Genomic DNA, 72,089 nt, shown 5'->3' on the forward strand with positions numbered 1-72,089 from the left:
TTGTGTACAGCCAATCCCCACTATGGAAGTTTTCTCGAAATTTACCTTTAGACCCAATACCACTTCACATCATTAAAGCATATCTTTAATACTTTTCCACCTCTGCCCCATAAAACAGCAATGTATCATCTGCATATTATAAATGTGAAATGATTAAATCATTATTATCAACAATCCTAAAGCCATTAAAGTGATTACTTGATACTACATTAGAGATTATAAGACTAAAAGCTTATGCTATCATGGTAAAAAGAAAGGGAGAAAGTGGATCACCTTGTCGCAATCCCCTTGTAGCTCCAAAGAAACCTTTAGGACTTCCATTAATTAATATTGAGAAAAATCACTAGAAATACATCCCTTGATTAAGGATCTCCACTTTTTCCCAAATCCCATACACCTCAAAATCTCCATCAATACTCCCCAATCCACCCTATCATACACTTTCTCCATATTTAATTTTAACACAATTTCTGGCCTTCTACTTATCTGCTTCGAATGAATACATTCTTGTGATAACCCAATCCTTAATAAAAGCAGTTCATGGCCCTAAAATAACATGTTTCAACACATTCGTTAGCCTTTCCGCCAAGATCTTAGCTATGATTTTATATAAGCTAGTCAGAAGACTAATTGGCCTAACATCCGATATTCCAGAAATTGTGGTATGTTTATGGATAAGGGCTGTAAAAGTTATGTTAATTCCTTTATGAATAACTCCTCTATTAAAGAACTCTGGAACCATCAACATAAGGTCAAATTTGGCATTATCCTCAAATTTTTTAAAGAAGAAGAGTGTAAACACATCTGGTCTAGGAACCTAATCTCCCGGTAATGCAAAAACTGCTGCTTTCAATTCCCTCTCTGTTACAATACTCTCAAGCTCATGTGCCAACTCCGTAGACAAGCTTTTAAAATGAACCCACGGATAATTCACCTGAAACTGCATCTCAGTAGAAATTTTTTTCTTAAAATGATTGACAAATCCTTTTTCCCACTCCTCTGTATCATTCTCCTGTACTCCTTCAAAAACAATGGCAGAAATATCACTTTGTCGTCTTCTAGAGTTAGCAATTGAATAAAAATAAATTGTATTTGCATCCCCCTCCCTCTTTCAACCACTTAAATCTACATCGCATCCACTCCAAATTTGGTTGGTTCATTATATACGCATTCTTGTTAAACTAATGAAAAAAAATATATTTTCGAAACCTAGAAAACTAGATTTTTAATAAATTTTAGTGATTTTTTTAAGGCTTTTTAAGGCCGGATCCGGCTAATCTGATTGATCTACCGATCCAGATAGCCGATCCGCGGATCCAAATCGGTTTTCCAGATGGCCAATCTGGGTGACCAATCCGTTTTTTAAAATATTTGTTAAAGGGGTTAAAAGTACTTTTTGACCAACATATGCCTATTTAATAAATGTAAAAGAGGACTCAATGAATGCAATCAAATAGTGTGAGAAAATCTATTTGGTTCCAAATCATCGATATACATCGGCTGTATCATTCAAGCCATGTTTACAGAGAAGCAAATGGAGAGTGGGCTGTAGTCAGTAGGAGCATTTCAATGCCTTCAGTTTTCTTGGAAGTTTCTGCAAATTGTTGTATTTCCTCTCCATGGCTAATGAAGTTAAATTTTTGCCAAGAAAAAGAAAAGAAAATGAAACCTATGTGTCATGCTTACATCAAATAGGCAACCTAATGCACACAGAGAACACCTAGGAAAATAATATATCATAGAAGCCTTAGAGACATAACAAGGAACTGTATGGGCATTTTATTGTGATATATTACATTTTTCACGTTTTTCCCAACTAAATAAATCCAATTTTCATTTTCCAGTCTATACTTCGCTGCCACATTTATGTACACCAAAGAACGACAATCGTCTGGCCATCTTTCTGCATAATTATTTAGCTATTCTCTCTGTCTCTACACACAATTTAGGCAACAGATTCTCTCTCGACAGCCACTTCACAATTTAGAATTTAGGCAATCTCGTACTATCTCTCTCTAAGTCTTGACTGCGGCTGCCATCTCCCGCTGAGGCAGAGGAAATGGCGGCGAGTCCATGGTGTACACAGCAACATGTGGAGAGGGGGATGAGGAAGCAACAAGGGGCCACCAATCGTGGCGCCGGTGGAGGCGGTGGGTGCGCCTCATCTGCTTGGTCTGCTGCCTGAGCACAGCATTGATAGCCTTGAGGTAGTTGCTGGAGTCGTGGTCCCTCAGTATGGACCCCTCTGACCCATAGGCCGTGGGGTCACTGAGGGTCTCCAAAGGATGAGGGGTGTTGAGGAAGGTCCTTAGGGCTGCCTGCACTTGAGGCCCCCTCTCGAGAGCGTATAGGGCGCTTCCCGGAGGGAGCAATGGGTGAGGAGGCGACACTTTCTCATCCGGTTGAAGGATCAAAGATTGCCCCATTGGAGAATACAATAGTTTCTGGTTACACCATCAAAGAAAAGAGGAGTAAGTGGCTTGAAACCACTTTTACGAGGATTGGACTGGCTGCCAATCTAGTGAGGAGTGTGTTTCAATCGAAACCAGTCCAATCATTGGTCAAACTGGTTAAATTAGATTTTAAAAATAAATAAAATAAAAAATTCATATAATAATTTTAGAAATAAAAAATATATTACAAAATTTTCTTAACTTCATTTGATTGGTGAACCTCTTAAATCTGATTATTTTATCCATCTAAACCGATCAAATATTAATTTTAACCAGTTTCGACCCAGTTTTTACTATAGATCAGACTAGCTAGTAGACTGCTTCTCGGTTCCATTGCTCTAACCACCATTCAATCTAGTCTTTACAACTGTACTTGAAACTTTATTAGTATAAACCAGTGGTATCAAAAACGGATCGGTGCCCCGGATCAAACACTTTAAAAACCCATCTGGATCTGTGAATCGGCGATTCAGATCGGGAATCGATCGAATCGGTCAAATTAAGCTTAAAAAAAAATCCAAAAAAAATAATAAATTTCATTATAAATGTTGTTTTTTAGAAATCCAGTAAAAAATGGGGGTCCTGCATTATTAACTTTCATTTTTTTTCATCAATTTACGAATATTGAGATGTTATTTCCTTATATGAACTTATGTTAACCATTAAATTTACATCATACAAAAGAAAAATCATAGAATTATCATGGATAAATTATATAATCATACATGGACTACAATAAAGAGTGCATTAAATCGATGAAAAAGTGGCCACTAAAATCTCTAATTGGCAAAAAACCCTAATATGTTAAAAAAAAACCCAAATTATTACAACCTAACTGACTATAATATAAAATTATTATAACCTAACTAACTATAATATTATATACTGAAATTGAAATTACTGGTTTATATAATAATTATTTTATTATATAAATAATGACAAATCCAAAAAACTAATGAGATGTTGTGCTATATTTTTTTTTGCTTGTTGTATTACCTTTCAATTTTTTTTTGACAACAAAACTAAAAAAATGATGCTACCAAGGTACCTTTTAATTTTTTTATATTTTATATTTTATATTTTATTTTTTGACAAGAAATACTTGTTATACTACGTTTTAATACTTGTTATATTGCCTTTTGTTCTTTTGACAAGAAAATTAAAACATATTGTATTACCCTTTTAAAAAAAAAAAACCTTTTATTTTTTATTTTTTTTCTTTTACTTTATTTTTTTCCTTTTAGACTTTTTTTTTGGAAAAACCTTTTATTTTTTATTTTTTTCCTTTTACTTTATTTTCTTTCTTTTAAGAAAGAAAAATAAGTTGGATGGCGCCCAAAGGGCTCGAAGTTGAGATGTCCAAGAAGAAATTGTGAGTCATAACCAACTGCACCACATAATAATAATACACTCTGAATTGCTGTCTAAACATTATAATGATTTTGTGCGCACAATGTGTGGGAATTATCCCACACATCGAAGCTTTAATATAAGTCTACATGGTATAAATCTTTCTGTCGGGTCATCAATAAATGCGCCAGTTACTTAGCAGGATTGAGACCCATGCACTGCCCGTGTAGCATCAAAAATGCCCCTCAATTTTAAAAAAATTTCGGACTCCTACCCATGACCCATTAAAATCACCTGTGTCGCTATAGCGACTCGTCGAGTTATCGCTACGAATCTCAAAATCGCACTACGAATCTCCCGGTTCTCTCTAGCTATCGCTATGAATCTCAAAATCACGTTACGAATCTCAAAATCGCACTACGAATCTCTTGCTCTCGCCAACGGTGCTCTCTAGCTACCGCTACGAATCTCAAAGTCGCACTACTAATCTCCCGATTCTCTCTAGCTACCCCGGTTCTCTCAAAATCGCACTACGAATCTCCCAGTTATCTAGATACCGCTACGAATCTCAAAATCGCACTACGAATCTCTAGCCGAGCTATCGCTACTAATCTCAAAATCGCACTACGAATCACTCGGTTCTCTCTAGCTACCCTGGTTCTCTCTAGCTACTGTAACGAATCTCAAAATTGCACTACGAATCTCTCATGCTCGCCGACGATTCTCTCTAGCTACGGCTATGAATCTCAAAATTGCACTATGAATCTCTCGCTGGGTTATCGCTACGGATCTCAAAATCGCACTACGAAATCTCCCGGTTCTCTCTAGCTACCTCTACGAATCGCAAAATCGCAATACGAATCTCCCGGTTCTCTCTAGCTACCGCTACGAATCTCAAAATCGCACAACAAATCTCCTGGTTCTCTCTAGCTACGAATCTCAAAATCGAGTCGCTACGAATCTCAAAATCGCATTGAGTCGCTACGAACTCAAAATCACCTGTGTCACTGCAGCGACTCGCCAAGGTTCTCTTAGCTACAAATCTCAAAATCGAGTCGCTACACATCTCAAAATCGCCCTTGTCACTATAGCGACTCGCCAAGTTATCGATACGAATCTCCCGGTTCTCTCTAACTACGAATCTCAAAATCGCATCGCGCGTGTCATTGCAGCGACTCACCGAGTACGAATCTCAAAATCGAGTCGCCACGGATCTCAAAATTGCCCGTGTCATTGTAGCGACTCGCCGAGTTATCGCTACGAGTCTCCCGATTCTCTCTAGCTACAAATCTCAAAATCGCCTGTATCATTGTAGCGACTCGCCGAGTTATCACTACGAATCTCCCGATTCTCAGACACGATTGATTTTACGTGATATGGTGGAGTCGTGCCGATTTCTGTGTCGAACCGGACAACACGACGAATTTTCAAACACTGATACAAACACTTGTGAATTTATACTTTTGAATAGAATAGGGTAGAGAGAAACGTACATTGTTGAGGAGACAGGGGTGGTTGCGGAAGTGGGCACTCAGTCGCTTGAGAACAACGGCAACATGGTTAGGGTAGGTGCATGAGAAGGCTCGGGGAACAACATCCCTGTGCATCATGACAGAGTGAACATGGCCCTCATCCAACCCCAGTGCCTCGAGTGCCCTCATGCCCCCACACATAATGCATGGTGAGCCGAATGTCACCACAGGAAGGGCTCGCTCGGGCGCCACCACACCCCTCCCGACGAGCATGAGGCTGACCAACAAAGAGAGACTGCCTCCAAGGGAGTGTCCTGTGAAGCGGAAGCGAGCTTTGTCACCATGCCGAGCACGGTAGTCGAGGATCTCCGGTAGGAACTGCTCGTAGATGCCCTTGGCAGCCTCGTAGATCCCTCTGTGCACCAAAACATCCATCCCCTGGATTTAACACACCAAGCCACAACACTCAGCAAAAAGTCTAAAACCAATTTTGCCCCTCAAATAAACTGAAAAATGAGCCATCCATTCAAAATAAGAATAGTAGCACATCAGCCACCACATTAAGAAAGCTATTTCTATCGGGAGGCTAATGTCGAGGCTGATTATCTTGCAAAAAGGAGTACACCAATCTTAGGAGGTGATTACTTTCTTCCAATGGCTTTGTTTGTATCTTGTAAATTGTTTTCTTTTAATGGAAATTCATTGGTAATGTTAAAAAAATAAAAATAAAAACAAAGGCCACGCCACCAAACCTCAAATTGAGTGGGCTCGAACAACAAATTTGCCTGCCACGAGCTCAATGAGTCAGAACCCTGCACCAACACCAAATCAATCAATACGCAGCCCTTCAAACTCTAATGGCACATTTGTTTCACGTGAAAATGTTTTTTAGAAAATATTTTCACATGAAAAAATTCTCTCATACGGTCAAGTGGGGGAATATTCTCATACCAATTGATTTTAGTGCATCTTTTCACATCAATTGGCAACTAATTGATGCAAAAATATTCCCACACTTAACCACATGAGAGAATTTTTTTTATGTGAAATTGATTTCTAGAAAATATTTTTTATGTGAAATTGATTTCTAGAAAATATTTTCATGTGAACCAATCATGCTCTAAATTTCTCACAAAAAAAAAATCACTAGAAAAGAGAAGCAAAAATTTACCCTATCTACCTACCTGAATGACAAAGCAGCGAGTGCACGAACCAGGATCATCGCATACAAACCACTCGCAAGGGGAAGAGTGGAGGGACTGAAGCTCCCTTGCAGCTGCCTGTTTCGCCACCTCCTCGGCTGCAACCATCGCAGTCATTGTTGAAGCAGCCATATATGCCGCCATCTCTGACTTATAGGTTGCTGTTTGCATCTGTGCTTGCTCTGAGGGGTACTTAGGGACGAAAGAGTGCACATACGAGGCTCCTGCAGCTGCTATCTCGTATGCCGCTGAGGCCCTTCGGGTGCCTTCTCGGCTACTGGAATCTGTGTGGGTGGTGCTGCCCTTGGGATCTTTTTCGGGCGGATGGGCTTTGGCAGCAGCCTCAGCCTTCTTCTCTAAGGAGGAGGTGACCCAACGAAGCCGGTAGTACCTCCACAAGTCTCCGCCCTGTCCATGATGGAATTTTGGTCATTTAAAATTAAAGGAAAAGTAGTTTATGCATCTAGGGACACATTACTGAATTTGCATTCCCCAAGCATAAACCAGCAATCTAAAGATGGAGGTCGGTGATGGTTCCTCCATGAAAAAGGTAAAATCAATCGCTCATTTTTAGCTCAATTTTTTTTTTTTTTTTTAGTTTTTAAATTTATTATTTTTATCACATTAATGATCTCCATGTTAGGGATTGTATATTCCTTCAATTCAGGGTCTCATATTTATTTTAAAAATGGATTTTTAAGGGGGGCCGCATTTCTATATATATAAGTGTGGGGACTTGTAGAAACATCCCGAATTAAAAGTGATCAAATCTAGTTTAATATAGGCATGACATTAATGGCTTCTCCAGATGTACTCATTATCCCTGATAATTCATAATTTCAATAAAATTAATCCTGATTATGAATTACTTGTTGTTTGGTAGTTTCCATCATAAAGGTACATGAGATAAACGGGAAATTTTACAAATAAGTTCATCTTTTCCAAAGCAATATTTACTTTATTCACAAAAATACGATAAAAATCAAAATTTTTGGGCAAAAGTAGCTAAAACTCACTCGAAGATAGAAATCATGATACGACCCGCACAATTTGATAGAATCACGAATCAATTGCCCTTTCCCAAAAGGAAAAAGTTTATATAAGGTTGACACTTCAATTGAAGTGCACCTCTAAAATCTTTTGAAAAAAGTTGTTTTGATGTTAAGAAAACATCTAAATGTTCATCTCAACATCGAGATGTATAAATATGGAGAAACAAAAGAGATTATAAGTCTTAAAAATAGTACATCTTGCAACACATTACCATTCATTTTTAATATTTTAATGTATATATAGCTCTACTTGATTTGATTTGAACCCTTTCTAGAGTGTAAAATTTTATAACTAACTATAAAAATAGATTCTCGCCGCATCCTAATAATTTTCACACCAAATCATATCTAATGAAATTCCAAAATCGTATCTAATGAAATTGTTTGAAGGTGCACGTTAATTTGATTGTTTTGAGGTTCCTAATAGGATTAGGTCAATTACAAGAGTCGTTTTCAAAGAGTGTGGGGTCCTGTGGAGGCCATGTTACTGGTTCGTTGGTTTCTTATTACAGATAGCTTCCCCAACCAAATATTTCGGTACGAATTAATTGAAACATTATTGGCCGTTGAAACTTACAATATACCTTATATGCCTAACAAATAGGAAAAATTACCCCAAAAAAATAAAAAAACCTTGAGACTTTCTAGACAACCTACTCCCAACAAACCTTTTTTTAGCAACTTTTATCCTAAATTAATATTTCGTAACAAATACTCCTAAGTCAAAAAATGCATATATATATATATATATATATATATATTTGATGAAAATGCCTATAGTGCCAGACTGCCCTCATTTCATGCCAGATTGCATGCTTAAAGTGCCGGACTGCCCCTATTTTGGGTCAGGCTGCATGCTTTCCATAAGCGCAAAGTGTCGGACAGCCCCATTTTGTGCCAGGCCGCATACCCAAAATGCCGGATCGCCCCTATTTTGTGCCGAATCGCATGCTTTCCAAAAAGTACCGGACCACCCCCATTTTGTGTCAGAGCGCATGCCCAAAATACCAGACCACTCCTATTTTGTGCCGGACCGCCCTTATTTTGTGTCGGACCACATGCTTTCCAAAAGCAAAGTGCCGAACCGCCCCCATTTTGTGGTGGACCCTATGTTTTTCATAGGATATTTTGATCTCATTTTAAGTTTTTGATGACTCGAGGGTATTTGCTAAGAAAGCTTAGTTCAGGTCAAAAGTGAAAAACAAAGTTTGCTTAAGGGTATGTTGTACGGGAAGTCTTTTCTTGAGGGCTATTAATATTTTTTTTCTCACAAATATTCCTTTGGACCTACACAAATAAAACGAATCGGTGTACTTGATAGAAAGTTAAAAATGCGAATAGAAAACCCTACTTTTCCTCATTCAAATAATAGAAAGTTAAAAACCATGGGGCTCTTATTTTGTAATTAACCCAAATCGAGAACGATAAGGCCAACTAAGCAACGTCTTGTATTGCCACCGTGGCAGGATCACAAGAATCGGCAGTTGCCGTGGAAAACGAGAAAATGGTTAAAACTTAAAAGCATTAGTGACTTGGATTTCTCTAAAAAATAATACCATTTTGTACCTGAGCATCAACAAAAAAAGATCACAATCATTTTTGTCTAAAATGGTGTGGTTAAATCATAGTCCTAAAATTCTTATTTACCAAAAAATAAAAAAGTATTAAAAATCTCTAGCCTCCGGATTTCACATTTTATGGCTAGAAAAATGTGACCTTGTTACCCATGAAGCAAAAGGTCTTGTAGTATACAATCATTGTCTTTTTACTACCACACATAAATAACAAATAAATAACAAATATTACTACCACACATAAATAACAAATAAATAACAAATAAGGGTATGATTTTTATAAGGTACACCCAAATAATCAAAGTAACGCAAAGTAACGCGCACCTCCAAACTTTAAACTTTGCTAGAAACTTTAAACTTTGCTAGAAGATGCAATTCTAATACTGGAAACTTTTATGTTAGCTTGAAAATTTGTTTATGCCCTTATAAAATTTAAAGATCCAAAAATATTGCAGATTGAATATATCTATAAACACTTAAAAATCTTTAAAATGAATGGTTGCATTACAAAATGAGTATTTTTTAGATTGTATACAATGAGACCATTTACTTTTGTTGTAAGGATATTACAATCACTCCTAACCATTACATGTCAAATTCGATGGCTTGATGGATATCACAATGTTTGATTTTTTTTTGATTTTTTTTTAACTTTGAGTCCAATGCAATTCTTACAACCATAAGATTTAAAATCTGATGGACAAGAGTGAGATTGCGGCCACTTAGTACAAAAAGTAAAAGAAAATTGTTTCATGTGGGCTGGACCGCATTTCTACATAAACTGTTCAAAGAGTGTAAAGCATCCATAATAAAGATAGATACAAGTAGGTGTTCTATCTAACAACAATGGAAATTAACGGTTCAAATGTTTTTTTATTAAAAATATTATTTTTATTTTATAAATTTTATTTATTTTTTCCCATTCATGATCTCCATGTTAATGATTACATGTCCTTAAAAGTTTAAAATCCATCTCAAAATAGATTTATTAATAAGCACGTATTTCTACGTATGCAGGTTGGCTGCATAGAAACTGGGTCCCAAAGTAAATGGTCTCTTTGACTAATTTTTTTTAAACAAAAAAACTAAATATCTTTTTATGTTTTTATTTTTTCTACAATAGTTTTCTTGAGTTGCTATACTGGAAAGTAAAGAAAGAAAAGAAATTGTGGTGATTAAAATGACGTTACCTTGATCTCCGGAATAACGTAGGCGAGATTGCAGAGGAAGGCCAACTGAGCATAAACCTTGATGTCATCCAACGAAGCTCGAACCAGAAACTTCGAGAGACTTTCATTTCCTTCTTCTTCCTCAACCCCACAACCATCTTCACAACTGCCCACTTCACCTTCTTCCTCAAAATCCTCATTACCTATCATCTCTTTTTGACGATCTCTCCAATGGCTCCTCAGCTCTAGTAGCCTCATGATCCAATTTGATCTTTTCACTTTCTCATCACTTTCTTCGATTCCGAGAAAAGAAGAAGAGCTCTCTTCCACGACGGCCATGCTTTCCGAGCCCCCGACATGAAAAATCCCCCCAGTTTCAGGTGTCTCTCTCTCTAGAACTGATCCCACCAAATTGAGAACCTCCTCGTATTTGCCCTCTCTCTCATTACGCCTCCCTGTGAGAGGCTTCATGGCTTTCTCCTCTTCTTCCACTTCGGTCGGTTGTTTGGCAACCTGGTGGTCGAGGAGAGAGCGCAGCGACTGGGGTAGTTGCATTGTGCCTGAGAAGAAAGGGAAAGGGAAAGCTCTCTTGTGCCGGAGATCATTCCCTGAGGAAGACGAAGCGAGAGAAGAGAGTGAAGATGACGAAGGGGACGAGCGGACTGACGAGACTTGGCAGGGAATGTGAGGATCAGAATACGACCTTCGCAGTCCACGATAGTCTCGAATCTCCTTGCTGACAGCCGCTGTGTTGGTAATGGCTGCCATAGCTTCCGATCTCCTGGAGTCAGCACCGAAGAGCTTCGGATTTTAGAGAGAGAATCTCATCTGCATGGATGTGGTTTCAGAGATAAAACCAAGTATCCATTATTGGATCTCGATTCAAACTTTTCGTAAAAAAAAAACACAGCAAAGAAATTCCAGATTGTTTGGGAAGAAACCAGAAGAAGAAAAGCAAGAAATTTTCTTCAAAAATTGAGGAGAAGAGGAAGGTTTATAGGGTGACAAATCGAAAATCACTAGGTTAGATGCAATAAAAAAACGGAGGGTTGGGATTGAAAGATCTTCTAAAATAAACAACAACACGTAACCTATGAAAATTTAGGAAACAATTTTGTAGTTTACCTAATTTTTGGAATATAATAAGAGGGGGAAAGGCATGAAAAGAGATGGAGAGTTTCATGGATTTTGGAATATAAACAAAATAAGGTGGTGTTTGGTCTTGCAACATGCCTGCACAGATCCTTGGATAAGCCAAGTTAATATCGAGCCATGGAAACGTTTTGCTCTCTTTGTCTCTCCTCTTTTTTTTTTTTTTACTCTCTCTCCTCTGTCCTCAGTTTCTCTGTTTTTGTCAGTGAAAGTTTACTCAGACCATCGTCTAATGTTTTTTCTTTTTCGAATCTTTACTTACTGTTTGATCGTCAAAACCGATATCTCAATGTTACGTTAATGGACGGTCTCGATTGGATCAGCCTTTATCCGTGGAAGATCTCAATCAACGGTTTTGCAATGTTTTTATAAAAGGAAAAAGTTTATATAGAGCTGAAGCTCTAAACAATCAAATTAGAGCCTACCACAAAAATTTCACTATAAGACTTTATTTTGATGCCCAAATATCCTCAAATTGATCATCACGACATCAAGATGTATGGAAAAGTGAAAAAAATAGATTTTTTGAAAATAGTGTATTTTGTAACACATTTTTGGACCGTCAATTTCAAGATTTTCAAGTTTTCATATATTTGGCAATCTACATTATTTTTGAAGCTTTAAACTTTGTAAATGAAGATAAAAATATATTTTAAGGCTATCATAAAAATTTTCAGTATTAAAACCATATTTTTCAATACTATTTGAAGGTAGGCTCTACTTTGATTGTTTAGAGCCTAGGCTCTATATAAACGGCACATTTTTATAAAATCAGAGTGGTTTATGGAGCCCAGGGTCTAAACAATCAAATTAGAGCCCACTTTTTCAAAGAGGTTATTTTGATGCCCAAATATCTTCAAATTTATCAACTCGACATTTTGATGTATGGACACAAAAAAAAATAGATTTCAAATTTTGAAAATAGTACATCTTGTAACGTATTTTTTGACCGTCAATTTTTAAGATTTTTAAGCTTTAAATTTTATAAATAAAAATAAAAATATATTTTAAAGCTATCACATAGATTTCCACGGGTTTTGGTGGAGTCGCAAGCTCAAAATTCACTGTCTTAACTCGAAAAAGGATAGTATTGTGTCCTCAGTCTTTGGACGCTTAGAAAGTGCACAAGCCCCTTTGATTGGTTCGAGTTGAACCAACCTCATCCAACAGCCAAAAATAAATATAGTTTTTTATTTTAAAGCTTTATTTAAAAATAATATTAAGCTGAAATTTGGGTTCCAGCTTTTTTATATAATTAGAATTGAATAAAAATGATAAAAATATTGATCAAAATAAATTTAGAGGTATTTTGGATGTTTTTCATTTAAAAATTTTCAGTCATTTTTATTTAGTTATCTCTCTATAAAATAAATCTACAACCTAAATTCAGATAAATATTTTATTTAAATACAAAATAAAAAATATAAAACTAATTTTTGACCATTAGATTGGGCCTCATCAAATCTCATATTCGGATTCTTGTGCGCCTCAAACCTGTCCACGTCCACATTAATGTGTACACCAAAAATCCTTCTGACAAGTAGATTTTGGAATTAAAATTTTATATGTTAGATACCATGATCGCAAATTTGAAAAAAATGAAAGATCGGAATTTGAATTTTAAAATAGATTATTTTAATATTCCATTTGAGACCATTCACAATTTTAATTCTTCACATAAATCTACGTTGCTATTTTTTTGTTTTTGGGTAAGTAAATCTACGCTGCTTGAAATGCATTTAGAGAAATTCATTTTTGCCTCTCAAATCCTAAAGCCAGTTTTAAGAAAGTGATGCCCTTTACATGCTACAATATTTTACTAAAATTTTCCCTTTCTGCTGAGTTAAATATTTAAGGATAAAGTTTATATAAGGGAAACATCAGGTTGATACCTTATATTGTAGAATTAAGGTGCATATAAAAAATTCATAAAAAAAAAAAAAATTTAATACTAAAAATAGTACATCTTGCAATACATTATTTAGACCGTCTATATACAAGATTTTCATAATTTTATAGATCTACATGATTTGTACAATCTTTCAAGTTTAAAATTTTATAATTAAAATATTAAAATAGATTCTCAAGCCATCTTAAAAATTTTCGATGCCAAAATTGCATCTTTATCACAAAGTTTGGAGGTACGCCTTACTTTGATCTATCAAAGTTGCAACCTTATGCAAACTACACCCAAACTTAAAACTCATAAAAGTGGTGAAAGTTTTATAGAAACTGAAAACCAATCTTAGTAGGAGAAAGTTTATATAGAGTTGAGGCTCTAAACATTCAAATTTGAGCCTACCTCAAAAATTTTACTAGAAGAGGTTGTTTTTATGCTCAAAAATCTTCAAATTGATCATCTCAAAATACATAGAAATGAAAAAAAAAAATAGATTTCAAGTTTTGGAAATAGGGTATTTAGTAATACATTTTTGGACCGTCAATTTTCAAGATTTTCAAGTTTTCATAGATCTATCGATCTACACTATTTTGAAGCTTTAAACTTTATAAATAAAGATGAAAAATATATTTTAAGGCTAGCACATAGATTCTCTGCAGTGAAACCACATTTCTCAAACCACATTTCTCACTATTTGAAGGTAGGCTCTAATTTATGGTTTAGGGCCTAGGCTCTATACAAACCGCACCCATCTTATTATTCCTTTGTTTTGGGTATTACTTGTTTGTTCTCTCAACGAAATATTCGGCTAGTAATTATGGGTATCCACGAAATTTTCGAGGAGTGGACATATACAAGCTGGCAAATCTGTGTGAACTGTTCGTCGAGCGTAACAAATGCAATGAAAACTGCCTACTGACCGTACAGTTTTGACCCAAAAAAGTCGTCGCCACCTTTATTTTCAAGGAAAAAGTTTATATAGAGCGAGGCTCTAAACAATCAAATTCGAATCGACCTCAAAAATTTCACTACAAGATGTTGTTTTGATACTCAAATATTCTTAAATTGATCATCTGGATATCAAAATGTATGGACATGAGAAAAAAATAGATTTTAACTTTTGAATATAGTAATTTTGTAATGCATTTTTGGACAGATAATTTTCAAGACTTTCAAGCTTTCATAGATCTCACGATCTATACTATTTTTTGAGCTTTAAACTTTATAAATAAAAATAAAAATATATTTTAAGGCTATCAAAAAGATTTCCAGTATTGAAACCACATTTCTCGACACTATTTCAAGGTTGGCTCTAAGTTGATTTTTTAGAGCCTAAGCTCTATACAAACCGCACCCTTATTTCAACGTTAATCCTAAATGTTTTGGAGTAAACAACCCCAACCCAAATACGGCATAATCAAAGCTTTTGTTGTGACAGAAAGTGGAAACTGTCCCTCACTTTCAAGGCGAGCTACAGGCCCTCAGTAAGCCCCCGTAGGGCCTGATGTGGGCCCCAAACTTAGCATAAGGGCTAGGATAGGGGGTTGGGCTGGCCTTAAACTTAGCCCCAGGGATAGAATAGGGGCCCAAGCTGACCCCTTTTTTTAATTTTTTCTTTATATTTTTGGGTTGGGCCGACCTAACAAGGCTAAAGCCGGGCCTGGCTTGGCTTGACCCTATTGGGATAAAGGGCAAAGGCTTGCATGGCCCAGACCGACCTTTTGCCACCATAGAACATGGTCAAGAAAGCTAGTTCCAATGTTTCGCTAAAACCGAGTTGTGTAGAAAGGCCAAGTGCCAAACCACCCAATGGAAAAAGATTTTGTATTCGTTTCTAATGTTGAAGGGGAGAAAATCCATTAGCTCAACAACTTATATTTATTAGCTAGGAAAGTTCATTTTCGATATTTCCATAGGGGAACTAGACCAACCTTTGCATTGTTTAGATTTTTTTTTTTTTTTGGGTAATTCATTTTTGGAAGACACACCCCTATCCGTTTTTTCTAGTAGATTAGGAGTTAGCGTTTTAAAGATGAAGGCCCTATCTTTTTATAGTAGATTAGGAGTTAGGTTTTTGAAAATGTCTGTTTTTTCTAATAGATTAGGAGTTAGCTTTTTTAAGATGTATGTTTTTTCTAGTATATTAGGAGTTAGCGTTTTAAAGATGACACGCCCTATCAGTTTTTTTTAGTAATGAAGACGTTACTGGAGGTGGTAGGAAGACCGGTGGGAAGACCTTTGCTCTTCTATAGTCTTCTTTATTGATTTCTCTATGGTTACCACTCACCTTTTTCTTTCAAATGCTAAGAATGATATATACAAAATGGACATGATTTTTAAGTGAAAATATGTACAATGAGGTTATTTACTCTAGATACAAAGAGCTCATGATCATTATTCACAGGTAGATTTTTAATAAGGTGATTGAGGATGTGTCATTGTTTGGGACAAAGTTTAAAATAAAATTTTTTGAATTTTACGATACACTTTTATTTTGAATTTCATATCCAACAGCTAAAAATAATTACGACCTCCTTGTATTAAAAATAAATGATCTCATAATCTATAATCTCTTTTTAAATGAAACAAATAATCAGATAATATACAATCTCTTTTTAAATGAAACAAATAATAAGGCACAAATATGTCTTCTTCTTCGTGAGGGAATCATGAAAATTGAGATATGCAAAACATAAGCTTATGAGCCTTATTTCCTTCTTTGTTCCATCAAGTGACCTTCTAGATTGGGTCATTTGGTGAGTTTATTCAACACAGTTGGGGGGCCAAAGTCAAGGTTAGCTCACCTCAAAAAAGGAAAGGCCTTTGGTAGCCATCCAGTGAAAAATGTGAAGATATGGTGTACGAGTAATGAGACACAGAGAAAAAGAGGAAGAAATATTACCACTTGCTAACCCTGAATCGATTATCATCTTTCTCACTCCAAAGATAACCAAGGTTTAGAAGAAATTGGAAAAGGCCAGCGCTTACCAACCGATGATAACAACTCTCCTCCACCGCCGCAGGCCGCGAAACAACTCTCCTCCACAGCCGCAGGCCACGAAACAACTCTCCTCCACAACTGCAACTCACGAAACCTCAACAAAATTCAATCCCGCTGGCATTTAAGTCCTCTTTAGAGAGAGAGATTTTCATAAACTTATTTACAGATAACAGCAAAACTTCATATTTTATGAAACTGGGGCTCCTTCTTTGCAGTGCAAACACTGAAGGTGCCCCAACCTTAAATAGAGAGGAAGAGAAAGAGTGTGTGGGGGCATTGAATGCATGTGAGATTTGAAGAGGAGAGCCTTTTTGGTGCTCAAACCAGGGTTCGGGACGTGTCAATAGGCTCGTGTTACGAAACAAAACAGGGGTGCGTTACAAACAAGGAGGGAGGGGGAACGGGCTATCTGGCGAAGGAAATGGGCTGCATGCCATACACCCATTCATCCCCTCCCTCCAACTCCAAACCACTTCTCCACAAAACCGCTTGCGCCCCCACTTCCCCCCCGCGCCCCCCCCGTCCCTCCCTCCCTCCCTCCCTCTCTAGTAAAGGTCTAAAGGTGGCAATGGACCCTCCAAGACCCGGGACTCCACGGGTAGACATAACTTTGGGTATGGGAATGGGTCCAAATTTTGGACCATCCGAGTCCAGCCGGAGACTCAAACCTATAATCATAAAGTAAATGATGGCAATCATGTGTTTTTAGACTTAGATATTCATATTATCACAATATTGGCAACATTTATAATATTATTGAATAATAAAAAAAAAAAGCTCATAAGGTATATGATAGTAAAAAAAAAAAAAAAAAAAAAAAAAAATGGCTATAGTTTGTATAGAGCCAAGGCTCTAAACAATCAAAGTAGAGTGCACATTCAAATAGTGCCGAGAAATAAAATTTAAAGCTTAAAAAATAGTATAGATCAAGTAGATCTATAAAAAGTTGAAAATCTTCAAAATTGACAGTAAAAAACTATGTTACAAGATACACTATTTCCAAAACTTGAAATCCATTTTTTTCTCATGTCCATGTATCTTTATGTCGAGATGATCAATTTGAGGATATTTGGGCATCAAAGTAACCTCTTCTAGTGAAATTTTTTAGGTGGGTTTAATTTGATTGTTTAGAGCCTTGACTTTATATAAATTTTTTCCAAAAACACTCAATAGTCATAAAGTGACAATAGGTCCGACCAGACCAAAGACCCGATGGGTCTGGGTATGTGTTCAAATTTTAGACACATATACTATTCGAGTCCGGGTCGTACTTTTTTAGAGACCAGCTACACCATCCCATTGCGAGCCCTACACTTTAATATACTTGGCTCTAAATTACTGGGAGAATCCTTCTTTTTTTCTTTTTCTAACATTGCCAATGAATACTGGGAGAATCCCTCTCTTTAATGTTTCTCATTCTTTCTCTCTAAAACTGTGGGATCCGCTGTCAAAATTGGTGCCAGGTGTTATGGGTTCTCTGTTGGAAAAACGGGGAGAGCATTTGGCTACAGAGGGGAGCACATGACTGGCTAAATTTCAATTGTTTTTCTTTTTGGGTCTTCTTGAGAGTAGAATAGGGTTCTGATGAATTTCAAAGTACTGGAAAACATTCGGTGGTCTTGCCAGACTACCGTCAACACAAGGTCGGGCAGCGGTAACACATCGTCATGAAGATTTCGTGGGGGAGCATGTGTTGCACCGGGGGATCAAAATGTATGTTTTCATCACCGTCCAAAACTTCCAAAACAAAACGTTTTATTCGATAAGTATAAACAAAATAACAATAAAAGAGGTCTCCAAAAATATGCAACAAATTTTTTTTTTTTGGGGTAATTTAGTTAGAAAGACAGGTTTCTATCCAATTTTTCCAAATAGTTCAGGAGTTGGTTGTTTTTACCGCGACCCCAGCCCTTTTTCCCAAAAATTGTTCTAAAGCTCTAAACTCTCCACGCTTCTTAACTATTCGATCAAAATTTAATGGACGGCAAATATGAGGTTGGTTCCACGAACCAGTGTATAAAGCATGGCTCAGGGATGGGACTCCACCATGCCCGAGCCATGGGGCCTGGTATTTTTAAGTCAAAAAGTGTTTAAAAATAAAAAATAAAAAATCTTAAAATAAGAAAAATATGTTTAAAGTAAAATAACTAAAACACATCTAAATGAGGTTAAAAAAGTAAAAGGGGTTAAAAGATAGTAAAAAATAGAGTTTTGAAAAGATCAATTGATCTGAAATGAAGTAAAAATGTAAAATTAAGTATTCATGACAAAAACACTTTCCAATCTATCTCAAAATGATAGAAAATATAAAAAATATATTACATATATATTTATTAATTTTTTAAATTTTTTATAGTTTTTAATTTTTATTTTTAAAATCCCAAAGTTGAACCACAAGAATCTACAAAGGTAGAGAAAAATAAAGAGAATAAGTGTTTCCTCGCCAAAGAATCGCTGAGATCCAATCTGTGAAAATAAAAAAGTAGTCCTCCATATTAGGCATGGTACAGGGTCCGGGACAGTTGCAGGATGCACAGGTACCCTTCAATAGTTCAAATAATTGTTGGAAAAATTGGGCGATCTAACCGTTAACCACCCAGTTAGATCGGAATCGGCCAGTGGCTGGTTCTATTTTTGGGCAGTTTTGATGATCGATTAGTATTTAAAATAAAATAAAATAAAACAAATGTATATAAATTCTCAAAAATAAGAAATTTGATTTGTAATGTATTTTTTAATATTCTTTATATTATGGTAAAGATTAAAATTTGTTTTTGGTTATTAATACTCACTTTAATTAAAATTTTGATTTGTTAAAATTCATTTTTTCATTAATTTTTGACTTCATTGGAAAGTGTTTTCTTTTAATCATTCTTATATGCTTTTCATATTTTAGCAGATTGTTTTTATGTATTATTTTTTTCAACACTTTTTTTATCACCCGGGACTTATTCAGTTAGAACGGTTGAAACGGCTGGTTTACTGGTTAGACTGGTTAAATTGCTTCCAGGCCCATGACTAATTAACCGTTCAGGTTCGATTTTACGAACACCTGTTCAAATTGAACCTAGTATAATTTGATAGCCCAAGAGGAATTGCACATTTTATATTATTTTTTTTAAAATATATTTATCTGGACTTTGGAGTATAGATGTATTTCTATATGGCACATAAAAATAAAAATGATATAAAATATCTCCGCCCCCTCTACCCCCGCCCCTCCCCCCCCCCCCGCGCTTCTTGAAACAATTTAAGGGTATTTGGTCAAATTTTTCTTAAACATATCTTGTATTATTTTTATTTTTATTTGGTTCACTATATAAAAGTTTATATATAACCTAAATTTTAAACAAACATTATTTTTAAAATAAAAATAAAAAATATGAAACTTTTTTGTCACCATTAGATGTACCATGTTTAATCTAAGCCATTAAAAGGGTGCTTAAGCACTCTTCTACTTACCACGTGATGTAGACATGAGACTTTCCATCTCATCTTAGTCTTCCACCACTTAAAAATATAAATAAATATTATTATTTTCAAGATAGCAGCTCTATGGTTCAGACACGACTATAATTTCGTAAATAGCTTTTAAGGATACAATATTATTAACCTCATATTCGGACTTTCATGCTTACCCCTTTCCTAAATGGGCGGCTGGCAAATACAAATACGCACTATTAATGAAACCAAATATCTACCCCAACCTACTCCTATCACTTCGAGCCTCTTGCTAATCAATGAGCATGTTGCAGTAGCTTTTGGTTGGGGAAATTTAAGATCAAGTGAGCCACTGATTATTTAATCTAAATCCGATGCTTTAAATTTTTTTACTTTTTTATTTTTTTTATACTAACTATATGAATATGAAATATAATAGGCGTCATCACCTCAATGGAGCGCACCTAAATAAAATATTAAAAAAATATTTTTGATAAAATACAATGACCACAATACCCCCGAATTTTTCAGGGGTATTTTGGTTATTTTATTTTATTGGGAATATTTTTTTTAATATTTTTTATAGGTGCGAGTTCAAGAGAGGATTGGATGCCCAAATTTTGGTGGCCAAATGTTTTGTATATATAAAAAAAACTAAAAAAATAGTAAAGACGATGACATTATGATTGGAGCCATCTAAGTCGTCCATTCAGAATGGACAGTTGGATAGGGGGAAGTATAAAAGTTTTTTGCTGGAGGGGGAAGCATAGAAAGCTTGCTTGGTTGGTTAAGATGAGTGCTTGACTAGATTTTTGAGTTTTATTCGGGAATCATAGTTGTCCCCACCAATTTGTAGCTAAGAACTATTAGTTGTATGCACATGTGTTGCACATGATATTTAATATAAATAACTTAAACATGTTTATCATTGAAAAATATTTTCAATAAAACATGGTCGAGATCATTAAATTTATATTTACTATTGAATAACTTTAGGAAATAATTATGATTTTTTAAAAACCATGCAATAAATAAATTAATTCAAATATACTTTTTGTGATAAAATATGATTATAGGGAGATGAAAAAATTTTAAATGCTATTTTAAATAGAAGAATAAAAATTGATATAATGCAAATGAAAAATAGTGAGAGAAAGCTAGAGGAGATGTGATAAAAAATCATAATTAGAAAATATAAATTACTCAAGTATCTCTCAAAAAATGAATTAAATTTAATATATACTTCATCACATTTTTTTTTGCTAGAAATACAATATTATAGTTACAAAAGCAATTTAATATTCAATAGTCGTAAAAGTTTTAAAATACATATAAAGGAAAAATTGAGATGAAAATAAATCAATACATCACTTAATATAAGAATCAAAAAGAAAAAATAACTAATTTTTTCTTTCTCAATAAAGAGACTAAACGAGACATAATTCATTTGAAAAATAGCAAGAGAAAGCTAGAAGAAGGAGTAATATAAATAAATAAGTTATATGAAATTAAAATAAATATATGATTCAATAAAATAATAATAATAATTGTAATAACAACAACATCAACAATGACTATAGCTATAGTTGTTGTCATTATTGTTATTGTTGTTGTTGTTATTATTATTATTATTATTATTATAATATTAGAGAGATAAAGAGGGAGAGTGAGCTCAAACCATTTATTTGCTATAATTAAAAAACTACATTTTAACTTAAAAAAAAAACAAAAAAAAAATGTATATATATATATATATATATATATATATATGTATATATATATATATATATATATATATATATATATATATATATATATATATAGAAAAACATTATGCAACGCCGTCCAAAGTTCATCGCGTGGTCACCATTGTCCGGTAGTGTTTTAATTTTCATTTTTTTTCTACAAATCAGAATGACCTGAAATTTGGAGCATGTATTTATAAAAAATAGGGTAATCTTTAAAAATTATAAAAAAAATATTTTACATGAAACAAATTGACTTTTCATGGATAATTTATTTTATATTTTTATTAGATGCTCCTCAGTAGGATGTACATACCCTTCAAATTTTAGATCATTTTAATTTGTATAAAAAATAAAAAAATACTACTCGACAATCGTGACTGTGCGATGAAATTTAGACGGTGATGAGGGTAGGCAAAATCACTATTCATTTTCACCTATAAGCATTGGAAAGACTTATATATATATATATATATATATATATATATATATATATATATATTATGATATTAGCCCACTAGCTCATATGAATATATGAGCTCAACAGGTTATATTGAATCTGGGCCAATCTGATGATCACGACCTCATTTTTTATTTTAATTTTAATTTTTCTTTCCAACTATTCCAAATAACTTGAAATTTTAGCCATGTGTTCTTCAAAAATAGGAGAATCTAATAAAAATATCAAAAAAATAATTTGTAAGAAATAAATTGATCAAAATACCCCTAAAACATTTTGGGGTATTTTAGTCAATTTATTTTTTGTGAAATATTTTTAAAATATTTTTATTAGGTGCATTTTGATGATAAAAATAAATGCCTAAATCTTCAAGTTATTTGGATTTGTAGAAAAAAAATTTAAAATTAATTACGAATTGAGGTCGTAACCGTCAGATCGGCCCAGGTTCAATCTGAGCCGTTGGGCTCATGTGTTCATATGAGTTAGTGGCCTAATCTCGGCATTTTCCATATATATATATATATGTTTGTGTGTGTGTGTGTGTGTGGGTTTATGAAACCTTTAAAGGCCTTATGAGTGTGAAATGAAAAACATTTATTATAGTGGAACATAAACTCAGTGGGAGTGGGGTCCTTTAAAGACCATACTAAGCAAATGATGTTTGCTGATACCAGACTGTGCTTGATGATTTAGGCCAGACGGTTGGAAAATCTAAAGTACCTGGGCATAAAGAATAAACCGAGAAGGGTTTTTGGGTTAGCCCATGATGAGGTCAGAGCTTATGCCTAGATGAGTGAGCCGAGGGACTGTGTGACCCTTATGTGTGATGGTATGCCTATAGAGACGGGAGCCAAACCTCATCCATGATCCATCACATGGCATACATATCGATAGGTCGTGGTGACCTTGACTCGTCTCTAGGGGAGGACCTGTAATCCACAAACTGGGATTGCGACCCCTTGACTCATCAGCCAAACTTTGGTGACTCGCTAGTGAGCCCTTGCTTGAACTGTGGGTCATGGGAAACACTAGGTTGGTTCGATAAAGCAAGTGTGGTATGTAGTCGACAGTTGCAGGTAGAGTATCCCATAATTACAAATTGAATTCCTAAAACCATATGGATTCTTTTTCTATCATATTAATTTAATTGTGTTCATTTTATTGTTGAAATGATTTTAGTTTTATTATTTAAATTTTTATGAATCTCTCAATATTTTATTTTTAATTTTTGGACTTATAAAAATACAATTATTGATTTTACAAAGTTATAAAAAATTCAAATATATATTAAATTGTTTTTTAATAAAAATCCATGAGGGCCCATAGTGCACATGGGCCCACCGTGTGGCATGTGGGTAGGGCCCACATGTGTCACATAGGGGTGGCACGCCCCACCTTTTGGATTCTTTTTGATAGCTTTGTGTTCAAGTTATTTAAATATGAAATCTTATGACATAGGGTCAATTTGTAATATATTAAATATTGACCATATCGTATCTGTTTAAGATAGTAAATATTAAGTTGATATTTCTTGATATATTCTTATGGAATATATGAGATGGATAATGTAATTTTATAGAATGCATGATATCTTCAATGGATTTAATTTATTTAAATATATTGGTGGGAAAATAGTTTAAGAAAGAGGAATAATGGTTCATGCACCTTCCATAATATTGATGGCCCACTATGGAATGCATGACTCAGATCTCTCACCCCACAAGTCACCATGATCAATGGTCCATGTTCAATATCAAAAAAGAAGCAAACTATGGGAAACCCTAAAAAAACCCTAGACCTAAATTTCAATGTAAATAGGGTTGCTGTTTCCCCATCTCTACACACCTCTCTCTCACATAACTCTCTCTCCTCCCTAGAGGCCACGCCCCTCTCTCTCTCTCCTCTCAGGCTTTCTCTCTCCAAACCTCTCTCTCTCCTAAGACCCATAGGAGACATACCCCAACCCTAGGTCTCATTTTCTCTCTCTCTTGACCTAAAGCTTTAAGGGTTGCGAAAATTAGGGTTTGAGCCTAATTATTTTGGAGTTAGGGTTTTATAGAGATTTAATGGTAGTTACCTAGTTTGGCTGAAATTAGCTTTTCCGGTTCGAGATTGAAGCTAGATTGCTGATCCTGCGCCATTAGATTTGGTGACTCGGTGTGGGGTATAATAAACCTGGTTGAGGTAATTTCCGGCATCTTCTCTTTTACTTTCTTGCTCTTTTATTTTATATTCTTAAGCATTGTATTAGGTTGAATAAATGGCATCAAGTGATTGAGTTTTATTTTATTGTTGTGTTGTTTTATTTTGAAATATTTATTGATTGTAATAAGACCATCTGTAAGTGATCTTTTTTCCAAAATAAAAAGGAGTGATTATTATCATTAAAATAAAAATAAAAAATTATATTCCCTGGTAAAATATCACATAGATCTTTTTTTCAATATATATATATATATATATATATATATATATATATATAGAGCGAGAGAGAGAGCGAGAGAGAGAGAGAGAGAAAGAGATTTAACATACCTTCTATCTTTCATTTGAGGACCGACCTCATCGTCCAACTAACGACTCATCTCAAGAAAATAAAAAAAGGTGATTATTATCATTAAAATAAAAATAAAAAATTGTATTCCCTGGCAAAATATTACGTAGATATTTTTTTCAATATATATATATATATATATAGATCGAGAGAGAGAGAGAGAGAGAGAAAGAGACTTAACATACCTTCTATTTTTCATTTGAGGACCCACCTCATCATTCAACTGACGATTCATCTCAAGAAATCAAAGATGAGTGCGCTAAGTGGAGGAGCTCATCACGACAATCAAATTAGAAGAATAGAGGAGGAATTCAAGGCAAACTCCAAGAGATGCTGTACATATGGTAAAATCTCCACCCTCTTTTAAATTTAAGAAAGAAAATAGAAGAAATTATTTTGGAAAAAAAAATATTTCAAAAGGAGAGATTTTGGAAATAAAGGAGCAAGGAGAGAGACTCGAACTTGCTTTATTTGCAAGAAGGTAGGCCACAAAGCCAATAGTTGTCGAATCAACAAATTTGGAGGGACCAACAAGGAATTGGCATGTGTGGTTTTTGAGTCTATGCTGGCTGGCCCCAAGGGAGCTTCTTGGTGTCTTGACCCAACTGCTACGGCCTATGTCACAAACACCAAGGATGGTTTCTGTTCTTTCACTCCCATGGGGTCAGGACAGTAGCATATTTACATGGGAGGAAATCAGAAGACTGATGTACTTGGAGTTGGAGATTTTGAGCTGAAACTGAAGAGTGAGAGCACCTTGATCCTAAAGCAAGCACTTTATACTCCTGATATGAGGAAGTACTTGGTTTCGGTTCTTAAGATGTCTTTGGCTGGATTCATAACCACTTTCATTGGGGAGAAAGTGGTCGTCAAAAAGGGGAAAGATGTGATAATGACTGGACGACTTCTAGATGAGCTATTTACTATTGAAATAAAAGTTGCTTATGTATCGTCCCCTAATGAATTGGATGCTACCCTATGGCATATGAGGTTAGGACACATTAATATCAAACAAATGGAAAGATTAAAAAGGGACGTGATTCTTCAAAATTATAAGGGAGATTTATCGAAAGTGTACGAATCTTGTGTGCAAGGAAAATTAATAAGAAAAAATACCTCCAGGGCAAAAAGAGCTACTAGCGTATTGGAAATCATTCATAGTGACATATGTGGACCTATGAATGTGACCATCAAAAGTGGAAAAAGATATTTTATCTCTTTTATAGATGATCACTTGTGATATGGCCACCTTATTCATACAAAATCAAAAGCCCTAGAAAAATTAAAAGAATATAAAACCCAGGTAGAGAATCAAACCAACCTGAAAATTAAAGTCCTTAGAACCGATAAAGGGGGGAAATATTCATCTGACCTTTTCAAAGCATTGTGCATTGAAAATTGGATCATCCATCAGTACACCATGCCTTATACTCCTGAACAAAATGGTGAAGCTGAGAGTAGGAATAATACCATAATGGAAATGGTCAGGAGTATGATGCGGCATGCAAATCTCTCCTTGGAGTTTTGGGGAGAAGCCGTATTAACAGCATGTTACATCCTTAACTGGACTCCCACAAAAGCTGCCCCACTTACTCCTCACGAAATTTTCAAAGGTCGTACTCCCTCCCTTGAACACCTGACAGTTTGGGGTTGTTCAACCCATGTCCTTATCCCACATCAAAATAGAACCAAATTGCAACCTAAAACTGTCATAACCATTTTTATTGGTTACCTAGATCATAATAAAGGGTATCGATTCTATAACCTTAAATCATGTGCGGTTATTGAAAGTCGTGATGCTCACTTATTCGAGGAAGAGTTCCTTGAAGCAAAGGTGAGTAGAAAACAAGCCGGCTTTTATGAGGAGGTCAAAAATAAAGATGTAGTTCGAGACTCTGAACCTGAAACTTCTAAACCAACCCAACCTGATCCTGAACTCCCTAAAGAAAGTAAACCAAGACGAAGTAACCGAGTCAGTAGACCACCTCTTTACCTAGAACATTTTGTCTACTTTGGAGAACATTTTGATAAGGTTGGAGAAGATCCAGATTCAGAACTTGGAACTCACCGTAAAGCCTTTACTTGTCCTGAAAGGGAATACTGGGTAGAAGCCATGAAAGATGAGTATACTTCCATTAGACAAAGCCATGTATAAGAATTAGTACCTCTACCTTAAAAGCATAAGGCCATTGGTTGTAAGTGAAGTTTCAAGAAATAGTTGAACTCTGAAGGGAAAATAGAAAAATACAAAGCTAGATTGGTTGCAAAGGGTTTTACCCAGAAAGAAGGGATAGATTATGAGAAAACTTTTTCCCATGTTGCCAAATTTTCATCCATCCGAATCCTTATTGCTATAGCAGCCCATTTTGACTTTGATGTTCATCAAATGGATATCAAAATAGCCTTTCTAAATGGGGATTTAGAAGAAGAAATTTACATGATCTAACCTGAGGGATTTAAAGAAAAAAGAAAAGAAAATTTAGTATGGAAATTAAATGAATCCCTTTATGGCCTGAAACAAGCATCACGACAGTGGTATATAAAATTCCAAGTGACGCTTGCTCTTGCAGGGTTCTCTACAAATAATGAGGATTATTGTGTTTATCAAAAGGTTAGTGGGAGTGTTGTGGTCTTTATATCGTTATATATGGATGATATGCTAATTGTTAATAGCTCAATTGCCCTAGTAGTAGAGATGAAAAACTTTCTTGCACAATACTTCGATATGAAGGATCTTGGATAAGCTCATATGTGTCGGGCATCAAGATAATAAGAAACATGAGAGAGAAGACTATCCAACTTTCCCAAGCAATCTACTGTAAGAGGATATTGGAAAAGTTTGATATGAGTATGTGTAAGCCCATGTCAACCCCAATTGAAAAAAAGACGAAGCTTAGTAATAAAATGTGTCTTGCCGAAGACATGGATATAAGAGCTAAGGAGAGAGTGTCATACAAGAGCGTAGTTGGGTCCCTTATATTTTCCATGATGGGAACAAGGCCTGACTTGTCCTTCGTCATGAGTCTGGTGAGCCATTTCCAAAGCAATCCTGGAGAGGAGCATTGGAAAGCAGTAAAAAGAATTCTCAGATATTTAACAGAGACCATGAACTATGCGCTCACATATAAGGGGGAACTGAAATAATAATAGAGGGATATTCAGATGCAAGCTATCTCGTGGATCTAGATGATGCGAAGTCTACATCTTGGTGTGTGTTTATGCTTGGAGGGGGTGCAGTTTCTTGGAAGTCAAAGAAACAAGATATTATGGCTTTGTCCATGGAATCCGAGTATGTGGCATGTTATCTAGCAGTCAAGGAGGCCGTGTGGATTAAGAAGTTTCTTAATCAACTTAATTTCCATCATATATGTTGTGAGGCAGTGCGAATTTTCTACAACAACACGATGGCTATTTGTGTATTTAAGGAGCCTTGGTTTCATAAGAATTCCAAGCATATCAAGCCATACTTTTATCACTTGAGAAATGAGATGAGATTGAAAGAGATCGAGATCAGCTACATATCTACATATTTGATGATTGCAAACCCTCTAACTAAGGGAGTTGTCCCTAATGTTTTTGTAAGACATGTGAGAGATATGGGGATGAGAGAAAGTGAGGAAGAGATAATGTAGGACCTTCAAAGGCCAAGTGGGAGATGCTGGGCTTATGTGGCCTTTAAAGGCCTTATGAGTATATAATAAAAAACATTTATTGTAGTGGAACATAAACTCAGTGGGAGTGTGGTCCATCGAGAACCATATTAAGCAAATGATGTTTGCTGATACTGGAGTGTATTTGACGATTTAGGTCAGTCGGTTGGAAAACCCAAGGTACTTGAGCATAAAGAATAAACTGAGAAAGGTTTTTGGGTTAGCCCTTGATGAGGTTCGGAGCTTATGCTTAGATGAGTGAGCCGATGGACTGTGTGACCCTTGTGTGATGGTAGGTCTACAGAGACGGGGGCCAAAACTTCATCCATGATCCATCACACGGGATGCACATCGACTGATCATTCGGGACAGCAAGTTATCCACCGTTTGGGTAAAGCGTATGCATGTGCGAGAGATACCCATATGCACCATAAAGCTATGGTCACATTAGGTCGTGGTGACCTTGACTGGTCCCTAAGAGAGGACTTGTAATTCATAGACTGAGATTGTAACCCCTTGACTCATCAGCCAGACTGTTGTGACTCGCTAGTGAGCCCCTACTTGGACTGTGGGTCATGAAAAACACTGGGTCGATTCGATAAAGCAAATGTGGTCTGTAGTCCACAGTTGAAGGTGAAGTACCCCATAATTACAAATTGAATTCTTAAAACCATATGGATCATTTTCCCATCATTTTAATTTAATTGTGTTCATTTTATTATTGAAATTATTTTATTTTTATTATTTGAATTTTTATGAATCTCTCAATATTTTATTTATGATTTTTGGACTTATAAAAATATAGTTATTTATTTTTACAAAGTTATAAAAAAGTCAAATATATATTAAATTATTTTTTTATAAAATTCCATGGGGACCCATAGTGCACATGGGCCCACTGTGTGGCATGTGGGTGGGGCCGACATGTGCCACATATAGGGGTGGCATGCCCCACCCCTTTGAATTCCTTTGATAGCTTTGTGTTCAAGTTATTTAAATATGGAAAGTGTATCTTATGACATATCATCAATTTGTAATATAGTCAATATTGACCATATCTTATCTATTTAAGATAGTAAATATTAACTTGATATTACTTGATATATTCTTATGGAATATATGAGATGGATCATGCAATTTTATGGAATGCATGATATCTTTAATGGATTTAATTTATTTAAATATATTGATGGGAAAATGGTTTAAGGAAAAGGGGATAATGGTTCATACACCTTCTATAAAGTTGATGGCCCATTTATGAAATGGATGACTCAGATTTCTCACTCTACAAGTCACCTTGATCGACGGTCTATATTCAATCTCAAAAAAGATGCAAACTATGGGAAACCCTAAAAAAACCCTAGACCTAAATTTCAGTATAAATAGGGGTGCTCTTCCCCCATCTCTACACACCTCTCTCTCTCTCTCCTCCTTAGGGGTCATGCCCCTCTCTCTCTCCTCCTTAAGGGCCACGCTCCTTTCTCTCTCCTCTCAGGCTTTCTCTCTCCAAACCTCTCTCTCTCCTAAGACTCATAGGGGCACGCCCCAACCTTAAGTCTCATTTTCTCTCTCTCTTGATCTAAAGATTTAAGGATTGGAAAAATTAGGGTTTGAGCCTAATTATTTTGGAGTTAGGGTTTCGTAGAGATTTAATGGTGGTTACCTAGTTTGGCTGAAATTAGCTTTCCCGGTTCGAGATTGAAGATAGATCGCTGATCCCACGCCATGGGATGTGGTGACTCGGTATGGGGTGTTATAAGCCCGGTTGAGGTAATCTCCGACATCTTCTCTTTTACTTTCTTGCTCTTTTATTTTATATTCTCAAGCATAGTATTAGGTTGAATAAATGACATCAAGTGATTGAGTTTTTATTTTATTATTGTGTTATTTTATTTTGAAATATTTATTGATTGTAGTAGACCATCTGTAAGTGATTTTTTTACCAAAATAAAAAGGGGTGATTATTATCATTAAAATAAAATAAAAATTGTATTCCTTGGCAAAATATCACATAGGAATTTCTTTCAATATATATATATATATATATATATATATATATATATATATATATATCGAGAGAGAGAGAGAGAGAGAAAGAGAGAGAGAGAGAGAGAGACTTAACATACCTTCTATCGTTCATTTAGAAAAATATTTCTAAAAAACACTGCTAGAGAGAGTGCTAGGATAGTTCAAAGAGAGATTCCTTATAAGATAAGTTTGGGTGTGACAGGCTTTTGGGCTGGGGAATGAGGGTTTTAACCTTTTAAGTGAGATATGATAAGATATGTTGTTCCTAAATAGAGCTTTAGGAAGGGAGAGATGTTTACAAAGGGAGAGATGAATAAGAGAAAAGAGAAATGACAGGAGAGAAAAAGTTTTTCCTAAAGAGAGATAGGGAGGAAGATATTGAGGGAGAGATTTAAGGAAGGAGATATGAGTGACAAAGGAGAGAGATTATAAGAGATATCTAATGAAGGAGTTGTGACTTAAAGAGACATTAATTACTTGTTATATAGTGGGAACGAGAAAGGTGGGAAGTCGACAAGGAGAATGACTTGTTATATAGTAGGAGAGAGAAAGGTGGGACGGAAAGTGAAACATAAGAGGTAGAGAGTAAACTAAATAGAGTTAGGAGAGAAAAGTGGGAGGTAGAGAGGAAATTTAATAAAAATATAGAGATAAAGAGACATCATATTAAAAACGAGTTACATAAAAACTAAAGAAAGAGTTACGTGTGTTTATCTTATGCATGTACGAGGAAAAGAGTTATATAAAAACATTACACTAAAAAAAGAGTTACCTATATTTATGTCTACATTAAAAAAGAGTTAGATATATTTAATGCTTTTTATTCATGTAGGAGGAAGACATAGAGTAAATGTGGGAGGGAGATGAGAAATTTTTTTTTTAAAATAAATTAAAAGAGAGATAATTAATATAGGGAGAGGAGTAAAGAGAGAGATTAATATAGGGGGAGAAAAAAAGAGAGATTAATATGGGGGAGGAGAGAAGAGAGAGAAACGTGGGGGGCTTGGAGTTATTAGGAAATAGAGAAAGAAGATGGATGATTAAAAGAAGGGAAAGAATGAGACGAGAGAAAAGATGATGGCATGACATGACATGAGATGACATAGATGGGCATGACAAGGTATGGGGAGAGAGAGTGCATGAGATGATATGTATAGGCATGAGAGATATGGAAGAGAGGGTTATTAATATCATGAGACACATGGCAAAAGAATAAGCGGGGTAGTCCTCTCGCTTAATATATAATAGATAGTTAATGAACCATGCTTTTAAGAGCATAAAGCATGTTCTAGTGGGAGAACATTGTACACTTATTCCTTGACTCAGGAACGTTTTGATCTAAAATTTGGGTATCCACTTTAGAATCACCATTTGAGTATTTTAAAAAATTCTAAAATTTTAAATACACCCATGAAGTATTTTTTATTTGATTGTTTCAAAAAATAGTCTCAATTCCAATTCAAGAATTTATTCATTTCATGTACACACAAATGCATATAAAAAATACTTTATTTTGAAATTGGTCGCTAGGCTGCAGATTTATTTCCTGAATTTGAGATCCAAAAATACTTGTAGATAGGGGTTTTCTCCCGGGGGCGAGGACGCATAATTCACATGCGTATGAACTTTTTATCATTTGCAAACAATTGGACCGCATTTCTACAATATGCAGTCCTGAGGTATAAAGCATCCATCTTAAAAAATGGATCCAATTAGGTGGTCTATCTAAAAACAATTGTAACTAAACTGTCTAAATGTTTTTTTAATATAATTATTATTTTTAGTTTTCACTTTTTTTTTTTCATATTCATGATCTTCATGTTAAATATTATATATTTTCTAAAAATTGAGACCAAATTACATTTAAAAAATAATTTATGATCAAGCCCGCATTTCTACACTATGCAGGCGGGCAGCGTGCTAACCGCGTCCTTTACTTAAACTTCTCTTCACATCATATGAAGCTCGTCATTTCTCGGGACTACTCTTAACATCACAAAGAAAAGATGAGCAGAAACCAACATCATGATTATTATTATTATTAAATATTTTTTTAAACATAAAAACCAACATCATGTTTTTGTATTATTCAACTAGTTTGGGTAGGAGAAATCTTGAAATATATGATTTTAAAAATTTATGGATTTTGAAAATCAATGATTCTTGACTTGGATTCTTATTTGGGAACCAATTTGAAAATTCACATGTTTGTTCAAATCACTGTGATGGAACCTAATACTAGTTTTTGTGAGCTGAAAACCTCTCTGACTTGAGCTGGTCTTCTTTCTTCAAATCACTCTCATGGAGCCGAAAGCTAGATTTTTGTGGATGGAAAACCACGTGGATTTAACCTCAAATACCATTTTTAAACTTGTAGTCAAGTCCAAAACTAGGGTTGCCAATGATCTGGGCTCAAATGGCGTCTTATTCTTCCAAAACCCGGCCAAAACAATTTTGTACTAGACCTGAGTTCGCCAAGGCCCGGAATAATTTTTCAGACTAGGCCCAACCCCATTCCGAATGCCTCAGTTGAAGCCCGAGTTTGGACCAACATGCCTTGCCTTTATTGCCTTGCCTAGAAAGTCCCCTCAAAGGTTAACTTAGACACTGCTTTATTGTTCTACTCTCACTCCTCCACTCACTCTATAGATGATGTGGAGCTAAAGAGCAGAGACAAAATAAGAGAGCTAAAATAACTAAGGAGTACTCTTATAGTTAGATCTAAGGTGGATAAGCAATACGAGAAATTTTTAGAATTGTTTGGAATTTTTTCTAGCAAATAAATGTGGTTCTTAAAATTGCTCGCGGTAATTCTAAGGAAGGACAGCTTGTAGGGGGGTCCCACATGCCACCCTGGCCGTATAATGTGCTACGTGGCTCCCCAGGTCATCCCATGCTGATGACATCATGATGATGTCATCACTTGTGGGAGTCCTATTCTTGAAATTATATGTTTTATTCACTAAAGGTATAAAGTTTTTCATAAAACTATATTTTATAACATGTGTTATTTTAACTTGTCTCATGTGATTTTGACAAATGCTTGGGATTGTTGGCATGTGCTTAGAGTTAAGGTTAGTTATGAAATTATGGTCTAAGCCTTAAGTGTTTATGGAATTTGTCCCTTAATCTACCTTTTGATGTGGATTGATTTTATTGGCTAAGCCCATATGAAGAATATAGAACGTCACATTGTGATTGGGTCATCTATGAGATATTATCCTAGTTGGAATATATTTTTTCTACTATTGTAAAGGCATGTCCATACCCTTATGATGTTTTATTACTTTTTTATAAAGTTTTATGGACAATTATGGAATAATTAAAGAGCTTATGAAAAAAAATTTTATTAGACAATGATAATTTGGTAAAATGGCTAATCTAGGTGTTTTATGGAGTGATAGTAGTATGAAAATCACATCCATTGATTTTTAGGGCTATACATGGATGTGTGGCTAGGATCATAGCCCTGTCATGTATCATAGATGAATAACATCACAGGCCAGGATTTACTCACTCACAATGTCACACCACCGAAAGTCTATATAAACCCTTGCTCATCCCCACTCTTTAGGCACTTGTGAACCATTGTAGAAAGATAAATAAGAGAGAGAAATATCTTCCATACCCCTCATTTTCCAGCATTCACTTCCTCCCTTGAACCTCTTCCCTTTTCCTTTGGTTAAGCTCCTTGATTATAGTGATGGTGTATACAAAATCTCAAGGTGTCTAGTCCATATCTTCTAAGGTAACATCTCTACCATCTTCTTCCTATTTCTTAGCCTTTCCATTATTGCTTATGCGATAAAATTATTTTACCTCATTACCCTGAGTTTCATTGATATTTTATTTTTCTCTTGAATTATGTATGTATACTCTATAGCATGTATCGTGTAGTCTTTGAATTTCTACACAATGCATGCTATAGTTTCTTTGATTTGAGCACCTGATTTTCTATGAGATTTTGAGCATACTTTTCAAGAAAATCAGTTAACATTTAGTGTCCTTTTGAGACTCATTTATTGGATGGTGGACTTGGATAAAAATGTTTGATAAATTACCATGCTATACATCACTACGTCACCATAGTCCTATAATTTACGTGAGCTGTCTTCATTTAGCTTCACCAAACTATTTTTTAGCACCTTATTTTCTCTGAGATTTTCTTCAAGTTTTGAGCTCCTGATTTTTTTTGAGATTTTGAGCATACTTTTCATGAAAATCAGTTACCATTTAGTGTCCCTTTGAGACTCATTTATTGGATAGTGGACTTGGATAAAAAATTTTGATAAATTGCCATGCTATACATCACTATGTCACCATAGTCCTATAATTTACGTGAGCTGTCTTTATTTAGCTTCACCAAACTATTTTATGAATTAGAAGTTCACCTCTTTCTCTCTCTCTCTCTCTCTCTCTCTCTCTCTCTCTCTCTCATTTTGATCATAATTAAGTGGTAGATCAATGATCAATAGCTTCCATTTGTGTGACTGCGAAACCCCGTGTGATTAGAGTCATTTATGCTTTCATCTATGAGATAAAACTAAGTCCCTAAAAGGTCCATCTATGTGAAAGATTCGATCATTAGCTTCCCATTGATTGCTTGCAATTTTGTTTGATTTAATTTAGAATTATTTAATATTTTTGTTCCATGAGGAATTGAGCATATCATATTAGGAACATGTTTGCATTTATGTCTTTTAGTTTATGCTTTAATACCATGATAAATATTTGGTCATAAACCATACAAATTGAATTCAAATTGTGGCTTGGCTTACCATGATCAAATCAATTATACATGTACAAGCAATGGTTTAAAAAACGAATCGGTGACCCGGATCGGGCACCCAAGAAACCGATCCGGATCGGCGAATCGGCGATCCGGATCGGGAATCGGGTGAATAGGTCAGAAAAAAGCTTCAAAAAAATTCGAAAAATTTATTAAAATTCATTATAAATATTGGTTTTTAGGAATTCAATAAGAAATGAGGGTACTCCATTAAGAATTTTCATGTTTTTGAATGAATATGTGAATATTGATATGTTCTTTCCCTGCATGAACCGCCATTCAGCATTTAATTTACATCACACAAAAGGATAAACATAGAATTATCATGGAATAAGTATATCAACATACATGGACTACAATAAAGCATAAAATTAGTAACATACGATCTAAAAATAAAATGATAGACGACGTTGCTGTTCTTCTTGGTCACGCTGGTTCCATTGATTGAATTCGTTTGACAATTCATTGATTCGATCTAAAAACGAATCATCGATATTAGCAGGCGTCTGACTATTCCCAAATCCTTGAGTGTTAGTGTTTTGTTGTGTTCCCAATCCAAAATCCCCGAAGCTTGTCCATCCTTCATGCTCACCTGCACTGTCGTGCTCATCCCTACACTGTTGCTGTTGGGACTCGATATGTGAATAATATGGCTGGGATAGGGTGGCCTTAGAATCATCATCTCTCTCATTTTCTCTTAGACCCCCTTCCCACTCTCCCTCATTAGGTGCAATATCACCGACATATTGTGGATACGTTGGTTGGTTGCTTCCTCTTTCATGCTGCTCATCACTTTCTTCAATATCTTCATCACCGATAGCCTCAAGGAACACTCTCTTATGCAACACTGGCTCCTCCTCTTCTACTACCCATTGGTCTGCTATGTCTGTAACAAATATTGTGTCTAAGTCTATCGGCCCATAGTCTTCAAGCTTCCTTCTTATTTGTCGCTCTCTGAGGTTTAAATTATAATGAACGTATACTAGTTTATGAAGCTTCTCAGAAGCGAGTCGATTCCTCCTAGTAGTGTGCAACCATTGGAACGTACTCCAGTTGCGCTCACAGCCAGTAACAGAACATGTTTGGGAGAGCAAATTGATTGATATCTTCTTTAGGTGAGGTGCATCAGTACCATATATCTCTCATCATTCAGCTGGATTAAAATGCAAAAAGCATTGTAAGGGCAAGAACAATTCATAAGATTAAATATATGAATGAATAAAATATTAGCGAGGGGATAACCTGGATCCATCATAGTTCGAGAATTTCTGGCAAGTCTAGTTCCGAAGGATCCTATAGCATCCCTATACATAGCAAGCTAAAACAAATATATTACGTTTTAGTGCATTATTCCTCACAATCATAACAACTCAATGAAGTTCTTACCCAAACATTAAATAATACCTCTTGTATTGCTGCTACTTGGTTTCGATGGCTTCTCTCTAACCTTGAAATAATGTATCTGACCCCTTCCATAATCTTGTGGGGTTGTTCAGGTGTCAAATAGAAAAATTTTGGGTTAAAGTAGTAACGTAAAAAATATATAAGTAGAAAAATGTCATTTACAATTTCATAAAAAAATGATTTAAACTGAAACATTGTAATGATATAAATATATATTTACCAGCATAATGAATTGAACGTCCAAATTTGGTGTTCCACCTCTTTTCTATAATCTCGATCACTTTGTTAGTAAAATTACACTTCTCCCCAATAGCTGATTTCGCCCTCTCAATACCTTCATAAAGGATACCCATGGTAGCTTTCTTGTCAGCATCCACCATTTTTAACACCGTGACCAAAGGGGCAGTGGCCTCTACAACACTAGAACATCGAGACCAGAACTGCCTATTTGAGATTATGTTATCCACTTTTATACCGGTACTAGACTTCGAGAGGCGGTCATTTAACCACTCTTCACAAGTAAACAATCTCTTTAATGCACCTTCAGATTCTCGAATGGAGTCCACAGCTAAGTAATCGGTCGCAAAGCGGGTTATGGAAGGCCTGATTATCTTTCTTAGAGTGTTCTCTAGACAGAAATAAAATTTTAGAGTGGTTGTATATAAATCTCGACACCAACCTTGCTTCCTCTAGAGTCTCCTTCACAATTTTGATCTCACCGATCTCCTCTAACATAAGATCGATGCTGTGTGCAGCACACATGGTCCATACTAGATGCTTCCTCGTATCCATCAACTTGCTGCCCGTAAAAACACATGCACGCGCATTGTCCGTAATAAACTGGACTACATGCTTATCTCCCACCTCCTCCACTATCTGATCATATAGTCGTACGTAAAAGTTTACATCCTTCTTCGTCCCTGATACGTCTTTGCTAGACAAAAAAGCTGTACCTTTTGGGGAATAGGCCAAGAAGTTTAAAAACTCCTTTTTGCTAACTTTATTCAACCAACCATCACTCATGAGAGTAATTCCTGTCCTTGGTCAACTCTGTTTGTATTCTTCAATCCACTTTTTAACTTCCTCCACCTCTTTATCTAATATTGGCCCACTGAGCTCATAGGCCATCGGGGGTTTTACCCCGGGTCCGACTCTCTGGATTGCACTGACCATAGGTGGAAAATATGGGCTATTGGCTGCATCAAAGGGAATCCCTTTATCGTAGAACCATTTATCAATATATCTCCCTAACATGTTTCTTGTACCTTTAACCATGCCTTTTAAGGTCATCTGTTGTGACTTAGGCTTTGAGAGAAATGGGTCTTTACGACCATGACCTACAATACTGACACTCCTAGGTAACCTAGAAACAATTTCTTCAACAACTGATTCTCCTTGATACATATTGCCATCAACCCCTCCATACATATTTGTGCTGGGCCCGCCATACATGCTCGAGCTGGGCCCGCCATGCATATTTGAACTAAGCCCACCATGCATATCTGAGCTAGGCCCACCATGCATGTCTAAGCTAGACCCACCGGGCATTCTAAACCCACGTTCCCTCTGATATTGTTCATGTAAACTCAATCTTGTGGCCATGTCCAGCTCATTATTATATTGCTCTTCTAGGTCATTATTATATTGCTCTTCTATATCATTCCTGCTTGATGGTGTATATAAACTAGTTATCTCCTCATTCATCCTATGTTTGGCAATTTTTTTACCTTTGTTAGCATTAAGAATTGCCGCCATCTGTTTTTTTACATTACTAGGGACACTAGTGCATGCAGAAACTTCTCCCTTAACCCCTGCCAAGTGTTGCTTGAACCTATGTACCCCACTACTTATCACTCTTTGACAGTAATTACAAATAATTTTGTCTTTCTTGTTGGGATCAAGTCTGACCGCATGTTGCCATGCAGGGTTTTCTGCAGATCTTGACATGATTCAACTATTTTAAGATGTAAAAAGTATAAAATTAACCTGACAGTTCAAAAAGAAAAATAATCACCATGTGTAGTGATAATATGTTGCGGTAGTTCATGTAGTCATATTTGTTGTTACTTGTTATTGCAAAATACCTTTATTGACAATAATATTTTCGTACATATCAATTACAAACATTCAGAATAATATAATACAAAATGCAAGCTCCAAACATGGCTACAACTCGATTATCAAGAACATACATTTTTTGCATTAAAAAATTAATAATAAAAATAATTCTTCACAAAGCCTGCTAACATCAGTCATTCCAACTAAAAAATCCATGAACAACAGATAAAAAAAATACAGTTTTGCATTAAAAATATAATAACATGCATTTTTTTGCATACATAATCCATCAACATACAATTTTTTCAACAAAAACTTTAACAATAAAAATTTAAAATATGGTTTAATACCTCATGATAATTAAAACCTTGTCACGATTTTCACATCTTTTCGGAAATCATCATTTTTCAAAAAATTCGTTCATGGAAAAAAAAAAAAAAATTATAGCAAACTCAAACAATAAAAATTAAAAATTGGGTTTAATACATCATGATAATCAAAACCTTATCACGATTTTCACATCTTTTCGGAAAATCATCATTTTTCAAAAAATTCGATCATGGATAAAAAGAAATAAAAAAAAAAAGTACAGCAAATTTTCAAAAAATTCGATCATGGATTACAAAAAAAAATTCGATCATGGATTAAAAAAAAAATTAACAAATTTTCAAAAAGTTCGATCATGGATTAAAAAAAACAATCACAAATTTTCAAAAAATTTGATCATGGATTACAAAAAAAAATTCGATCATGGATTAAAAAAAGAATCACAAATTTTCAAAAAATTCAATCATGGATTACAAAAAATTCGATCATGGATTACAAAAAATTCGATCATGGATTACATAAAATTCGATCATGGATAACAAAAAAAAAAAAAACATAAAAAAACAAAAAATTTGATCGTGGATTACAAAAACAGAAAAAAACAATTCGATCATGGATTACAAAAAATTCAATCATGGGTTACAAAAAAAAAAAAAAAAAACAAAAAATTCGATCATGGATTACAAGAAAAAAAAACAAACATTTCGATCATGGATTACAAAAAAGTCGATCATGGACTACAGAAAATTCTATCATGGATTACAATAAATTCGATCATGGATTACATAAAATTCGATCATGGATTACAAAAAAAAACAAACAAAAAATTCGATCATGGATTACAAAAAAAAAAAAAAACAATTAGATCATGGATTACAAAAAATTCAATCATGGATTACAAAAAACTCTATCATGGGTTACATAAAAAACAAAAAACAAAAAATTCGATCATGGATTACAAAAAAAAAAACAAACATTTCGATCATGGATTACAAAAAAAAAAAATAAACATTTCGATCATGGATTACAAAACATTCGATCATGGATTACAAAAAATTCTATCATGGGGTACAAAAAATAAAAATAAAAAAAAAAATTCGATGATGGATTACAAGAAAAAAAAACAAACATTTCGATCATGGATTACAAAAAATTCGATCATGGATTACAAAAAATTCTATCATGGGTTACAAAAAAAAAAAAAATTGATCACGGATTACGAAAAAAAAAAAAAAACAATTCGATCATGGATTAAAAAAAAATCGATCAAGTATTACAAAACATTCGATCGTGGATTACAAAAAAAAAAAAAAAATTCTGTTCTTCACAGAGCCAATTTACATAAGCCATTTTAACTAAAAAATCCACCTCTAAGTGAATAAATTACATCCAATTCAGTATATTTTCTGATAAACAACAATATAAGGAATCAAAACCCTAAATTTTTAACACATTATTTCTAATATATCATGAAAACAAAATCAAAAGGCAGAAAAAAAAAAAAAAAAACAGCGAAATTTTGGTTCCGCAAAGATCTCTGTGTTCATCTCAAATTTTATGCTGTAATTGACCAAATTACGTAAAATTGAAAAATTTAAATCATACTAGACACAATAAAGATTAAAAACCCTAATTATGGAACTCATTATGTTCAAAATATGCCGTGAAATAAATCATATGGCGGAAAAAAAAAAAAACCCAAACTTCTTACCTGATTTTGTGAACCGAAGCCTTCAATCTCCAAAAAACTATGTTTTTCTCAACGATTATTACAAATTAGTAACAAAAGGTTTTGATTCACAGCTTTACGATCAAAATGCCTACAAATTTTGAAAGATTCATGCCCTATTTGGCATGAAACTTTCAGAAAAGGCGGAAACCCTAAAAAAGCAAGTTTCGTGATCCAAAAACACCAATTTTTTCAACCATTTAATCCTTGTAAAAGCTGAATAAAGCTGTTTACAGCCTGCAAATTAGATCACATGCCAAAAAAAACAAGAAAAATGATCAAAAAATGACAAATTTCAAAGAATCCCGTGAAGAATACTGTACAAATTTCTCTCTAGAACCGGACGATTCCCGATTTTTTAGCCGATACGATCCCCCCATTGTGATTTCCGAGTCGAACCGGCGTTTTTTTAAACACTGTGTACAAGTTATTTTTTGGTGGAGATGGAGATTGGTCTTGAAGTGTTTGATGTAATTTCAAAGTGATGAGTACTTTGAGAATGTATCTTGTATAGTGTTGTAAATATGAGAACTTGTATTTGAATATAGTCTTTTATTTATTCAATCTCCTTATTGTATCTTAAGTTTGAGCTTTAACAAAGGATCAATTAGAGTTGTATTTTGTTTTCAAATGAGTTTAAAGCCATGTTTGGTGGCTGGAACTTATGTACTATTGTCAATTTGTATGAAAACTTTATATATTTGGAGTTTTGTTGTTTTACGATGACAGTTGTTTTTTCAAACATATCACTTAAACTTGGCTTAATACTCCAACATCCTTGGCTTGAGAAAGGCCTAGAGTCCGAGCAGTGATGTAGTGCTCCACCTCCTCCATCTCATCCTTGAAGGCAAGCTTGTCGTCAAAATCCCACGGGATATTCGAAGGGAGGAAAATAGGAGCAGGTGCTTCTGGGATTTGTTCCTCGTAGTCATAGTAGTACGGGTTGCCTGGGATAGTCCGCCTCAACATAAAGAGACTACTCAACAGGAGACTCAGAGGATTTAGCAATAAGGGGGGGCCTGCCCCGTCGGTGCTTAGGGTCACCAGAGTTAGATGAGTGACAGGAGGAAGCCATAAAAGGCAGATACTGAAGTGAGAAAAGGATGAATAACAAGGAAGAAGGAAAGTGGGTAAGGAAAATCATTAATAGTGGTGCCCTATATAACCCATGGAGACTATGAATAGTTATCGTTTCCCACTGAAAAATGAAGTTTGAAAGATGAAAATTTGATTAATGCATATCAGAAAAATAAAAACTCCCAAAATCTCATCCGAAATGTCACGTTCACATGACAAAGAGAGTGTTCGTACGACACTATGGGGGCAAGTTAGTTTGGATTTTTTTTACTGTAGAAAGATGTGACCGGGCACTAAGAAATGACAAAAGGGAATGAGACCAAGGTGTGATGAGAGATACTAGCAAAGACAGCCTTCGCAAATGAGATGACTCTCGGTGCAGAAGATCGACAGCAGTTTCTTTTAAAATTCAAACCGGGAACGCAATGAGAAGATGAAGCCGGAAGAAAAAAATTCAAAGAACACGATCTAAAGGGATAAGGATGAATAAGTGAGAGTGAATATTGCTAGCAGAATGACAAAGTATGAATGAAGTTTTAATTTGAATAAAGAGACTAGGATATTGTTGACCGGATAAGAGGACAATAACCGTTCATAACTAAAAAAGATTGGGTTACAAAAAATCTTCTAGCTCGAAATTGTATATATAAGAAACTCCAGACGATAGGGTAAGGGATACACAAAAAATTGATTACTCTTGAGTCTTACATTATTGCGACAAGTAAGAAGTTAAAAGTAAGAAAGTAGATTGAGCATCTCATTATGGGTTAGCTTCAGTGACGGTCCGTTCTTCTGTATACTCTTGGAAGGACCTTATAGACCAAATTGCACCGCCCATATATATATTTTTCTTTCTTTTCGAGCTACATGATTAAGGGTGTTCTTTGTTCACTAGACCAAACTTTGATGTAAAGGAAACAGATGACTTCATAGGCGTGTCATGATCTCCTCCCAAATCCAGTCTATATCAATAAATTCTTAACTTTTTTTCCCATTGGTAAACTCATTCGTTGGTTGTGTTTGGAGTCCCTTCAGCATATTTGTATTTCTTTGCTATTACTATGTAGATGCATTTTAGGTGAAACACCCATGAGATGTAACACTTCTTCACTTGACAGGTCTTCACTTAATGGAGACCCTTCCGACAGAGGGTCAGCAACTAAGAAAACTGCCAGAGCATGGCCTCTGACAGTCTTTTGTGGGACATAAGTAATATCTGAAAGAAAGACTAATGCGATCTTGCTTGATAATATATTTTTTTTATTTTTCTTCTTTTCACCCATTTTCTTTTCTTTTTCTTTTCTTTTGGCAAAGATCACTTACAAGTAGACTTATTACAATGACTCTTGCTTCAAAAAAAATTAAACTAACAAATCCAAAATCTTAAAACCTTGATGCAATTAAACTAATTTTCTTTAAACAAAAAAAATATCCACAATTCTTAAGTTTGAGAATATAAAGACAATATAATTAAATATGACAAGAAACAAAAGAGAGCACCGGGGATTACCTCAACTAGGTTTATTACACCCCACACAGAGTCACCACCATCCTATGGCGCGGGATCAATGATCAACTTTCAATCTCAACAGGGAAAGCAAGTTTAGGCCAAGCCACACCAATTGAACATAAACCGCTTTGATCATAAACTCAAACCCTAGGTGAATTCCGTTAGCAACGTAGTTTGAGAGAGATGGATTCTCTTTTTGCTATACCCTAAAACCCTCAGCCATAAATCCATCGTTGAGAGATGAGAGAGAGAAGAACTCTATAGCCTAAACCCTTAGTTTCTTCCACAACGTGGGGGAGAGAGAGATCACAAAGATGGGAGAGTGGGACGTGCCCCCTTTTGGGCTTTCATGAGATAGAGAAACTTTTCTTAAGAGAGAGAGAGAGAGAATTTCTAAGTGGGGCGTTATCGTTTGTGGGATATGAGAGAGAAATATGAGAATTACGTATAAGAGATAAGGGGTAGAGATTTTGGGTAAAGACTCTTTCTTATAGACTTTGAACATGATTAGGGTTTCTTAGGGTTTTCTTTGGCTTGTCTCTTTTTGTGAGATTGAATATGAACCATTGATCTTGGGTGACTTGTGAGGCGAGGGATCTTAGCCATCCATTCCATAGATGGGCCATCAACATTATGGAAGGTGCTAGAACTTTTATCCCCATTTCCTAAACCATTTTCACATCAATAGAAATTAAATAAATTAAATCTAATCAAAATATTGTGCATACCATAAAATAGCACAAGTCTACTCAATCTTTCTACAAAATCTTTCAAACATATATCAAGTTAATATCTTCCAACCATATGGCCACATGCCATATCACTAAAAAATAGGAAAGAGACTAAAGGGTGGGTTGTGCTACCCAAGGGAGGCACTCATAGACCCCACCTCCTAGAAATATGGTGGGCCTATGTGAACAATAGCCCCCATGATAGTTTTATATATTTAAAAGTACTAAAATGATTTTAGAATATTATTCGAATATTTAAATCATTGTAAAATTAATATATTTAATTTTATAAATCTAAAAATTATAAATAAAACATCCAGTAGTTCACAAAAATTCAAATAATAATTCTAAAATAATTTCCATCATAAAATAAACACAATTAAATTAATTTGATGGGAAAAATGATCCATATGACTTAGGAATTGAATCAACAATCATGGGGCACTCCACCTTCAAATATGGACTACAGACCATACTTGCTTTATCAGACTGACCCAGTATTTTTCATGACCCATAGTCCAAGCAGGAGCTCATTAACGGGTCACCAAAGTGTGGCCAATGAACCAAGGGGTTGCAATCCCAGTTTGTGGATTTCACGTCCTCCCCTAGAGATGAGTCAATATCACCTAAACCTGATGCGACTACAGCTCCTATGGTTCATAGAGGTATCTCTCGCACATGCATATGCTTCACCTTGAAAGGTGACTTGTTTTCCAGAAACGGTCTATCAATATGCATGCTGTGTGATGGTACATAGATGAGGCTTTGGCTCCTATCTCTGAAAGACACCATCACGCACAAGGGTCACACAGTACCTCGGCTCACTCATCCGGACATACTCTGACCTCATCAAGGGATGACCCATTAGAACCCTTATCGGTTTATATTCTATGCTCAAGTAACATGGGTTTTTCCAAACCGAAAAGTACAGATCGGTATCAACAAATATCGTTTGCTTAGTATGGTCTACAATGGACTACACTCCCATTGAGTTCATGTTCCACTATAGCATTTCATTTTACAAGCACTCATAAGGCCTTTAATGGTCACATCCACTCAACATCTCCCACTTGGCTTTTGAAGGCCTTACATTATCTCTTCATCAATTTCTCTCATCCCCATCTCTCTCTCTCAATTACAATCTCTCTCTCAAGTATTTTTCACTTATTCTCTCTCAATACATTAATCATAGCTTGCTCCATCAATCTTTTCACAAAAGAATTTATAGAGGCAACATCTTTTTCTCTTTGTTGCTCGGATCTCATCCCAAAGTGGCCGTAGGCCAACTTTCATATCGCATCACAAATATGGACCTATTGTCACAGAAAACCATCACGTACCCTCATCACATGGGGTCGTATATTCATGGGTTCAAAGGAGTTCTTCAAATAAGTTGCTCCCTATTGTAGCCATATAACCAACGCCACATATCTCATTACTCAGGTGATAGAAACATGGTTTTATATACTTGGGGTTCCTACAGAATCGTGGCTCTTTTGACACGCATATTGCTCTAATGTTGTCTTAAAAAATCCTTACTGCCTCACAACGTACGGGGTGAAAGTCAAGGTGATTAATAAATTTATTAATCCTTACGGCATCCTTGGCCACCAAACAGTACGTCATGTACTCTACCTCCATGGTAGACAATTTCACCACATCCTGTTTCTTTGATTTCCAAAAAATTGTACCTCTTTTAAGCATCAACACATATCCTGATGTAGACTTCGCATTATCTGGATCTGTGAGATAGCTTGCACCTATATATCTAAATATCCAAGCAGCTAAAAGAAACATGGGACTGTAACAACTCCTACTCAATTATTGCACATATAACATATACATTCTCAACATACTTATGCCTATATCATGAAGTAGCATAGCAAGTCTCATGCAATATGTAATTCAATGCCCGTTGGTTTCACAATATGCAAAACCTTCTTGAACCACGCCACACTAGTCGTCTTGGTAGTAAATTTATACAAACCAAGTTATCTAATCAATACAACATGTGCTAAGGAAGTCTAACATGATGGACTTCCTTCAACATTTCCTATGGTTCAAGGTCTTAGGTAATCAAGGATTCTAAATAACTAAGAACATGGGTCAAGGTACATGGGGATTTAAAAACCAGTGTATGATAGCTTTTCTCCCATGTTTATAAATACCTTCTAGACACAATGCTTTTCTCTTTAATAAAAAAAAAAACTATTGACTTGGTACATATATATGCATTCACAAGCAATAGTTAGATAATAATATGATGGTTTAAAATTATTTTCATAAAGACTTAGTGGACTTTGCAAGACTATGTGGTTTTCTCAAAAAGACATTCATAGACTTAGGTTTTTCTCAAATCATCCAATTTAATTTTAAAATACGTGCTTAGCCTTCATAAGTCATTTTTCCGCATCCATCTTTAATTTCCTATTAAGTCAAGTTCATGGCCACAAAAACAAATAATATATATCATCTTATAATTTTATCGAAAATAAAGCATTACTAAAGAATGTTTATTAAAGCCTTGATAAAATACTTTATTTTTTGGCAAACATAGAGAATTTATCAAGAGATGATCATCACATGCAACACATCATATTATACACATTATTGGGAGGATGGTCACTAAGATCGAGTTCTATTAAAACACTCATTTCATGCTTACATATTTGAATGAGCCACACTCATCTCTCGTGTTTCATCCTTAGAGCTCAAAGCCCTTGATCAAATCACATCTTCATGTGTATTACTACCTTAAGTAGTTCATACTTTAGTACAAGGAGGCATTAAAATACATGATATTCATAAATCAGCTCTTTCAAATTTGTTAGCATCCATCACTTAATGTCCATACACTCCATACATATTTATAGAATAATTAGCCAAACCAAAACATATTAAACATAAAATTAAAAAGTTAGTGAATCATCTTTCCTTATATGACATTACCAAGTAATGTGGGATAGATTTTATACCTTAAAACTATGTAGTGTGGTATATGGGCATTCTTAATTCATTGCTTTTACTTGTTTGACAAGCTTTTGTGATCATAGAAGAGCACACAATTGATGAAGAATATATTGGTTATCAGTTTCACATGTCACGAAGTGTCAATCTCTTCGATACTTAGATTCTCCCCGCCTCACATCATGAAAAAATTCTCTTCTTCATCCCATTATTTCAAATATCACAAATTTGATTCTCTCACTGATCTTTAATGTTTCTTTGCTACCATCAAGTCTATCTATGTATCCCTTCATATTGAAGAAACCAATGTACTTTTATAGATATTGTGTTTTTTCTTCTTTCTGCTATTCCCAGATCGAAAACTCTTCATATAGAGCATCATATGTCGCCAACTCTATTTACATCTCTCTGAAGTTTTATTAGAATAAACCATACTCATGACACACTATAAAACCTTTTTAAATGAGCCCTAAAAAGGTATTCATAATTAGGAATCCAAAGATTTGTCATAACATGCCACATCTTTTAATTTACTGTAGAATTGAACATGAGCATCCCATGATAAAAATACAATATCTCTCAACTCATAAAGAGTTTCTCTCCGATTCCTTTTGAGTATTAAAAAAGACTCAAAAATATAAAATAGCGCTCAGTTCCATCGCTAAATCATATCATTTAATGAGTCTTCATTTTAGTGACATTTACGTCACAATGACATTTTTAAAGCAGAAATCCAGGTTGAGCACATCTCAATAAAAAATTATATCTCTCAGTCCTCAAATAATTTCTTTATGAAATATTTTGTGTTGAAAACTAGACTCAAGACCAAATCATAACATCATAGTGTGAATCCCAAAATAATATTTTATTTAAATAAATAAATAAGTGACATTCACATCGCTAATTAAATCATACGGCAGAATTCCAAGATGAACACTATCTAGTAAAATTATCTTTTCTCTCTACCCTCATGGAGTTTCCCATTTAAAACAATTTTGTTTAAAAGTAGACATATAATAATAACACATAGATTTTTACAAGCCTTATATCACTATGTTAAGTAGGTTTGATAAATATAGTTATTCATATGTCGATGAAGAACATACCTGATTGCAGAAAATACATGATGACCTCTCTTCAATTCAAAATTTTTATTCCTATCTTCCCATAGATATTTCTCTCTCAAATAAATTTTATTCGAAACTAGACTCAGAATGAAAGTTTAAAAACTTAGTGTGGGCCATAAAACATTCTGTTAAGAATATAAATAAAATCATGACTTCCAAGTCATGGAAATAGTTTTCATTGTAGAAAATAACACTTGCGCACCCTTCAATAAACTGATCATATCTTTCAAACCACAAGGATTTTTTAATGAAATTTCATTTTGTTTGAAAGTACACTCAATTTTATGAGTCATATTAAAATTTTAACAAGAAATAAAGTCATATGATTGGTGGGAAAATTCACGAAACTCAATAGACAGTTCCTAGATTTTGCAGGGTCAGAATTGACACCCTTCATTATGATTCCATAACTCTTAATTCCCTTAGGATCTCCCACTAAAATTTTGCAGGTAGATCCTAATCTCAAATACACACAATATCACTGTATTATGCAATAGAAAACTACATCATTATCTTCTTCATATCACATATCCAAAATAGCTCAGAATACCCATTATGCAGAGTGCTTTTTCAATGTTTGAATATTCCAATAACTCTTTAACCGGGGTGTATTACATGGCCACAACGATCATTAGCTTTCTAATATCTCATTCTAAAGCTTGATCTAGAGTCAGTAAAGTTACAAGATAACTAATGGCATCAAGTATCAATAGCTCTGATACCAATGAAAGAAATAATAATGCGATCTTGTTAGGGAATATATTTTTTTATTTTTCTTATTTTTATCCCTTTTTCTTTTCTTTTGGCAAAGTTCACTTATAAGTAATATTATTAAAATAAGTCTTGCTTCAAAGAAAATTAAACTAACAAATTCAAGATCTTAAAAATCTTGATGCCATTAAACTAATTTTCTTTAAACAAAAAAAATATCCACAATTCTTATGTTTGAGAATATAAAGACAATATAATTAAATATGACAAGAAATAAAAGAGAGTGCCAGAGAGTATCTCAACCGGACTTATTACACCCCACACCATGTCACCACCATCTGGTGGCGTGGGATCAATGATCAACCTTCAATCTCAACCGAGAAAGAAAGTTTAGGCTAAGCCACACCAATAGAACATGAACCCCTTTGATCTCAAACTCAAACCCTAGGTGAATTCCGTTAGCAACTTAGTTTGAGAGTGATGGATTCTCTTTTTTCTATACCCTAAAATCCTTAGCCATAAATCTATAGTTGAGAAAAGGGAGAGAGAAGAATTTCATAGCCTAAACCCTTTAGGTTCTTTCACAACCTGGGAAAGAGAGAGATCTCAAAGATGGGAGAGTGGGGCGTACCACCTTTTGGGCTTTCATGAAAGAGAGAAACTTTGTTAAATAGTGAGAGAGGGAGAAATTCTAAATAGGGCAGTCGGATATGAGAGAGAAAGATGAGAATTAGGTATAGGAGATAAGGTATAGAGATTTTTGATAGAGACAACCTATTTTTTATAGGCTTTGCACATGATTAGGGTTTCTTAAGGTTTTCCTTGACTTGCCTATTCTTGTGAGATTGAATATGAACCATTGATCTTGAGTGACTTGTGGGGTGAGATATTTGAGTCATCCATTCTATAGATCGACCATCAACATTATGGAATGTGCTAAAACTTTTATCCCCCTTTCCTAAACCATTTTCACATCAAAAGAAATTACATAAATTAAATCTAATCAAAATATTGTTCATACCATAAAATAGCATAAGTCTACTCAAACTTTCTACAAAATCTTTCAAAGATATATCAAGTCAATATTTAGTCAATATCTTCCAACTATATGGCAACATGCCATATCACTAAAAAATAAGAAAGAGAATAAAAGGTGGGGCGTGCCACCTAAGGGAGGCACTCATGGGCTCCATCTCCTAGAAATATGGTGGGCTCATGTGCACAATAGGCCCCCATGATATTTTTATATATTTAAAATTAATAAAATGATTTTAAAATATTATTTGAATATTTAAATCATTGTAAAATAAATATTAATATTATAAATTTAAAAATTATAAATAAAATATCCAGGAGTTCCTAAAAATATAAATAATAATGATAAAATAATTTCCATCATAAAACAAACACAATTAAATTAATTTGATGGGGAAAAAGATCCATATAGTTTAGGAATTGAATCAACAATCATGGGGCACTCCACCTTCCACTGTAGACTACAGACCACACTTGCTTTATCAAACCGAGCTAGTATTTTTCATGACCCACAGTCCAAGTAAGGGCTCATTAGCGAGTCACCAAAGATGAGCCAATGGGTCATAATCCCAACTTGTGGATTTCAGGTCTTACCCTAGAGACGAGTCAAAGTCACCTAGACCTAATGCGACTACAACTCCTATGGTGCATAAGGAATCTCTCGGATATGCATATGCTTCACCCTAAAAGGTGGCTTGCTTTCTCGAAACGGTCTATCAATATGTATGCCGTGTGATGGTACATGGATGAGGCTTTGACTCTCGTATCTGAAAGTCACCATCACACACAAGGTTCACACAATCCCTCAGCTCACTCATCTGGACATACTCCGACCTCATCAAGGGATGACCCATTAGAACCCTTATCGATTTATATTCTATGCTCAGGTAATATGGGTTTTTTCCAACCGAATGTCTTTGACTGTCAAGCACAGATTGGTATCAACAAACATTGTTCGCTTATTAGGGTCTACGAGGGACCCTACTCCCACTAAGTTCATATTCTACTATATCATTTCATTTTACAAGCATTCGTAAGGCCTTTAATGGCCACATCCACCCAACAATATCGAACTCCATAAGGAGTAAGTCCCACCTAGCTTGAAAACCTACGAGGGTAGGTCATGTCCTCATATATTTGATGGGATTAGCTTGTGAGACGAGATGTATGGGATGAGACAATAGGTAGTGCTTGTCGACTATCGTATGCCGACTCTTTGTACGTTGACACAAAGTGTGCCACATGTTAGGGTGATCTGGTGCTGTTGAAGACTAGCAATCTTCCCTTTTGGTACGTTGATAGAAATGGGAATTGATCAATAATGGCTGGATACAGCTTCCTACATGATGTCGTTTCTTGCATCTTGGAGACCTGCATGCCCCAAAGGCTTCAATTTATCATCGTTTGGATATCCTCTTGAGTGATTGTGGGTGAGGCAACTTGAGGAATTTGCATGGCTCGAGTGTCACGAAGGGGAGGAGTTTGTGCCGTTGGAGGAGGTGGTGGTCTTCGTACCTCTTTCAAAGATGGTATCATGAGGGGTGAGATGCCCCCTTTATGAGAGGATGGCACAGGAGTCTGGCATTTTCTACTCCTTTGAGCCTTTCCACGATCTGGTTAAGGATCTCCGCAATGCGGGTTATTGGGTCCCTGGGCTAGTCACTGGCCTGATTGAAAATCATGACATTGGGAGCCCAGATAGAAGGGGCTAGGGATGCCCCAACTGAGTTTGGTCTCTCCTTAGTTATTGGGTTAACACCGGCTCTCGATGGGATAGTGGCTAAGCTGAGTCGGTGCTTGACAGTCTTGAGACTACAAGGGGATCCATTCTTGATGGTCTTGAGACCGTGAAAGAGCCAGTTCTTGATGGTATTAGGACCGTGGTACTTGGTGGTTGGGCAGTCCTCACGGACTTCAATGTTCAAGCATTGGGCTTTACCCTTTAATTTTTGACCTATTGCCACCTGCAACGAGTAGAATGGGTTTTTCTTCAAGAGGTTTACTAGTTCGGCCAATGTTGGCACCCTTTGTCTTGCTAGGGGAATCTTCAAACCCTTCTTGATTCTCAAACTCTATTAAACACATTCTTAGAACTGTAATTGGGACCAAGATTTGAGACAGTTGGCCCTTCTTAGACAGCTTAGGTAGAAGTCCATAAGTTAAGGCAAAGTATGATAGCCTGGGGTAGGAGGTGTCACGACTGTTTTGAGTAGCATGCATTTGATTGAGGGACAAAGAGGTTGTCCAACTTTTCTTGAAAGGGATATTTTGCCCCGAGCTCTTCCCTTGAGGAATTTGTACATATGATACATTGGGGGAGATGCTAGAAGGGTAGCTCAAAGGGAAAGTCTTCGAGTAACAAGCAGTGATGGGTTTATGTAATCCCTTCTATGCACGGGGACATCCGGATCCCAAGTCTTAATGCACGGGTGATCAGGCGTCTTCATACCTCTTTTCGCCTTCCCCTAGTTTGGGTCTGGCAAAAATCCAGTTGTGTGACAACCGTCTTGAACCGTAGCAACACCTGCACGTGTTATCCCATACCCCATCATTGCCACTCTCAGGGGTGGAGCCCCAAGTAGAGTCAGGATGGGAGGGTGCACAACGATGCACCTAGGACCAGACACCCTTAGCCTCAAAGTGGGGGTGGAGGCTGAGTGAGTGGAAGGGTTATGGAAGTGGGCATGCTTAAGTCGCCTACTTTTGCCCTTAGAACCAGGGGCTGTTTTGAGCATGTGCATGTGTGTACGATGGGGTGCAGCCTTTGGGCTGCCCCAAGTGGAATGATTGATGGGCAGACCACCAATGGTGTGGTGCAAGTTGAATGCCATTCGGGCCACCCTTGGGTGTGAGTCTGGATCCTGAGAGGCCCGGTGAGTAAGAGTGAGTCAAGGTAGCTTTTGGGTTGCCCCAAAGTGTGGGACTGGTGGCTAGGCTGCTGGTCCGAGTGAGTGGATGAGTGGGGAGGACCTTAGGGCCGCCCTTATATGGGAGACCAGCTGCCTAGTGGTGATAAAGGGACCGGGGGCTAGGCCATCAGTGTAGTGAGTGAGAGTGTGGAGGGGGTGGCCTTGTGCCCAACCGAATGTGAGGGGCCAGCAGCATAGCCACCGGTATGATGTATGTGAGGGGTATTGTTGGGAAAGCCTATCGGCACACATGTGGAGATTGTGGGGGGTGGCCTTTTAGCTGCCCACATAAGCAATGATAGCTGGGCTGCCTATAGCGGAGAGCAAATGTAAAGGGGTGGCCTTTGGGCTACCCTTAGAGTGAAGACTGGCAGGTGAACCGCCAGTGGTGATGTGCACATGAAAATTGGTGGCCTTCGAGCCACCAATGCATGTGGCGACGAGGCTTGGCCATTGGTGTCGAGAGATGGAGAGTGAGGGACCTGGGGGTCCCTTCCAACTTAGATTTGGCCGGAGCACGGGCACGACGGGTTTGACTATCTCGTAGTAGGAAAGTGAGAGGTGCAGGTTGAGAAACCTAACTCCCGAAGGACAAACCCCAGGGTGTGGGGACCATAAAACCCCTGACCTGGACGTTGGAGCTTAGCAAATCAAAGTCCATTTTTAAGTGCGTGTTAAGTACGAAGTGTGTTTGTAAACGAACATGACCAACCTCGAGGTGGCGTCCCCAGTTGGTCGGCCCTTGGTCTTGGTCACCTTGTGATGGGCGAGAACCTTTCTTAAAAACCACAGTGCTTCCTCTGGAAAGAGAGAAGGAAAGCGTGTATTATGCCCCTAGGGTTCACACGCATGTGCACGTGAGGGCGACCCTAGTGCCCGCTAAGATTCGGGTTGGGCGGTGTTGTATGTGCAGTTCGAACTAACAAAAGAAAGATTTGTGAAGAAAGGCTTACTTTACATGGTGGGGAAGGACATGCCTTAGCGCATGAGCCCTCTTAGATCACGTAGAAAGCCCCTCGAGCATGATGAGCATTCGACGAGGATCATCATGAGCAAGAGTGAGCTTCAAGTGGACATAGCCACGAAGCTATAGGTAAAATGGTCAAAAAGAAAACTGGGCATGGTGAAAACACGAAAGGGCACCATGAGTAAAAATGAAAGATGGGCGTGGCCATGAAACCATGAGTAAAAGTGTTCTAAAATAGAAAACTAGGCATGATGAAAACCCAAAAGGGTTCCATGAGTAAAAATGGAAATAAAAAGGTGGACATGACCTCGAAGTCACGGGTAAAAGAGACTCAATAAAAAAAGGAAGTTCGTGAAAACCGTTTTGCGGCGCCACTTCTATCCAGTTCAGGTGAAAACCCAAAAGGGCGCCTGGACTAATAAATAGGATGATGCAACGCTCACTCTCTTATGTGGCTTTCAGCTTGTTTAGGAATCAATACCCGTCACAGGGTACCTTACCACTTAAACAAAAAAAGGAGCTTAAGAAAATCCAATGACTTGGGTCAGTCACCAAAGGGCTCCTGAAGATCAGAAAAATCATCAAGATGACAAGTCAAGTCAGTCACTTGCTTAAGAGATTCTCCAGTCCAGCACGTCGACCAAAAATAAGAAGAGCATGTCGACAATTCGAGATAGAAGTTCCTATAAGGCAATGGATTGCCTAGCATGGATCGATACCCCGGTTCTAAGGGTAACCGTCTTATCAAGATTCCCATCTACTGACAGGTTTAGACTTCGGGATGGCCACTAAAAAGCCCTCGACTAAGACCAGTATGATCGGGGTTCAAGCCCGAAAGAGACCGTCTTACTAAGGCCCCAGTTGCCAAAAGGTTTAGACTTCCAGGATGGCCACCAAAAAGCCCTTGACTAAGCCCGGTATATTGGTTGTAAGCCGCCAAAGAGACACCCCCTGTGCCATTAGTCCAAATCCTGGTGAAGCAGTTCATACGCCCTATTAAGGGCTTCCCCTCAATTGTCTATCTTAAGCAAAATAGACAAATCAAAGGCTCAATATAAAATGGGAACAAAGCCCTCCAAAGGCCACCGCCACTAGCCTTTCAAGAAAAATCTGATGAATAAGGAAAGGAAGCCTCCTAGCAAGACCCCCGACCTCCATACATACTTGGATTTTGATAATACTGAGTTCCAAGCCCTTAAACAAGGCTCCCGATTATTGGAATAAAAAATACCACTAGATTGGGATCAAGCCCCAAAGGCACCCACCAGCCAGCTCAGTTGGAAACACTGTTGAGTTAGGGAGGAAGCCCTTAAGCAAGGCCCCCGGTCATCATGTTCCCCCATAAAAGGGATTCTAACAGTATTGGGTTTATCAAGCCCTTAAACAAGGCCCCTAATCATTAGAATTCAATTCAGTCATCGCTCAGGGAAGAACCTTGGCATGGTCTCCCCCTCAAGGATGGTGTTGATGCTAATGATTGAGAAGAAAAATATTTTTGAGAGACAATAAAAGTGCCTAAGTAAGGATTCGAAAGATGAACTATGACAAGTTTTGTTCCGAATGTTGCACTTCTTGCTTCTATCAAAGAGTAGCATTTGGCAAAGAAAGTTTTTATATGTAATTTTTTATGTATTTGTATCCTCGGGACATATAAGGAGATAGCCGGTAGTAAGCTGGTCCCATAGGTGCCAAAAACACCGCCAAACCATGGGAACACTTTAGAAATAAGCCTGATATTGGGTGACCTTAGAGGAAGTGTCAGAATGGCCTTAAATTGCATTAGAGGGTATTTTTAGATTCTTTAAGGACACCCATAAAGTCTCATCACGTTCTGACAAGTTTTGAATAGATCAGGATGAAACTCAATTTTTAAATCCAGATCCTCTCATGCTGAAAATGGACCTTATAACTACAGCCCTATTTTTCGGGTCTCAAAAGAGTACCAGACATTGTCATTGGATCTAGAATATTAAAAAAACTCTAAATACCAAATTTTGGCTCCATTGGACCATCCAAGACCATTTTGGGCCTAACTTACAAAAAAAGGGTGGGTTTTACACTGTTGCGGTGTAGCCTCAGTGAACCAGTTTCCATTTATAGAAACTACGTTTTCTCATTTCGATATGAATTTCAAATGCTCATAACTTGCCCATTTTGAGTCCAATAATGCTCAAATTCGGAGACGAGCTAGATCTCATTGATACGCTCATTTTGACAAATGGCACGTATCATGGCTTGGCCCGAAATGATAGAATTCTTAGAGAGAAGATGACCTTGAAACTTGAAATTTCATATTTTAAAAAGAGAGATCTCTTTTTTTGGGAGGCTATAGCTCGAGATCCCAATGTCGGATCGTCAAAAGTACAGGTCCGTTGCGACCGTGCTTCAAAGGGCTTCAGTTTGACATGGTTTTTGTGCATGATCACAGGTTAGATGACACCAAATTTTGAGGTTAAAGAATGCACATTTTTTGGTAGCCGGAATCCTATTTTCTGACGACCTTCCCAATTTGGAAATGCACTCAAACGGAGACTAAAACAGACAACATTTATCACAAAATGATCGTGATAGTATCCTCTTCAACTTGTTATCAAAATGAAGTCCCAAACCATCATGGATCGTGCCAAATTGGTGGTCGAAGAATCAAAAGCTTATGGACTTAGTAGGATTTTGGGTTCCTCCTTAAAACTTCGTTTCAAGATGATCAATGGTATCAAAATGTCCATAATGATCCAAGCATCGATTCTAATACGTTTGATCACTCGAATTGCCATCGAAAATGTCCGAAAAAGCTATTGAGGCTTAGCAATGGCAAAAGGCCTCTCAAGGAGGGATGGTTTTGTTATTTAATAGAAAGTGTTTAGGGGTATTTTGATCATTAGTTCCAAAAATGGGATTATTATTTTTATTCATTAAGTATGTAATTTCTAACAATTCTTGTGATTTTTGAGAATCCACCCATGTTTAGGGGATGCTCTATATAAACAAAGCCAAGTCAATTGTAAATGAGTTTTAGAAATCAATGGAAAGAGCTTGAGAATTCAAAGAGCTTAGGCTTCTTCTTTTGATTTGATCCCAATTCCAAACTCAATGAGAGATGAGAGAAAAATAATTGTTAGAGAGAAAACACCCTTGGTACCCCTCATTCCTTAGAATTCCAAACTTCCAATTTCCTAAAAATCAACACTCCTTACCTCATACACCCTAGCCTACCCAATACAACCTCCCACTCCATACACCCTCCCACTCCATACACCCTAGCTTCCATATACCCTAGCCTACTTCATGCACCCTAGCTTCCATATACCCTAGCCTACTCCATGCACCCTAGCTTCCATACACCTTAGTACTTATAAACCCTAGCTACCATACAACTTAAAACCTTCATACACCCTAGCTTCCATATATTTTACCTTATCCCAACCCACCTAAGTCCATACACCTAGAGCCGAGACTCTAACCTTAACCTACAAGATCAAGACCTCTCTTTAAGGTGCATACAAAGGGACCCTCAAAGGCAAACTTAGGCCCAAGTCCACTTTAGGTCTACTCTCTCTCCTTTTCTTTCTCTTGCTCTCTTTTCTTGCTCTCTCTCTCTCTCCACTTAGACTAAGGGCAGGTCCGAGCTTCCACCCTCTCTCTTTATTTTCTCTCTCTTTCCACTTGGACCAAGGGCAGGTCCGAGCTCCCACCCTCTCTTTCTCTCTTTGATCTCTCTCTCTCTCTCTCTCTCTCTCTCTCTCTCTCCCTTTGCTCACTCTCTCTCTTGTCTAAAGTCATGGATCCGCACCTAGGGCGGGCCCGTCTCCTTCTCCCTCTCTTTCTCTTACTCTCTCTCTCACTCGCCTAGGTCACAGACCCGTGCCATAAGCGGGTCTACCCCCCCTCTCTCCCTATTTCTCTTTCTCATCCTCTCTCACTTGCTTGGTTATGGATCCGTTCCATTAGCGGGTCCGCCCCCTATCTCTCTATTTCTCTCTCTCTCTCACCCTTTCTCACCCCCTAGTGACGGACCTGTGCCAAAGACGGGCCTGTCTCTCTCTCACTCTCTCTATCCTTCTGTCTCTCACCCTCACTCTTCCCCTTCAAGCCACGAACCCATGCCATAGACGGGTCCTTCCTCTCTCTTGATCTCTCCGCTTTTCATCATCTCTCCAACCCCCTAAACAAGGACCCACACCATAGGCAAGTGGGTCTGCCTTCTCTCTTCATCCCTCTAATTCTCCCCTATCATTCTCTCATCTACGCTCACTCTAGCTCTCTCAACCTGTCATCCATCTTTTTAACTCTCCCTCATTCATTCTCTCTTTTTCTCAACCCTCATTCACTCACTCTCACTTCATTACTTCTTCACTCATCTCTTCTCTCACCCTTAATCACTCGAGTCCTGGTCCTCCTGAGATTTTCTTACGGTTCTAACTCTCGGACTGTTGCTCTAACCATCAGTTCATATAGTGTTTTGAGTCGTAAGAGAATCAGATTCTCTTGCGCTCGATCACTCGGGCTGGGGTCCTCCTGAGATAGTTTTCTTAGACTTTTAACCCTTGAACTACTCTAACCACCGGGTTACATAGTGTTCGAGCTATGACATATTTCTATCTCATTCTTTCATCCTCTTCTCTCCCTGTATCACTTTTTATGAGGCTCTTTGGGTTAGTGACATAATCATGGGCTAAGTTCTCGACTCTACTTCCCGAACCCTTCGGGTACCAAGGCTTTGAGCTTGGTGCTTTCTCTTGTCTCCAGTAATACCTCGTAGGAGAGGTTACGCCAAGAGGCTGCCCGATTCTTGGGTCATCTCTTCACTTCGTCTATCTCTTCTTCTTCTTCTTCATTTTGCCTCTAAACTAAGACCCTATCAATTCACTCTTATTCTTCTCTTTCTTCTCTTTCTTATCTATCTTTCCTTCTTCTCTATCACTCGACTAGAACCACTATGCCATACTTGTATTAAGAGGAGGTTACCATAAGCGGATTCTATCAACAATATTTGAGTGAGAGTCCAAGTGAGATATTGATTTTTTAGGGGGGCCAATTCAAATCGCATTGCTGGACAGTTGGAGGGCTTTCATAATTGATATAAGAGGGCTACGGCCCGAAAGTGTTCCACGAACTCAAATCGTGATGAGGAAGAATTCCAGTCTACCTCTTTACTACTTTAAAATCCTCTCAATGTTGAAATATCTATCCGCACGTGGCACTCGAAGCACACACACGTGTGAGGGTCGAGCGGTTGTCTGAGATGGGGTTCATCGAACCCGAATCCCTGAGGGAGCCCGAGCGATGGTAAATCTAAGCCCAACCACTTAAGTTTGTGCTTCACCTTTAGACGTGCAATTTGAGTGAGTTGGGATTCATGACCCTTGGTTCGTCTTGAGAGATTTAAGAGGTTTTATATTGAGGGTTTGAGAGTCGTGAGGTTAGGGTTAACGGTTAAGATAGAGGGAGAACCACTCAATTAAATTCGCTAACCTTTTGATGTCACCTCCCCTAGGACGTAATACCAGTGGCAAAAAAAAGGCATTAGACCTATATACCTCGAAGACTTATCAAGAAGTGTGATCCTCTTAACCTCAAGTACAAGTGTCTTAAAGGAGCAGGGGTTAAGTGAATGTTAGGTTTAGAGAGAGAAGCAAAAGAGAGAGAAAGATGGGGTAAGAGAAGAAGAGAGAAGGATAACAAGGGGGAGCCACTCAATTAAATTCGCTAACCTTCTAGGGTCACCTCGCCTAGGAGGTAATACTAGCGGCGAAATAAAGGCACTAGACACTAGGCCTAGATGCCCCAGAGACTTGTCAAGAAGTGTGATCGTCTTCGAGAACAAGCTCGGGCTTAACCTCAAGTGCAAGTCTCCTAAAGGAGCAAGGGTGGGTTAAGTGATTGTTATGATGAGAGATAGAAGTGAGAGTGAGAAGATAAGGGGGAAGAAGCATGGTCCTCGGGAGACTTGTCAAGAGATGTGATCCGCACTGTTAATAATCCCCGGGCTTAACCTCAAACGCAAGTCTCCTCAAGAAGAAGGGGACAAGAAGAAGGAAAAAGAAGAAAGGGTAAGAGAAATGAGAATGTGAGAAGAAAAGGGAGAAGAAGCAAGGCCCTCAGGAACTTGTCCAAAGATGTGATCCACTCCGGTATCAAGCCCGTGCTTAACCTCAAGCGCAAGTATCCTCAAGGAGAAGGAGAGAAGAATATGGAAAAAGAAGAAAGGATAAGAGTAAGAGAATGGAGAGTGTGAGAAGAGAATGGAGAAGAAGCAAGGCCCTCGGGAGACTTGTCAAGAGACGTGATCCGCTCTGGTAACAAGCTCGGGCTTAACCTCAAGCGTAAGCCTCCTCAAGGAGAAGAAGAAATGGAGAGGAGAAGAGGGAAAAGAGAGAAAGATGAGAAGGGAGGTGAGAGAGAGAATAAGTTGTGGAGGAGGAAGTGGAGGGAGAGATGAGGAGGGGAGGGTAGAGAGAGGGAGAGAAAGATAGAGAGTGAGAGAGAGTTAGGAAGAGAAAGAGAGAGAAACAAAGAGAGGAAGAGAGTCAACTGACGGTCTAGTTGCCGGTCCGTGAGAGAATGAGAGAGGGGGGAGAGGGAACCGATGGCCTAGCCTCCAGTACGTGAGAGAGAGAGAATCGACGGCTTAGCTGCCAGTTCATGAGAGAGAAAGGGAGAGAGGGAAACTGAGAGAGCAAGAGAGAGAGAGGAGAGAGAGAGGAAAATTGAGAGAGAGAGAGAGAGAGGTGGGTACCTAGGTAGAAGAAAGTCGATGCCTTGGGGTCGGCACCTAGGTTGAATCCTAGTGGTTCTTGGAGGCTCTTGAGAGAGGTGTAAGGTTTAAGGTAGAGGTTTGGGGTGAGCTAGGAAGAATTGTCTAGGGTGTAGGGTGTATGGTTTGGGTGAGCAAGGGAGTATGGTTTTGTGAGCTAAGGTGCATGGTCTAGGGTGTAGGGGTGTATAGTTTGGGTGAGCTAGGGAGTATGGTTTGGGTGAACTAAGGAGTATGGTTTAAGGTGTAGGGGTGTATAGTTTGGATGAGCTAGGGAGTATGGTTCAAGTGTCTTGTCTCAAATGGGGAAATATTTATCTCTCTTCTCTCTTGGTTCAAGCAAAAAACTTTTAGTTCAATCTTTCTTTCAAATTAACGACTTAAAATGCTCAACCATTCAAGTACCTTTACAAAATACAAGAGATTTGCTTATATAGGGGTGCCCCTTAAACAAGGGTGCACACTAAAAAACTAACCTAATTGCTTAAAAATAGGATTTTAACTTAAATTAAAATGCACTTTCAGATTTTTATGAAAAATGATCGATTCTACCCTAGGAAATCATGTAAAAAACAAATAGGTGTTCTCTCTTCTCATCCACATGGCTTGGGGGCTTCTCCCTTGCGATTTGGCGATGTTTGAGATGATCTATTATTGTATAAACGTAGATCATTTCGAGGCGATCATTTTGATATATGGTTTGCATCTTGAAATAAATTTTTGCTTATGGTTTCAAAATTCTGGCCAACCCACAAATTTGAATTAATTCTCCTTAGATCTAGCTCGATCCATCGTATCATCGATCTTCTTATTTATCAAGAATCGAAGAGTAAGTCATTGTGATTTTTATGCAACAAAAATCCCTCAATTTGGACTCCGGTTGGTCACTTTATGATTTATGAAGGTCACCCAAAAATGGTTTTCCACCAATGGGAAAACTATGCTTTCTTTCGAGATTTGGTACAATGTCTTACCAGCCTTCATATTGAGAAAATCTTACCTCAAATCGAATCCCTTCGAGTCACGGTTGAGATGGGTCCATTTTCAGGGTCATCCAATCTTGGGGCTCCGAGAAACATCTCTTGGAGCAGGGAAACATCTTGCATGCAAAATTCTGCATAAAGCACTTTCCAGGCAAATTTCTCTCTAGGATTTCTACTGTCTTGCGTATCGTTTCAAGATGTGCCATATGTCAAAATATTTGCCTCGATGAGGAGAACGACATATTAAAATTTCAGCTTGATTCACTAACACTAAGAATGGACCACTTGAAAAACATGAAGCGAACTGACGGAGGATAGTTATGGTTCTCATCATGCAAGTGTGCCATGATCGGAGCATGGCTTAGTCTATGGATTTTGAGAATGGCAAAGGATCGTCTCAACGGAAATCTAAAGTTGCCCAGAGATGGTTTAAACCATCTCAATTTCAATGGCATTCTAAAAGCTGCCAAGAGATGGCTTAAGACCATCTCAATCTCAACGATCGTCTAAAGCTACTCAGAGATGGCTTAAAACCATCTCATTCTCAACAGCAGTCTAAAGCTGCCCAGAGATGGTTTAAAACCATCTCCGCTTCAACTGCAGTCTAAAGCTGCTTAGAGATGGTTTAAAACTATCTCAGCTTCAACGACAGTCTAAAGCTGCCCAGCGATGGCTTAAAACCATCTCAGTCTCAATGGCAGCCTAAAGCAGCCCAGACATGGCTTAAAACCATCGCAATCTCAACGGCAGTCTAAAGCTGCCCAGAGATGGCTTAAAACCATCTCAGTTTCAACAACAGTCTTGAACTGTTCGACGATGGCTTAATCCACTATCAGTATCATTGTCCGGTAGTTAAAGCCTTAAAAGCTTTACAGATTATACGGTCAATTGGTTTTCGTAAAGAAGGAATTGTTTCTTCGAGAACAAGGAATTCTCTCGTTTAATCAACTCCGTTGAACTCTAGGCTCTTTTCTTTATTACCCTTAAAAGGTTAGCATGGATTGAGTTGGAACAATGGAAGTGGCTACAACCCACTACCATCAACATTGAGATAAGGATGAATCTCTGATTCTGCTCCTGCAAAATCATGGGGTTTGAAGGTTCGAGAAGTGCCAGCGATTGCATATATGAACATAAACTAGCTTAACAATAAATAGTATGAAAAGATAAATACAAGAGGTAAGCTAAAGGTAAACACAAGATGGTAAACCACGTATGAAGATAAAGATCGCGCTCTGCAAGATTTATGCTTCAAATGAGTAGATAAACTCAAGATGAAAGTGAAGGTTGAAGATTCGAAGAAACAAAAAGCATGATTATCCCTAAATTAGCGCTATAGAAAGGGATGCTCCTCGGTTGAAGAGGAGGTCTCACTTTTGAGAAGACATAGTTTAGAGAAGAGAATAATATTCAAGATGCGAGGAGAGTGATAATCATTTCCTACGATTCGCTTGAGACCCGTACCCTTTTGAAGACCTGACTCAAAGGATAACAAGTCCCTGCCTACAATTGTATAGGCTGATATGCCCTCAGCGTTATCTTTTCCCTTTTGACATGCATGTATTTTCTTTTTTAGAAACAGATGTATAGGTTTCAAAGTCAGAATCAAAGGTGTTTAACTTATTTTGATTCTTTAAAGTGGAAGTAAATGTAACAAAGGATTAAACCTCTGGTATTGCTTAGTACCTAGTGTAAATAATAAAGCATGTGTTTCTGATATGATGTGTAGGAGTGAATTTGGTCCCTAATTTGATGTCCTCTGGTTTTCCATCTAAAGTCTAACGTTCATTTAAACATTTGTATTTCCTTTAACACATCCACATTTTGGAGCGACCAAATCTCTGACAACTCCACTAGGGAGTAATTTACCTTTTATCTCTGATAGTGTCTAGAAAGTCAAAACTCTCTCTTGATAGGTCACGATTCATGATCTTTTCTACTCTATTCTCATGTATTTTCTATTTACCCTGACGAGCAAACTCCTATATTAATTATAGGTCATCAGAGGTAAGCGTGGCTGCAGTAATGATATCCTTCCAGGTGGGAATGATCGAGGTTCCACTATATGCCTCCCCAATCAGGGTCAAGCTGTTTTTTTTAAGGCTGTGACTGTTCCGCGTATTGAAAAAGCAACAACTGGAATGCAAGAAGCCAAGTTAGAACCTTGAAGTTTCAGGCTACAAGGAAATGTCGTCCTCAAGCGGATTTGATCCCGGGCAAAGAAATTTTCAGGGTGAATTTGACTTATCCCAACCAGAGTTTACAAGCGAAGCCCAACAGCGGCGCGATCGCTCGTAATATCCCAAGAAAAGCGTGGCTCTCATGGTCTGCGAACTCAGCTGTCTATGCGCTGAACAATGCTAACCTGCCCAGATCGTTGTATGCAACCCAGATACATGCGGTTAGACATTCCTATGGAGTTGACTCGCTCGACTCATGTGATACTTATCGCCTAGCGGCTAGAAGTTATTGTGAGGAGTTTGTACTATGCATTCGCAAATTACCACAATAGAATATGATTTGAGGCAAGGCAATTACAAGCCTTCCCATGTCCCCAAGGTGGAGTCCAAAAAGGAATTCGTTTGAGCAGATCGGCATCATTCATGACTACAGGAAGGCCGCGGATTGGGATTAACTTGGAAGAAGACCTCGCACGACTTAGGAGACAAGATTCTCGAAATTTGGCCGTGTAACATGATCAGGGCAATCACCCAAAAGCCTGAAGAAGATGAAGAAACCCCGAGAGGCAAGATCACCCTGGGTTTTGATGATGCCTCATACCTCTTGCCTAATGAGGAGCTCCCACGTACTGGACCTCTTGCGAAGAAGGCAAGGTGTCATCTAGCAATTGAAAATTTGTACATCACGCGCAGTGGTTTTAAGGCGCGGAAGGATTCCCTTGTGCCTCTGTTGTCCTTCCCTTTCAAATTCCCTGAATTCACTATACCAGTCTCGAATAATGAATCCACTCGGCCTATTGAACAAGGCCATGCCGTAAGTGTGCTGATGACGGGAGCGACGATCGACCCGCTTGAAACTGCAGACATGGAGCACCTTAGGACGATGTTGGCCCAAAAATACGTAGAGTTATGAGCGAAAACAGCCGAACTCAAGGGGTTGAGAGCTAGTAAAGAGACTCCTAATCCCAGTGGCCCTTCGGGACAGCAGTCCTTCCATCCAGCCATGGAGAACCAATCAGACCCCGCATCTACGCTGCTTCAATCACCAGTTAACACTGCCTTAACAGAGGAGATGGTGCAAAACTTGGTGATGGAGAAGCTGCGATCACTCCATATTCCATGGGTACAAACCCTTGATACCTATCGAAAACGATACCCCCGCGTATGTTGATGCAATGCCATATCCCGCGGGATACCAACGGCCCAAATTCGCAAAGTTTGATAGGTAAGGCTCCCCTCATCAACACTTGGCCCATTTTGCTTCAGTATGTGTGGACTCAGCTAGTAATAGGAACCTCCTGATGCGACAATTTATGTAGCTACTATCAGGACCAACCTTCGCCTGGTACTCACGACTACCTCTTGAGACCATATTTACATGGAAGCAAATGCATGAGGCATTCCTAACGAGATTTAACAACACAGAAACGATTGTCCACATGACTGAACTCCTTAATGTGAAAGCATAGCTGCGAAGACTTCTCCTATACCTTGAAATGTTACAAACCGGGGTAAGAAGATAGAGAAAGGAAGAAACGGAGGCCCCCATTTAACAATACGACCTCTTCCTACTTTGAAAGACTTCATGCCCAGACTCCTAATGATAAATGATCTTCATGAGTCAAATGTACCATACAAATCCCCTCCACGGACAATTGCAAATGTGACTTGAGTAGTCGAGGCTGAATCCAAACCCCAGGCTATACAGCTAGAGTTGAGATCTGGCAAGAAGACTATAAAGATCAAACCACCCAAAGTCACTCCCCCTAAGGAGGTGACACCTATGGCTGAGGTACAAGCCGGCATATGGAAAGACTGGTTACTACAATGTGGCCTCTCATTTAAGACCATAAGCATCTATGGTGCCCTTTTGCTTTCAAAAGAACTTTGGGCTGCTTTGATACAAGCCCTCTCATCCCATGAAGAATTTTAGGCCGAAGTGGATGAGGTTGAACTTGACCCAGCACTTATGCCTGGCGTTATGCTAGTCACCTTTTCTGATACAGATCTACAACTAGGGACAAAACCTCATAATCGCCCTTTGATGGTGCAGGGGACCTTACATGGCATACACACTGATTAGATAATGATCGATGCAGGATTAGCTGTAAATCTACCTCCCCTAAGAACGTTGAAATCCATAGGGATGGATGTCCAGAACTTGCAGGAAGGGCATATGGTGATACAAGGTTTCAGCCAGGCTACTCAACAGGCTATCGATAGCATTACATTGAAACTCAGAACTGGTGAGCTCGAGGTCTATGTAACATTTCAGGTCATCGAAACTGAGGCGTCCTACAATGTGTTGCTAAGGCGCCCATGGTTGCATGACAATGGTGTCATCCCCTTGACTATGCACCAATGCTTCAAATATTTCCATGAAGGGACGCAGCATACGGTTTATGTCAATCGAAAGCTGTTCACCAAGGTAGAATCCCATTATGCAGATGCCAAATTCTATAGTCTTGCAAATCTTGAGCCCCTCTCCATTAAGGAATCAGAGAGTGAGTGATTTTGACGAAGATTATGTGATTGGGAAAGCATTGATCAGAGCCTTCAAAGGTTTAGTGATCAAAGAAGGAGCTAATCCACTCACTACCATAATTCCGATGAGTGTCGATCTAGAGATGTCGTACCAGACCAAAGACAGGACACTCGAATCTCTCTTGAAGACAAGATTCAAAGAAGGATGGCAGGAGGAATATGAGCCTCACCCCTTGAAAAATGAAGCTTCAGAGCGACAATGGTCCCTCTATAGCCCTCAAACTCACAGGATCATGAAAAGTATGAATTACGGCCCATCCACCAATCAAGGCCTAAATGGCAGAAAATGGATGATATCACCTTTTCAAGCAATCAAAAATGCATCTTGAAAGAAGTTCAATACTCAAGGGCTAGGGTATACCTTGACTCTTAGGACTGGCTCAAAGAATATGCCCAAAAGGAAATGGACGGTCCAATGTGCTATGGCATCTTTAAGCAGCCATGATGGCCAGAGTTCGGGTTTAGAAGATGAGATGGAACCTACCCCTCGCCAACTGGAGGACGAAGGATAGGCCACAATCGACGAGCAGATAGAAGTCGAGTTGGGTGAAGAAGGAGATCATAGATCTACCTTTTTGAGTTCGCCTTTGAAACTAGAAGAAAGGGAGCAGTACATTGACTTCGTCCATATCAATCGAGACATCTTTGCATGGAATTACCATGAAATGCCCGGGTTGGACCCCGCTATGGCAACTCATAAGCTGGTCGTCGATCCTCACATCAAGCAGGTGAAGCAGCCTCAGAGGAAGTTCCATTTGGATACAGCACCCAGATTGAGGTCGAGGTTAACAAATTAGTTACAGACGGTTTATTAGGGAAGTCTTATACCCTAAATGGCTTGCTAATATTATACCAGTCAAAAAGAAGAACGATCAGATAAGCGTGCATTAATTTTCGCAACCTCAACTCAACTTGCCCTAAGGATGACTTTCCTTTGCCTCTCACCGAGTTCACTTGAGAGTTTTGAAAATGAGTGAGAAGAACTTGAGAATTCTAAGAGCTTAGGCTTCTTCTTTTGCTTCTATCCCAAACCCAAGACTCAAGGAGACATGAGAGAGAAACAATTCCGAAAGGGAGAAAATGCCCTTGGTACCTCTCACTCCCTAGAACCTCAAAATTCCATTTCCCTAGGACTTCTAACCCAATCCTAATCCATAAACCCTATACCCTACCTTAGTTTTCCTACAGCCTATCCTACTTTATACACCCTATGCCCTACCTTAGCTTTCCTACACCTCACCCTACTCCATACACCATAGCTTATCCCATACCCCTTTGTTTCCCCATACCTTAACCTACACCATACACTTTAGTATCTATACACCCTAGTTTCCATACATCATACCTTGCCCTAATCCACTTAAGCCCATGCACCTAAAGCCTAGACCTTAACTGTAATCCACTAGGACCAAGACCTCTCTCTAAAGTGCATACAAAGGAACCCTTGAAGGCACACCTAAGTTCAAGCCTATTCTAGATCCACTCTCTCTCCTTTATGTTCTCTCTCTTGTCTCTCTTTATCTCTTTTTCTCTCTCTCTCTTTCTTTAGTTTCTTTCTCTTTTTCTCTCTCCTCACTCTTTCTCTCTCTTATCTTTCTTTCTCTTTTTTTCTCTCTCCTCTCTTTCTCTCTCTTCTCCTTCTCATTCTCTTTCTTTGCTCTCTCTCTCTTTGTTCACTTTCTCTCTCTCTCTTTGCTCACTCTCTCCCTCTCTCTCACCTAAAGCCACAGACCCACACCTAGGGCTGGTCCAGCTTCTTCCTCTCTCCATTTCTCTCTTACTCTCTCTCTCCTTCTCGTCCAATGCAAGGACCCATGCCCTAGGCGGGTCTGGCTCCCTCTCTCTACCCTCTTACCATCTCTCACTCTCCCCTGCCCCATCAATTGATGAACCTGTGCCATAGGCGGGTCCATCTCTCTCTCTATCTTACTCACTCTTTCGTTCTCTCCGACCTTCTCTCATCACACAGTCTTGGACCCACACTTAAGGTGGGTACGTCTCCTCTCATCATCTCTCACCCTCTTTCACCTCAATCTACCCCCAAGACACCCGGACCCGCACCAAAGGCAGGTCCACCTTCTTTTAAATCTCTTTAATTTTTTCTTTGTCACTCTAATACTTCTCTCTCTAACTCATATCCTCATCTCTCATTCACTCATTTTATTTTATTTTTATTTCATCATTTCTTTATTCTCTCTCTTTACTCATCTCTTTTCTCACCCTTGAGTACTCGAGTCGGGGTCTTCCTGATATAGTGCCTTAGGGTTCTAACTCTCGGATTGTTGCTCTAACCACCAGTTCACATAGTGTTGTTGAGTTGTAGGAGACACAGATTCACTTGCGCTCAGTCACTCGAGCTGGGGTCCTCTTGAGACACTTTTCTAAAAGTTTTGACCCTTGAACTAGTCTAACCGCCAAGTCACACAGTGTTCGAGTTGTGAGGGATTTCTATCTCTTTCACTCTCTTCTCTTCTCTCTCTGGATCACTCTTAGGGGGCTCTTTCGATTAGTGACATACTTACGGGCCAAGTCTTGTAGCTCGGCTTTTTAAATCCTTTGGGTATCAAGGATTTGAATCTGGTGTTTTCCCTTGTCTCTAGTAATACCACTTAGGAGAGGTTACGCTGAGAGGCTGCCCATTTCTCGGGTCATCCCTTCACTTCTTCTTCTTCATCTTATCTCTAAACTAAGCTCTCATTGACCTACTCTTATTCTTTTCTTTCTTCTCTTTCTTACCTATTTTTCATATCACTCTACCCCCAAAACTAGAACCACTAACCTATAAGCACATTAAAGAGGAGTTTAGTATAATTGGATTTTATTAGCAGTCTTTATGTGAGAGTCCGAGTGAAGTGTTGATTTTAGAGGGGGCCAAATTCAAACCGTACTGTTGGACAACCAGAGGGCTTTCGTCATTGATCTAAGAGGGCTACGGCCCAAACATGTCCCACGAACTTAACCGCGGTCAGGTAGGTGTTCAAGTCCACCCCTTTATAGCTTTAAAATCCACTCACTGTTGGATATACCTATTTGCACGCGGGGTGCAAACGTGTGCCCGGATCAAGCTGTTGTCCAAGAGGGGGTTCATCAATCCTAGGTCCCCAAGGGAGCCCGAGCGAGGTAAATCTAGGCCCGACTAACTGGCGACTCCACTGGGGACATGCCACCCTATAGTTGGTTTGGTCTGCTCTCAAACTAACATCTCACTTCACTCTCACTTAAAAACTGCTATGGAGTCCACTTACTCCTCTCTCATCCGGATTGGGGATTTCAACATCCTCACATTTGTGAACTTACCCATGGGAAGTAGGATTCATCAATCCACTACTCTCATTTATCTGTTGAATGGTCTCTCAGACCTTCACAACCGAGCTCAAGCCTAGGAAAACTCAGGAAAAGGGCCTCAAACCCCTTGCTCCCTCTCTATCAGCATTAATGGCAAGTCCATTGGTGTCAACTGCATCAAAAGTTCTAAAACCGCCACCCTTCATACCCACATTGTTATTAGTGGACCCTCCACCAGTCCTAAGCTCAAGAATGGTTCTAAATATGTTCCTTCTTCTCTTGCAACTGGCTCTATTAAGACCATTGCTTCAGTGGGTAACCCTAAGGTCACGCCATCTCCACTCCACACGAGTATTGCTCATCTTGGTATGATGCCTTACACACTTCATGCCGACGGTTCAATCGTCAGATCATCTAACTCGTAAGGCTTCAAAGCCATTCGACACACTCTCACTCACGTCACCACTAATGGCTCAGTCATTGCAATGATAAATCAGGGAAAGCAAAAGCTAACCATAGTCACTTCACATGGTTTGGATCTCTTGGGACCCGGAATCCCCTCGCATTGCACTGCATAATACTCACCTGGCTCGAGGCAGCTCAAATGTTGCAACCCAAAGAGCACACAACCCGCGACTTAGTTAAAGGTCACAAACAAATATGCACATGCCTGCAAATCAAAGTGGTCCTAAGCCCATTCCAACTGCAAAGGTCGGTATTCCAAATGTCGGACCTCTCGCTTCACTAAGGGTTGGCTCCCAAGCCAACTCCAATACTTTTATGGATCGCACACACACATGCAAGTCCAATGCTATGTCTGGCTTCAAGGGGAAGGGCCAACAATACATGCCCTCTTCTACCCCAAGAAACATGACAACATGGTACTAAAAGAAGTTCCCTTCGAGTAAACTCTTGTCAAATCCTTCTACTTCACATGTTCGAGCCAGCCCTCGAGGTTGGACTCGAGGTGAAATTACACCCCCAAAGCCGATGGAGCAGCCCCTCCCTTCTTCAAACAAAACTAAACTACCAAGGACGACCCCGAGCTCCTTACTCCTGGGGCACCATGCCTTACCTGAATCCATTGAGTTTACTCTAGTCTCCTTGAGACAAGTCCATCAAGTAGGATACCACACCCAATTCTAGTTCTGGGAGCACGTTTACTAGAGCTTAGGAGTCAAGTAGCAAAAAGGCATGAAAGTGTCGCTCATAAGAAAGAAGTTGGAGTCTTCCACCTTGAAATACTTATTAAAGAAAAACTCGTTCTACCCATTACAATCTACGATAGAATCAAGAATGAGCGGTATCGTTCACTGCTCAATTGTTGATGTTTGAGAAGATGAACCTGAGTTGTAAGAACCACAGTCCCAATGTTGTATTGAGCCGCAACAAAAGGAAATGTGGCGTCAAGGCCGTCACGAGCTTATTCGATTGAGCCATGGCCCCAAGGCTGTCTCGCACCATATTTGCATGAGCTCCAACCCCAAGGCCGTCAAGAGCCGATAGTCGTCCCATCATCAAGGCAATCGCATATCCAATCGAAGCAATTTGAACCCTTATTGTCAGGATTGCTAGATAGGGCCACAAAGCGAACCAGGACTACTCCTACCCCTGAGTCACTCAGCTTTGAAGAACGAGCATATGTGATGGTAGTTAGTAAAGATGATGATGGCCTGAAGACCTGATGGCATGCTTTAATGAAACCCTGAACCATATTTTGGGCAGGATTAAAGGGCTACAAAACACTCGACCAAACGGGGCATCTTCGCCTCATGAAGCAAATTCGCCCCTTGAACCTCAATTTGAAGAAAAAGAGCAAAGACCTCTACGTCCTCCCATAGCTCAAACCTCACGACCTCCAATTCCTCTAGTCTTTCCTAATGGTCAACCTTATTGTAGCCTCTCAAGCTATTTCCCCGGCGATTATTCCAGAAGACATTCAAAACATGATAAATCGAAATATTCAAAGCTTAGGGCAATGATTTCTTACAATGGTTTTATCATAGTATAATGCAACCACACTTCTAGAAAATCATGTTTTTGGCATTTTTATGACCATAAATTTTGCACACACATTATCTTCATCCTCATAATCAATCCTACAGAAATTTTTTTTTTCAATTTGCACCTTAGATATGGTCAAAATTAGTACCCTCCAACAATGAATCTCGACCGTCCATTTAGTGAAGTTCAAGATCTAGGTCTTGACAAATTCAAAATCACTTTTTCATTTTTTATAATTGTTAATCTAATGAAGATAACACTATATATGCACATGGAAATATTTTTCTTGTAATTATTTTTATGTCAAACTTTCATGCATATCAAACGACCCATAATAGTAAATATAAAAGATGATACAAACATGAAATTTGTATAATCTGGGTACCATTCAAAGCCATCCAAATAGTTTTGTTTTAGTAACCAGGTTTTAACATATCCAAGGTTTTGCATTAATAAGGTTTTGATTCAAAATTTGGGTTTGTTAACCCATGAAGCCAAATGAGCCAATAGTGTCTTTCTTTTATAAAAAATTTAGACTATTTGTCCATATATGTCTTGGGGTTCCTTTGTAAATTTTGGGTTTGATTTAGGCCTAGATTGTACACCTTATGTTACCTTCAACTTCGTAGGCTTATATCTTGGACATCTGATATTGAATTGACCTAATTTTTGTAGGATGGCTTCAGGGTACCTTAAATTGAAATTTAGAAACCTCATATGGTTGTTTGGAGCAGGTTTGACCAAGGTTGAGCATACTCCATTCTAGAAGGTCCTTTCACCAGTTTAACCATGTAACTA

General features: G+C 37.6%; 1 protein-coding gene across 4 annotated transcripts; it reads right to left on the minus strand.

The window, feature by feature from the left end:
- Positions 1-1,747: 1,747 nt before the first annotated feature.
- Positions 1,748-16,540, minus strand: LOC18428351 (phospholipase A1 PLIP1, chloroplastic). Of its 4 annotated transcripts, none has more exons than XM_088854676.1 (7): positions 16,313-16,540; positions 10,976-11,053; positions 10,294-10,880; positions 6,460-6,885; positions 6,028-6,087; positions 5,297-5,713; positions 1,748-2,444 (listed from the first exon to the last, which is right to left on the minus strand). In XM_088854676.1, the coding sequence occupies exons 3-7, from the start codon at positions 10,825-10,827 to the stop codon at positions 2,016-2,018; spliced, it is 1,866 nt and encodes a 621-aa protein (XP_088710802.1). In that variant the 5' UTR covers positions 10,828-10,880; positions 10,976-11,053; positions 16,313-16,540; the 3' UTR covers positions 1,748-2,015. The 4 variants fall into 4 exon arrangements, with proteins under 4 accessions (XP_088710802.1, XP_088710799.1, XP_011621237.2 ...); XM_088854673.1 differs by having other exon boundaries at positions 10,976-11,100; XM_011622935.3 differs by having other exon boundaries at positions 10,294-11,053.
- Between the last annotated feature and the right edge of the window lie 55,549 nt (positions 16,541-72,089).

This window comes from Amborella trichopoda, chromosome 1 (assembly GCF_054954075.1).
Source record: "Amborella trichopoda isolate Santa Cruz 75 chromosome 1, AtrichopodaSantaCruz75HAP2 v2.0, whole genome shotgun sequence".
Lineage (NCBI taxonomy): Eukaryota > Viridiplantae > Streptophyta > Magnoliopsida > Amborellales > Amborellaceae > Amborella > Amborella trichopoda.

What these genes read in the sequence shown, in the direction of transcription:
- LOC18428351 (XM_011622935.3), bottom strand. Translation starts at nt 11,040, where the DNA reads ATGGCAGCCATTACCAACACAGCGGCTGTCAGCAAGGAGATTCGAGAC. An exon ending in ACGTTATTCCGGAGATCAAG is followed by an intron (nt 6,886 to 10,293) that starts GTAACGTCATTT and finishes CATCATGGACAG; the next exon opens with GGCGGAGACTTGTGGAGGTA. An exon ending in TCGAGCCCACTCAATTTGAG is followed by an intron (nt 5,714 to 6,027) that starts GTTTGGTGGCGT and finishes TGTTAAATCCAG; the next exon opens with GGGATGGATGTTTTGGTGCA.